The 72,089-nt window shown below is 36.7% G+C and overlaps 1 pseudogene; it reads left to right on the top strand.

The window, feature by feature from the left end:
• The first annotated feature begins 13,094 nt into the window (after nucleotides 1-13,094).
• On the top strand, nucleotides 13,095-71,504 carry LOC148653671 (uncharacterized; annotated as a pseudogene).
• Nucleotides 71,505-72,089: the final 585 nt, after the last annotated feature.

The raw sequence follows: 72,089 nt of genomic DNA, 5'->3' as shown, positions 1-72,089 counted from the left end.
ACTTCAAGAAGCAGTATCTCAAAAAGGAGCTTAGCCTTTTGCCTTTTGATTTTGGTGTTTGTTTGGTTGTCATTTGTATTCCCTGCATTAGTAATACATTGCAGTGGTCATTTTGAACCTTGCAGCTGTTTCGTCTGTCTGTTGTTCTGGACCTGTGTCACAGAGAGAAGGTGTGTGGGCACCTGTTGTCGAAGGCAGTTTAGATGTTAAGTTGCAATGATGAGCCAGTGGTGCCCCAGTGTTGATGCGGTTTTATGCCTTGTCCTCAGCAGATTACCTGTCTAGTTCAAAGTTCCTCTTAACAGCACTGGGCAATTGCCACATCAATCAGGGATAATGTGTAGGGTTGCAAAGAGATTTGACTTTGATTGAGAGGGGGTCCAAAAAATAGGATGCAATGGAATAGTGCATCATTACACCTGACCATCTGTGTACAGCCATATCCGGAATGAGCCCTCGGCAGTTGGCTCTGCCTACACAAAACATCCCTCCAAGGGGAAAGAGTCAGGAGCCTTTGTTCAGAAGGCTTAAAAATCCCCAGTCAACACAGAATGGAGACACTTTGGAAGGTTTGTGGGATAAATCACAGGATTGGTCCCAGAAGAGGAAGCTGACACCAGGTCCTCTACAGGGAACAGAAAATCAACAGAAATTAACATAGGGGGTGGATGACGGAACCACGTTGTTCAGTTCAGCCAAGACCAGAGAAGGTGCCTAACAAACAAACATGTAGCACAGAACAGCTGGACTGGATTATTTTGAGGCATCTGTTGGGTACCTGAGGTCAAATGGCTTGTGCGAAGTCTGGAATGTGTGTCTTATTAGAGCTCTTTTTTATATAGTGTTGATCGTTGATCTGGGTATTGAGTGTACAGTGTTAAATGTTGTTAATCACTAGAAACTAAAAAGTGCACACAGGTCATACTAGTGTCTGTTGCTGCTCTGTGCATGCACTGGTGATTCTAGCAGATGAATAAAGCCTGTGGCAAGGAAAGACGTATGACAAAACAGTTGTTATTACTGCTAGATGGCATGGTCGTCTACAAAGCAAAAGAGACTCCTGAATTCGAGTCACCTTATCCATGACCTGCCTATTGTAGTATCCTGTTACAACACATATGCATATTGTGACATTGTGGCATCTTATTTTCCACAAAAAATTCCACAAGCATAATTTTTAGTGCTTGGCATGATGTGGTGCTAAAAAATGTAATTACCCCATGCACATAAAAAGTTCTGCCAGTTGAAAGCAGTCCTGTCTGGCATGCCGCTCTTAGCTGTCTTCAAAAAACAGCTTGAAAGTTGGAGTTGGTACTTTGTTGCATTAGTTGTTACGGAAACATTTAATTTGTTTTTCTTATAATTAATAATTATATTTCTTGAAAATATAGCATATTTTACAATGTATATTAATATCCAATTTAAAACATAAAATTTTTCTGAAAAGGGGATTACATCGAGGTAAAGTACCATAACATTCATGTTTTAGAAGCTTACTTTTTTTAAAATCCACTTAATATGGTAACTAAAAGGAAGTTTTGGTAGATGAAAATAAAAATAAACAAAATATAATAAAATTAAAAAGTCATTAACTATATTAATTTATGAATATTCATATAAAATGTTTATAGAGCTGATAGTGGTAGCTGAATAGCATTTGGCAAAAAGCTGTTTGGTGTTCAATTGCATGAGAGGGATCTTTTTATAATTTTTAATAATTTTTTTAAGACTGTACCTAACTCACATGAATGACTTGCAATACCAGGTGATAAAAGTACAAGCCATTATATTAACAGTTACAACAGATGTAAATTCTAAAACAAATCTGAAATCTTTTAAACCACCTGCCTGTGAGATAAGGATGTGTCCAACGGGTCTTGTGTTTAGCATACTCAGGGAGTAAAGATTCAATACAGATGCAGCCATTCAAAGTGCGCGGTACAGACACCGCAGTACAGATACCGCAGGTAAGATGACACGCGATACCGCGGTGCGTGATTGGTTGACCGACAGGGGCACTCGTGGTCCATTGGTCTGTCGTAGAAAGACTTACTGTAAACGCCTTTACTGTGCCCGTTGTAGATATTGAATTTTACCACTGAAGGGAAATCTTAGTAGCTGAGCATAAAAAGAATAGGAGCATACTGTAACGCGTGTGAAGGCCATAAACGATATTAATTTTGGAACGTAAACATACAGTATATGGCTGGTCTTGGTACTTTAAAGAAAAAAATACACACCAGTATTCCATTTCTCCCTAAACATTGTAAGCTTCGAAGTCTTTAACTAACGTGATACCGGAGTCAACAAGCATACTTTTAGAAATTGATTAAAAGGGAATATAATATGGAATCGCGTATCTAAAGAATTTAATAACGGTATGATTATATCCGTGTACTGCGGCAGGACTGTGTAAGGCTGTTTCGCCTACCTGATCATGCGAGCTGTCTTGTAGCCTACTGGTCTAGGTGCGTGACTACCAGCTGGCAGGTTGTGTGTTCGAATCCAGCTGGTGTTGGACTTTTCATTTTTATTTATTTATTTTTTAATCGCGTAACATAAACATATTAGCGTATGCAAACTGTACTGTATACAGTATGTATATGTATTTTTGATGTCTTAACTGTGCCCGTTTAATTGAATTAAAAAAAATTATTTAACACGAACATTAAGCTGTTTACATCTTCCGCCTGAGAACAGTCACCCGTTGCTACCCAACGCAGAATGGTGATTGGCTGACACTATCTGACACCCCTCTGATTGAAGAAAAAAGACGTGCTGGCGTGCTATACACACTACCAGGAAGAGGATTTCTTTCTATTCAAAACGTGTATTTTAAAAGTTTAAGAAGTAAAAACCTTACAGCGTACACAGATTTCTAAACTGATCAGGATCGTTATCTTTGTCTTATGCATAATAATGTTCACCGCTCTGTCCAGCAAATTAATAATAAACTTTATTTTATATAGCGTTTTAAACGAATAAGTAATTAGATTGCTCATAAACCTAATCACTTGCTTTTTCTTTTTATTTAGGCTCAGATTTCAACTATAGATCGTATTATTAATAACCATAATAACAACCAACCAACAAAAACAACCATATAAACATAATGGTGGTGCTGGACCTTCCAGTTTTATTTATTTATTTTTTAATCGCGTAACATAAACATATTACCGTATGCAAACTGTACTGTATACAATATGTATATGTATATTTAATGTCTTAACTGTGCCCGTTTAAGTATTGAATATTCATATCTAATTTTACCACTGAAGGGAAATCTTAACATAAACATACAGTATATGGCTGGTCTCGGTACTTTAAAGAAAAAAATACACACCGGTATTCCATTTCTCCCTAAACATTGTAAGCTTCGAAGTCTTTAACTAACGTGATACCGGAGTCAACAAGCATACTTTTAGAATTTGATTAAAAGGGAATATAATATGGAATCGCGTATCTCAAGAAATTAATAACGATATAATTATATTCATGTTGCAAAAGAACTGCAACGGACAAAAAACTCCCTTGCATGGTTTCATTACGACCAGAATCGGTCTTGAGATATTTTTAACTTGATTTACAGTATTTGAGAGGTATGTCTTAACACCGATACTACAGTGCTTAAGTACTGCTCACGTATATGTTTCTAGGTTTATATTATGCATTTCATACGGTCAAATTACTTTTGAGCAATAAGAAGCGCGAAACGGTATGCGTTTTACTTTCGTTTTGTGCTGGGACCCGTGGATTGATTAGAGATATCAAGTACATACAAGTCATTTTTTAAATGTTGTAGTTCGTCTTGAAAAAATGTTACGAGTACATCATCTATCAACAATTACACAGGTTCTGTTTCCATATTGCGGATTTTGGTTACGTAATATTATTTTCTAGATTTCACGTTGTGAATATGATGGGATGTCTGATGGGATGTTCCTAAAAATCCATCCTCTGTAAAACGTCTTCTCTAGTTGTCCTGCATATGTATTCGCTAATGAAGCTGTGTGTTCTGAGCCTAGCCAGCTTAGAGGGCTAAAGACAGCTTGTGTTTAAATTGAGTGTAAGGCAATTTATGCTTCTAAAGTCATGGTCAGCATTTATCTTTGTACTGTGTTGTAAACTTGTTCTGTGCCAAGTCACATTATTTTATAGCGTTTTTAAAGCGTTATCAAATACGGTGTTACTGTAGTTTACTGAGTCCCATGTCACATGGTCTGTGATTGAAACCTGTAAAACCGGTTTAATTCGTCACAGCCAGCACTCTTCAGGTGTGAGGGTCTTCTGCTCAGAATGAAACGCTAAAATGTTTGTGTATATTCTAATGGTAGTGGGGGCGGGGTGTGTGGGAACAGGTTTGGTTGAAACATTTTCTCTGAAAGCATTTTCTTCTTGTAACCGATCTTGTTACAGCATGTTACAGTTTACTATTATTAACCATATTAATTTTAAGTGCTTAACGTAAAATCTTGTAAAAATATATTTTCATTGTTCAAATATACATTAAGTCTGACTATCATATAATAAGTTAAATACAAAACTAAAGAAAAAATAGGGTTAAATATAATTCAAAATATTTTGCTAACAATGTTAACTGTTCATGAATAATAAAATGTATTAACTAAGGAGTAGGATGGCACAGTTGTTAGTATGTTTTTTGTTTTTTTTTAACCCAATCTCCGGGAAACCATTAGTACGATGTTGAATCGGAGATTCTCAACCCTTGCTGCGTACGACTGGAAAAGAATTCGTGATCGGATCAACGAAATGCTTCGTAGGAGGAGGCGGTCTTTTCCTCTTGTCTAACAGTCTGTCCACAAACAAAACATTCCTGTTAGACAAGAGGAATTGAAAAAAAAACAATGTTGTCAATGAAAACCGGTGTGTGTGTCTCTCCCTGCTGGATGTCCCTCTCACAAACTGCTGAATTAATAAAATAATTTTATTGAAAACGAGTTTGCGATTGTCTGGTCTTTAAATTCTGGAGATACGCGATTCCATATTATATTCCCTTTTAATCAAATTCTAAAAGTATGCTTGTATCGCGTATCGCGTTAGTTAAAGACTTCGATGCTTAAAATGTTTAGGGGGAAATGGAATACTGGTGTGTATGTTTTCTTTAAAGTACCGAGACCAGCCATATACTGTATGTTTAAGTTCCAAAATTAATATAGTTTATGGGCTTCACACGCGTTGCAGTATGCTCAGGCACTAAGTAAAAGGAGATGCTTCGTATTGCTTGACTAATTTTAAAAACTAAGTTATAAATGCAGACACTCCCTCGGTGCGCTGCTCTGGTGCGTCGGCTCCTACACAGTGCCTGTCTGCCGTAAGCGTTACAATATACTAAATACTAAATACTAAAGCCAATACTGGCTCAATGGGCTTTGACGTGCTAATGCGTTGGTTTAACAGTCCGAGTGTGGCAGGCTTCCAATGTCAACTCGACTCGATTGGAAGACAATGAACGTATTTTAGCCCTAAATGAATTAATAGCAAACATGGTTTACATAAAATACATTTTTCCAAGAAAGTTTATAATAATACGATCTATAGTTGAAATCTGAGCCTACTTTAAAAATAAAGGAAAAGCATTTTCAGAGAGCAATCACGCTGTGTTTATGTAGAAAAAGTGATTAGGTTTATGAGCAATCTAATTACCTATTCGCTTAAAACGCTATATAAAATAAAGTTTATTTAGAGATGAATGATCAGTGTCGCAGTTTAAATAATGTGAGTCAGGAAACTAACACAGCGCCACCGGATTTAATAACGCAATAAAAACGCTATGAAATAATGTGACACAGTACAGCACAGTACAATAATACTGACCATGACTTTAGAAGCATAAATTACCTTACACTCAATTTAAACACAAGCTGTCTTTCTGTATGAACCTCTAAGCTGGTTCATACAGAAAATGTAGAAATGCATTAGCCTGATTATGATTAAAAAACACATAATTAAACACGCGTTTGCGATTTAAATCAGAACACGATTTAAATCAATATAAATGTTTATATTGTAACGCATACTGTCCAGCCTCCATTTCTCTATAAAAATTTACTGTTGCACACACACACACAATAGAAGCAGGAACCGCTGTCAGAAGGGAAGATATATTCAAAATATCGCAAATATCGATCATGTTGCGATAGTTTGAAATATAAAAGTCAATTGATTGTCCATAATATCGCTTACCTATTTTTTCGAAGAAATGTTTGTTAAAATAAAAGTCCAGCACCAGCTGGATTCGAACACACAACCTGCCAGCTGGTAGTCACGCACCTAGACCAGTAGACTACAAGACAGCTCGCATGATCAGGTAGGCGAAACAGCCTTACACAGTCCTGCCGCAGTACACGGATATAATCATACCGTTATTAAATTCTTTAGATACGCGATTCCATATTATATTCCCTTTTAATCAAATTCTAAAAGTATGCTTGTTGACTCCGGTATCACGTTAGTTAAAGACTTCGAAGCTTACAATGTTTAGGGAGAAATGGAATACCGGTGTGTATTTTTCCTTGTGATATTTTAAGCTCTAGTTGAATGAAAGGTGTCGCATTTTAAATCATTTTCGTAGCTAGAAATTATGAAACGCCCTGTTAAAAGCAAGGAAGTTTTTATGCCCCGTTGAAGTAAAACAAAATGCCTGACAAAGTATGGCTTGGACAGATTCCAAGTGCTTGTACAAATGTGCTAAAGAAATTATACTTTGAGTATACAGCTTGTCCAAAGTCATCCATTATCAATACTATTAGTAATATCTTCAGTAAAGGCTTTGATGCATAAATATTTCTGATAAAGGTAGGTTGTGTACTTCTGTCCAACTGAGCAATCTTGCTTTCATAATATATAACAACATTTTAATGACTGATGATTAACATGCTGTAATACACAGTTCAAAATTAAAGGCTCAAATGCTGTACATGAGAGGTTAAGCTCCCCCTGGCGGTTTTACAAGGCGACGCCGGATAGTTAGTCACGTGACACACGTGATACCGTGTGATACTGCGTGATACTGTGACACGCCCACCGGGGTATGCCGCGAAATACCTCACCCATTTTGAATGGCTGCATCTGTAGGTGCCAGAGATGATGTTATAGCAGTAGCTTGCAAACTTTTTGGACCAAGTACCACCCCTGATCAAACCAAAGCATCCAAGTACCACCTACAAGTCATCTTCTCATAGAAACCCCAGAAAATCTCAATGACCAACATGAGTGCACGTGTGCGCACACAGTCACATACACATATAATAATTATTATAATAAACTGTATTTGATATAGTGCCTTTAAAGGTGGCTTCTCAAAGCGCTTTACAGAATGAAAAAATGAACAACAATTAAAAATAATAAAAAAGGACCATTTCAGTAAGAGGGGTGAGCCTGTTTAGTCGAGCAAAGCAGATGTGAATTCATTTGTCAAGCCTTGATACAATTCACAACAGAGTCTAACAGATTTTAAATCGTCAGGCATTTTCTTGATGGCCAAGGCCTCGCTGTGGATGCTGCAGTTCATATCTGGAGCAACCTCTCTAATTCGTGAAATACACCGCTGTTTCGGCTTGTCATTGCTCTAGCACCGTCTGTACAAACTCCGATGCATTTTATCCAGTCGATGCCATTCTCTTCGATAAATTCATTCAGAAACTGAAATATGTGCTCTCCTGTAGTTCCTGTTGGTAGCGGCTTACAGAACCGAAAGTCCTCATGGGACATGCCCTCCAACTCGTATAGAACATAAATGTGCAAATTTGACAAATCAACAAAATTTATAGGCTCATCTAATTGCAGTGAAAAGCATCTCCTCATCTTAACGCGCTCTATCAGCGTACTTTTGACATCATCCACCATATCAATAATTCTATGAGTGACTGTGTCTTTCGGAGGGGGCAGCAGGTCAAGGTGTTCAGCAGATTTTTCTCCACCCATAATACTGTACATGTCAGCTCTTTTGCCAACGGTAAACAAAGTTCTTCACAAGTAGTGTGGGGCTTACCTGCTTTAGCAATCCTCAAGCTTGCATTTTTCCCCGTTTCCATTTCAGGAGTTTGTCTCAGAAGTTAAAAGAAGTTTTTATTTCATGAGCATGGGAGCGAAACACAGAGACACTTTGTGTATTTTTCTTAAATTAACCTATAACAGTTCTTAAATATTTTTCTGTTATCTATCGCGCTTTCCTGTGCTCACAAGATTGCCAGCATTCGTAGTACGCATTTCTTTGCTTTCCTGTGCTTATAATATTGGCATTGTTCCAAAATCACGCACATTCTCCTACCTCCCATTCTCACAATTTTTCAGTGCACACAACAAAGTTCCAGGGTCATATGACATACCGCCTGGCAGCACTCCGCATACCACAACTGGTATGTGTACCACAGTTTGAGAACCATACATTTTCACAATGGCAGAATATTTACATTTTTTATTTATGTTTTTAATTATAATATGCTGTTTTTTGGTGTTTTTCTCAATAATTTCATGTGCGTTTTTGTTCACCGTTTTGCTTCATATAATTTTATCTTTGAAACACTATGAGTCCACTGGTTTGTGAACCACTGTATTAACAGACCCTTAGCTTACTGTTAATGGTAATTGTGCATTATCCCTAAATTAACCTTAATTAGTAAAATAATTGCATTGTTTAATGTTTCCCTACAGTGCCTCTTTAAATCCACTTAATATGAATATTAATATAGAATTAAATAACTAAAGGGAAATTTTGGTTTTCTGCATCAAAGTCCTTAACTCTGTTTACTGTGTTTATTTTGGAAATGTTTTGACATGCTCGTTCTAACTATATAACAGTTATATACTTTGATTTTACATTATGAGGTGGTCATGCAAATTTAGCATCACTGTTGTGTCTAGAAAGAGAGATCTTATGAAACATTATAGATTACACCATGACTGCCTAGGCCGTCATCAGTCACAGCCATGCCTTTATTTAGATTGCCCTTGCTCATTTAAGACACTGAGATCACTATGTTCACATTCATCAAGACACCATGCCCCTAATATTGCACTAACACCAGGTGAAGTCGTTTCTTTTACATGTCAAAATTGTGGCTCGAGCAAATTCACAAAGGAGAATGATTTCTTTGCACACCTAGGACGTCACCTAAAGAGTCAGGAAACTGTTGATTGTGTCTTTAAACACTGTGATTTTAAAATAAATGTCTATGGCACTTTTCCTGCTCATAAATGCAGAAAGCATTTGGTCAGTTATTTTGAACCAGTAGTTTAGGAAAATATTTTAATTGCAGATAATGCAAATTACAATATCCCAGTTCCTGAAGAGGATGAAACAAGTTATTTTGCATTAGGTGAGGAAACAGAATCTTTGCCAAATGCTGCCGTTAGAAAAAATGAATCAGTGCTGCTTAAACTAGAAAGCATATTTCATGTATCATGCCAATGCTTTGATCACTTGGTGGAAGAGGTCCAATTTATTTCAACTTCGGCGTCAACTCAAGCTTTTAGAAACACTATTGATCAAACTCTGAAGAAACAAAATTGCACTGTTGATGAATCTGTCATCACAGACTTGGTAAAAAAACTTTATGGGTCTGGCTTGTTAAGCACACCATGGGTGGGGATACTACATATAAGAGAAGAAAGTATTTTAAAGAAAATGTCAACATTGTGGAGTATTTTCCTTAAGTCTTTGTCACAGTTGTTCAACAAGAAGAGAATTTTGGAAAAAGCCCTTGAAAGCTCAGTAACCCCCCAAAGCAGCAGTGCCCAACAGTACAATCCTTTTATAATGGTACATTTTCAGGCAAAGTGACTTTTCTCTGGAGGGGAATTTAGGATTTCTTTAATCTTATATGTTGACGACTTTGACATTTGTAATCCACTTGGAACATCACGGAAAAACCACAAAATGACTGCAATTAATTGGGTGTTAGGAAATGTACCTTCACAACTGCGGTCTGAATTGATCTCCATTTATTTGGCAATACTCTGCAAAGCCGATGATGTTAAAATATACAGATATTCAACAGTTCTACAGCCACTCTTGAAAGACCTTGCAATCTTGGAGCGGGAAGGAATTTTTATTTCTATGCTTGCAAAAAATGTCATAGGCACTGTACAGTGTGTGGTTGCAGACAATTTAGGCACACATTCAATTGGCAGCTTTGTGGAAAGTTTTTCTGGACAATATCCATGCAGGTTTTGTCTTGGCCTGCATTCAGAATTTCATTTAGAAGAAGTACGTACTGTGGCATTTGAAAGGAGAACAAAAAAGGAACACCAAGTTCATGTTCATACAGTGTCAAAAGATCCAAGTCTTATTCATCACAGTGGTATCAAAAGACTTTGTGTACTGACTGAAAAACTGAACTATTTTTATGTTTTGACTGGCTACCCACCTGATCTGTTGCACAATGTTTTTCAAGGAATTAAGCATAAGTTGGGCTTATGCTCTAATGTTTTCAGAAATAACAAATACCTCACCATAACTGAAATAAACAATTCAATCAAATATTTCCCATTCAATGGGTCTGTCAAAACCAACAGTCCAAAATCAATGCCTTCTGCGTTTGCTACTCAAAAGTACATTTGGGGAAATGCTCAAGAAAACTGGAGGCTGCTTAGATTTCTGACATTTCTTTTAGGACCAAAGGTATCAGTTGATGAACCTGCATGATTGGTTTTAATGGACCTTAAAGACATTGTGGAAGTCATAGTTTCCCCTGTTCATACACAAGAGTCCATTTATTACTATCACGGAAGTCCCTATGCAAGGCGGCGGAACGGGGAGTTAGCCCGGGCTCGGTAGTGCAAAGAGTTCAGGAGTGGCGTATAGAAACCTATGCCCTCAGGTAGCGGACGTGGGGCAACCTGGTGCTAGGCGGGTCTCAGGACATCCGAACGTCAATGCCGAGTGAGGCAGAATAAGTGACCCGGAAATATATAGCCCAAGGAAAGAGGGAAACCAGAAGGACAGCAAAGCCGGAAACTAGGGACAGGACAGAGTAGGAGTGCCCTCTGGCTGCAGAGGGCATGACAACTACCTTGACACAAAAATATCAGAGCACAGACACACATGTTTAGAAGTTTTTCCAGAGGAGAAATTGCTCCCTAAGCATCACTGTTACCACCCCAGGTGTCTAGGGTTAAAGGGGTTTAACATTTAGGATGGATTTGGAGGCATGGTGGTTTCTGGTGAGGGACAAGTTTGGTGCAAAAGTGATTTATTTTAAAGTGAAGAAGTGACAGATATGTATACAGGACACAATAGCACACAGGGAAAGGGAACTTGAACGGAGCCAAAGGAACGAAAATAACGGAGCTGGCTAATAAAGTGAGGGAAAGCTGACCTAACTACCAAAAACAAAAACCGAAACACTCGGTATTTGACGTCTTCTAACGCCCTGGCTAACCTTCACTAACTACCCAAGCCATACAAGACAAAAGACACTCACCCGTCCTAAACTAGTGTTTCTAATACAAAGACCACCTACCTGTATACAATGTACCCGACAGCCTAAACTAACTCTTTACACAAAACTTCACACAAATACACAAGTGAGCTACAAATATAAATAAGGGAAAACAAGAGTAGACAAGGGTACAATAAAGCACAGAGGTTGATATAACAAGTTTGGGCAAGGTAATGGCGAAATAAGGATAATACAAACAAACGAAAGTACAAGGAGACAAACACAAACCAACAAAGCCGAAGCTATACGAAAACACACACATGAAGTGAAACAAACGAAAATGAAGAGAAGCGAAGCAAAGCACAGTTTTTTTTAAACGTGTGGTACACCATACAAATTATTTCAGAAATATTTTGCAGTCTTTGGCATGGAAGCATTAGCTGTTGATGGCTCATTATTTGCAGAATTCTAGTTGTCTGAAACCTGCCATTACTGTATCACGTGTGTCCAGAATTCCTTTGAATTTGTTAAAGGATGACATACAAGAGCTGACAAAATATGAACTCCCAGATCAAACATTGATACAGATGGCAAAAACATTATCTTGCTATGGCACAAAATACTCTATTGGAATGATTGTTCCCCGTTGTTCTACAGCAGGACTGATTTTGTGCAAATATATCATATGATTGTTGTTGAGAACACCTTTGGATTTGTAGTGAAGGTTCGTAAGGCCTGGTACAATGAACACTTGAGGTCTTTTGAGCTTGAACCAGCTGGGTACCTTCAATTCCTAGACCTAAAGGAGTTGAATGATTGAATCTTTTGCAAACACATTGATCCAGTCCATTTAAAGAAAAATATAACGAGGCAATTCATGATATCATTTGCGCATAGTCCTCATAACATAATGAGGTTCCCCAATAATATTTTTGTTTAGGCTTTATGGCCTTCTGTGATGTAATCTATGTTATATACACATAACACTCATATTTTTGTATTTTGCAAACAGGGGAAGATGTCTGAGAAGGCAAAGCTTTGTGTGATTTTTGATAAGCATGATATTCGCAAGCTGCTATTACCTTCTGGAATTCCAGATACAGTTCAAGAATTGGATTCAATAATTAGAGAGACATTTCAGACACAAGGAAACTTTACTCTCCAGTACAAAGATGCTAAATTTGGAGAATTCTTCTCTTTAACCACAACAGCAGAAATCAAAGACAAAGACACTATCAAAGTAGTATTTGTAAACCGAGTAATTTTAACTTTCACTGAGATTGACCAAATCAAGAATACCTCTCCACCCTCAGATGTCTCATCAATTGCCTCGTCAGTCTCTTCATCAGCTGACACATTACTGCTGCCTTCTCCAGAGATCCATGGTCAGCAATCCCAGCCGTGGCACGCATGTTTTGAAATTCTCCAGTTTGCCAATTCCCCGTGATACTGAGTTGATTCTTGACATTGGTAATAAGGCATTTCAGAAAAGAAGGAACTCTTCTGAACAATCCAAGTATTAAATCTAAAATTCTTGAAATATTGGCTGAAAATATTTATCAATATTGTGCTTATCCAACAAGCACTCAGATCAGTGCTGTTGCTGAGGCATTAATCCAAAAGCATCCCTGCTTGAGAGAGCCAGGTTCATACTCTGGACACTGTGGATGGCAAACATGGCTGAAATACAAGATGGCAAACTACAGGACCAAACTGAGGAGCCTTGGTTGCCCAGAGCTAGCTGTGAACTCTGTCAAGAATAAATCTTCCGCAGATAAATCTGTCAAAAAGCCAAAAAAAGCAGAGGTGAACTATCTCCCCCCCGCAACCTACAGGAGAATCCTTGCAGACTCTGGAAAATGAGTGGATTGCCCTACTGAGTGAAGTCAGGAAAAAGGATAATTGGAATATCGTCAATGAAACAATGGCTAAGAACTTTTCCTATAGAAGGCAGGAGACAGTAAAAGGCAGCCCTGCCATAGTGGGCCTGAAGGAAAGATGGCCTGCTGTGTTTGAAGTTATTCAGGTACTGTACTGTATTAGTCTAAGGATTTACCCTGTGGTAGAGGATACTTTTTTAAACATTCTTTTTTTATTTTTTTAAACTTGAATATCATCTGACACTACCTGAATCAAACTTGTTAAATTAACTTCATGGATATGAACTTTGATGGCTATTGTGTGGTCTATTTGGTGTCTGTTTTTTTTTACTGGATTAAAACATATAGAATTGTTTTCATTGGAAAATACACTTTATTGAATCAGTTGATTAATTGCTTTGGTTTAAGGCAAAGATTCGAACTATAATCTTAATGTCAACTATTGCCAAATAATACATTAGTCAGATTCTTGCTGAGCAATATTTGAAATCATACTGTCACGCAGGGGCTGACTGCGGAGGATAGGGATCCAATGCGGTGCTCTAGGTAGGGTTGGCGCTAGATGTAGGTGTAGTCGGAGTAAACAGGCAGGGGTCCGAGTCCGGGAAGGCATAGTAGAAGCGTAGGCACAGAATCAGAAGGCGAAGGCGTAATCGAGGAAGCAGGCTGGAGTCCGGGAAGGCGTAGAAGAGGCGTCGGAGTGGATTCGGAAGGCGGAGGCGTAATCTGAGACAGGCAGGGGTCAGGATCCGAGAGAGCGTTCTAGAGGCAAAGGTACAAAATCAAGTGGCAAAGAGGTAGTCTGAAAAAGCAGGGTCGAGGTACAGGGGAGAATCAGTAGTAAGGCGAAGGCGTAGATAGTAGGTAAGCTCAGGGAGAGAATCTCAATCGTGAGCACTGACCGGGGGGCTGGTGAGGGTTTAAGTAGAGGACTGATTGACGCGTGCACGTTTGGTACGGGGAGAGCTCGCGGGAATGAGGGAGCGCTTGCCTGCGTGAGGGAGATTCATGACACATACGTTCTTATTTGTGTTTCAGATCAAACATGAATTCAAAAGAATAACCACTATCGATCTGGAAGTAACATTTATGGCAAATCTGGACAAGTACACTTCTGTCTTTGTTCCACAATAAGGGAGGCACTGCTGGACAGAAGATGGGTTTACTTATGAGTAAGATGAAGCAGGTATATACAGTACATGACTGGTTCACTCTCACTGTTGTATAGTCCTTCTTTGTTTGTCATTTTTGGTATAATGCAGATGCAACTTGATGTTAATTCTTGAATAAATTACAGTACATATTTTCTTTTGTTTGTAGAATGACACAGTTGAAAGGCGCAGAGAAATTGTTATCCAGTGTTTGATTGAGTACCTATCCGAAAATAGAGAGAACCAGGTGAGAAAATGCAATTAAATTTTAGGTAGTTTCATTTCTTATCACAAAACAAGTGATTTTGGCACCCACGATCTCAGGCTGTTCTGAATTTATTCTATAGTCAGAGATGGTTAAGGGAAGCATTCCTCTTGTGCCATTTTGTACAGAAAAGTAATTGTACCCAAAATGGACACTTTGCCTTGGTTAGATTTTTTGATAGACAAAAGCACATTGCCATCTACGTACACTAACGTCATTTCATGTGAAGCTTTATTTTCAGAACTGAATTATGGTCACTCATTGTGTTGAGTTCTTTGTGAAGACATTGCAGTTTGCAAGCATTCAAATCTCTAGGCCTCTAAAGTTTCCTGCAGCTTTGCAAGTACATTAAAAGAACATGAGAAATAGGTTTTTATTTAATTTCAGGACACTGATATGGACCTTATCCAGGAAGAACTTACATAGCACATGATGAGGGTTTACACCAAAGTTGGTTCTTCTGAGGATGAGCCTTCAGAGGTTTGGGTTGTGCTGGAAGGTACAGGTTGGTTTGTCATGTTCCATGCTACTTGGCTTGGTATATGTAGTGAACCTGAGTTATCCCAAACAACTCAGGTAAACATTTGAAGTTTTCCAAAAGATACTGTTGCAGCTTGACAATGGAAAACTTTCTCCAAAGGTACATTCTCTCAAGAACAAGTTGCTTAGTTAGACCTGTGAAAGAACTTTAGATTTCCTACTGTTTACACTAAAAAGTGTAAAGTAGTATACATATATTATTTTATCTTGTTATTGAAATAATTGAGACTGTTTTGAAATGTTTCAAGGTTTGTTCAGTGAAGGAAAGGCAAATTCCTTTAAATTTTGTTTAGATGGTAAAGATTCAAGTTTTGACATTTTTATTGTTTGAAACAATATTTATTTTGTAATGGTGATAGGGTAAAGGCTTATCCACGTGTCGGCAACGATCAGAGCATGTCTAAACCACAGTACTCTTGAGCAGTATTGCTGGTGTTTATTGATTTCAATTGATTTTGTTTAGCTACAGAGTATGCTCAGTGGTTTTCATATTACAGATACATTTCAGTATGTTTTTGTTTTTTGCTGTTATACAAGAATGTGAATAAAATTATTTATATTGTGCATTTCCATAATATTGTTCTGTGTGAATTTACTTTAAGTTGATTAAAGTACATCATGTTCCTGTTTTTTTTTCTCCACAGCACACAGCAGGAAAATAACCACATTAGAAGTACAGGTACATAGGAAAATTGAGGCAGTGTTTTGTACACACATTACTTAATTAATACAACATAACATTTGAAGTTAGTATGACTTAATTGATTTAAGTGATCCTAAAATAAGTAAACTAAATATCTTTAGTTGGTTCAACACAAAATGTTTGGCTAATATGGCTTACTTTAAGTTGGAGAGTTGAGTTGGTGTTAATTAAATTTTTCAAGTAAACATTTTTGTCTTAACATTGAAATGTATCTTTTGGTAATATATGTTTTCTAGTATAATTTAATTAATAAATTTCCTTTGTTGAATATACTTAAAAAGCTGAATGCAAAATGTTTCCTTAATTTTTTTGGTAAATTCAACACATACTTTTTTACAGTGTGACACAGTATTACAGTAAGATATGAGAGAAGCTAGTTACAATATATTGTCTGAAAGAGATATTGCAATGGGAGTTGAAGTAAGACACAAGATGTAAAAAGGGTTAACTTAAGTTAGTTCTGCCTGAAAATTAGACTTCTAAGCAACAGGGGTTTATGGCAGGAAAGGGGGTTAACTGATAAGGATTCCAGATGCGAGCTAGGAACCCCCTGGGGGCGTAATCTTAAACTGACCATTTGGCCAGGGTCTCTTAACTGGCCAAATACCATGACCCCCCCCCTTACCATAACACCGAATGACATCCGAAGCAGCAAGGAAGGACTATATAACCTAAAAGTTTGTACCGGCACATCGAACAATACTTCGGTTTTCTTGTTTCTTGCGGGAAACAAGACTTCGGCTTTATTGTTCCTTGCATGCAATAAACTCATCTGTTTAACTTCATCTCGGGATCCAGAACCTTATTCTTTCTGTTACAACAGAGTGAAACATTTCCTGTGACTATTAGTATTATACAGGGGAGAGAGAAGTGTCTCCCAGACAGGAGAAGTGTGAACTTGCAGTGGAGGGGGTGAAAGACACAATCCATAATACACATTGATTTCTTTGCCATCCTCGTTTGTAGAGGATATTTAAGGTGATTTGATATGCCCCAATTAATTTGCTACTTAATTTGACTAGTTTTTCCAGTGTATTACAATCAATGGTACCGATGTTAACAAACCAGACAGTATGTTAATACACTTTCAATGAAAGACAAAAGAAAAGTATTAGGATGATCCTATCTGTCTTGAAGTAACCTAGTTTTCTTAGAGTCTCTGTTGTCCCTTTTTATGAATTGTGTTGCAGCATTTGTTCCAACTCAATTTTTTGTCTATGATCAGTTCCAAGTACATGTAGTCATTGACAATTTCTACAGTCTGACCAATAATTACAGTAGGTTGGAGGGGTGTTGCATTTTTCCTAAAATCAATTACCAGCTCCTTTGTTTTAAAAACATGAAAAAAACCCCATAAAAAGCACTGAACTGCAAAGAGAACTCATCACACCATTTAGTGAAGTCATTTATAATGTCAGATAAGCAGTTCACCAGTTCCCCAATTTGACCTGTTGAGTCCTATTTGTTAAAAGGTTTAGGGCCGTGGTTCTCAAACTGTGATACGCGTACCTCTTGTGGTACACAGAACACCCCCAGGTGGTACGCCATATGACCGTTGAAATTTGTTGTGTGCACTGAAAAATTGAAAATTGCGACGGTTTTTCATATTTTCTATTTTAATAAAATTAGTTTATGTGTCAATTACGCAGCCTACTGTAGTACTTAGCTATGACAATACAGTGCGCACTAATACTTGAGTGAACACAAGAGCTACTGTGTAATTCTATACCATTATATAGGAATGCGTGCTACGAATGTAAATGACCAATTGTATTTTAAAAAAGTTATCTCCAGCAAACAGAAAGGTAGGAGAGTGTGTGTGATTTTGGAACAATGCTAAACATGTAAGCACAGGAAAGTGTGATAGATAACAGAAAAATATTTAAGGACAGGACAGGTCAGTTTGAGAAAAATACACCAAGCATCTCCGTTTCGCTCCCATGCGCATGAAACAAAAACTTCTTTTAACTTCTGAGATGGACTCCTGACTGCCTTTTAAGGGGTGACAAGGTGATACAATCCAAATTATCTAAGTTTTGGATTTACTTACAACGGGACGGAGAAAGAGCTGAGACCACAGTGTGTCGTGTGCTGTGAAATTCTCAGCAGTGAAAGCATGAAGCCAGCACATCTGAGGTGGCACTTTACCACGAATCATGTTCTCTTGAAGGAAAAGCCTGTTGATTTTTCTCAAAGGAAACTTAAAGATCTACCATAAGGATCAGTGTCAATCTAGTTTCCAAAGCCCAAGAAGCATCTTACCATGCAAGCTTGTGGATTGCTAAAGCAGGTAAGCCCCACGCTATTGGTGAAGAGCTTTTTAACATTGGCAAAAGAGCTGACACGTATTATATGTGGAGAAAAAGCTGCTAAACAGCTCAACCTGGTGGCCCTTTCGAATGACACAGTCACTCGTAGAATTATTGATATGGGAGATGATGTAAAAAATACGCTGACAGAGCGCGTTAAGATGAGTAGATGCTTTTCACTGCAATTATATGAGTCTGTAGAAGTAGTTGGTTTTGCCAATTTGCTTGTTTCTGTTAGATATGAGTTTGAGGGCATATCCCATGAGGACTTTCTGTTCTGCACGTCGCTACCAACAAGAACTACAGGAGAGCACATATTTCAGCTTCTGAATGAATTTATCGAAGAGAATGGCATTGACTGGAAAAAATGCATTGGATTTTAGAGGGGTTGCTCCAAATATGAAGTGGACGCACTGCAGTATCCACCGTGACGCCTTGGCAGCCAAGAAAATGCCTGAGGATTTAAAATCTGTGTTAGACTCTGCTGTCAAAGTTATGAATTCTATCAAGGCTCAACCAATGAATTCACGTCTGTTCAGTGTGCTTTGTAATGAAATGGGCAGCTTTTGCTACATACTGAAATGAGATGGTTATCAAGTGCTCACAAGGCTCTTTGAACTGCACTCTGGGGTACAGATGTTTTTGGATGACCAGCAATCTCCCTTGGCAAGTCTATTTGATGATCCAGTGTGGCTGGTAAAATTAGCCTACCTGGCTGATATATTCACATGTTTGAATGAGCTGAATATGGGACTGCAGGGGCTTTTTAACAATTTTTACATGTCTGACAAGATCACTGCTATGAAGAAAAAGCTGCAGTTTTTGTTAATAAAATCAACATAAGTGATGTCTCTGTTTTCCCAACTTTGGAGAACTATCTGCACACATATGGTACGGTACTTGATGCTGCTGTTCATGATATGATTGCAGTGCACCTCTTGTCATTGGAAGAACAGTTCTCAGAGTATTTTCCAGTTAAGGGCCACACCAGAGTGGATCAGGAACCCCTATACTGTTGATGTCATAGGAATACCCAAGGATCTGACCTGTGCTGAACGAGTGAAGTTGCTCGAGTTATCATCTGATGTGACTTTGATGTCAGAATTGAAACGACAACCACTGTTGGATATCTGGATCCAAAGACAAAGTTAATACCCAGCCCTCTCATTAAAGGCTGTGCAGTTTGATAACCCTTACAGTAAGATCTGCCACCTGTATCCAGGCAGATTGTTATATGTTTTATGCAAAATTTATGTATTAATAAATGATCTTGTTTATTGAATCTGTGTGTGTGGGTCGCTGATTGATTGATTTTCTAAAAGCCATAACGAACCACCTCGTGATTGCTGCTACAATTAATAAATTGTCCCAGTAAATTCACAAAACCCCTACAATCATTATCATAACTTTTTTGCGATCGTTTTAAAATTACAAGCAGTAAATAAAAAATGTGTACAAAAAAATAGAAGAAAAGAAAGAAAACAAGACAACAAACAAAAAAAAACTAACAAAAACAAGTGAGAACAAGGATGTGCCACCAGTCGCTACAGAGCAGCGCCAATCAATATGTATATGGAATAATTTAATTCAGTGGTTCTCCAACTTTTTGGACCAAATACCACCCCTGATCAAACCATAACATCCAAGTACCACCTACAAGTCATCTTCTCATAGGAACCACAGAACATCTCAATGACCGACATGAGCACGCGCACACACACACTCACATACACGTATGATAAATATTACGATAATAAACTTTATTTGATATTATAATAATTAATAATAATAATAATTGCTTACACTTATATAGCGCTTTTCTGGACACTCCACTCAAAGCGCTTTACAGGTAATGGGGACTCCCCTCCACCACCACCGATGTGCAGCATCCACCTGGATGATGCGACGGCAGCCATAGTGCACCAGAATGCTCACCACACATCAACGATTATTATGCCTTTAAAGATGGCTTCTCAAGGCGCTATACACAATGACAAAAGGAACAACAACAATTAAAAATAAACAATAAAAAAGCACCATTTCAGTGAGAGGGGTGAGCCTGTTGAGTCGAGCAAAGCAAATGTGAATCCATTGGTCGAGCCTTGTTACAAATCACAACAGAGTCTAACAGATTTTAAATCGTCAGGCATTTTCTTGATAAACAAAGCCTCGCGGTGGATGCTGCAGTTCATATCTGGAGCAACCTCTCTAATTTGTGAAATACACCACTGTTTCGGCTTGTCATTGCTCTAGCACTGTCTGTACAAACTCCAACGCATTTTATCCAGTCGATGCCATTCTCTTTGATAAATTCATTCAGAAGCTGAAATATGCACCCTCCTGTAGTTTTTGTTTGTAGTTTTTGTTGGTAGCGGCTTGCATAAGAGAAAGTCCTCATGGGACATACCTCAAACTCGTATCTAATGTAAAAAAGTTCATTGGCTAAATCAAAGGCATCTACAGACTCATTTAATTGCAGTTAATGCATCTTAATGTGCTCTATCAGTGTACTTTTGACATCATCTGCCATATCAATAATTCTATGAGTGACTTTCGAAGGGGGCAGCAGGTCGAGCTGTTTAGCACCTTTTTCTCTACACATAATAGCTCGCTTGCCAACAGTAACAAACTTCTTCACAAATAGTGTGGGGCTTACCTGCTTTAGCAATCCACAAGCTTGCATTTTTCCCCGTTTGCGTTTCAGGAGTCCATCTCAGAAGTTAAAAGAAGTTTTTATTTCATGCGCATGGGAGCAAAACACAGAGATGCTTGGTGTATTTTTCTCAAATTAACAGTTCTTAAATATTTTTCTGTTATCTATCATGCTTTCCTGTGCTCACAAGATTGCCAGTGTTTCAAAACCATGCACATTCTCCTAACTCCCTATTTTCTGAAGAGAACTTTTTTAAAATACAATTGGTCACTTACATTTGTAGCACACAATCCTATACAATGGTATAGAATTATATAGTAGCTCTTGTGTCCACTCAAGTATTAACGCACGCTTTATCGTAGTACGTAGGCTGTGTATTTGACACATAAACGAATTTTATTAAAATAGAAAATATGAAAACCCGTCCCAATTTTTCAGTGCACACAACACATTTCCAGGGTCATATGGCGTACCACCTGGGGGTGTACCATAGTTTGAAAACCACAGATGTACTGTAATTAAACAGAAATATAGCAGGTAATGGTAACTAAAAATAAAAATCTAAGGTACACAACAGTATTTCACTTTCCTTATAAACATTTTCTGCATCAGCATCTTTAACTTGGTCACTTGCTGTGGTTATTTTGGGAAGGTGGTGAAGTGCTTGTTGTACAAGTGCTGTTGTAATGGAAAATCAAACGCAAATCAGAGCAATGCATTGGTGGCTTAACAGTAGAATTCTTTGCTATCATGCGATATTTCTGAGTTTCTATTCTAGCCAAAACCCATTACCTTTTTAACAAAGTGTCCCTTGGACATAATAAATACTTTCTCTAACAGTAAAATAATATGTTAACTATTAGGTTATATATTATTATATTCAGGTTCATATGGCTTTCCTCTCACAGTCCCAAAACATTCCAGTAAGTAATGGAATGTTTTTGGACATGGCTGCTGTCCTGTCCAGGTGAATCTTGGCTTTTGCCAATTGCTTGTTGTGACTCTGTACTGGATAAAACAGATAAGAAATGGATGGGCTAGTGAATTTATCATTGTAAAAGTATTCCAATTTAAATGCAATATGTTCAATGTTTTGACCTGTTTTTCATTTTAGTTAACAAAGATGAAACACTCATGAAAGTAACCCACAATGACAAAGAGTAAATTGCCTTGTATTTTTGTTTGAGTATATTAAGATGAGACAAAATGACCTGTCACATGAGGAATTAAAGAAATGAATTTTGTCACATGAGGTTGCGCATTTACCTTCTGTCTGGCAATTAGCTGTCTGGCTGTAACGGGTATAATGTATGGACTTCATGGTGCCTTCAGGTTTACTAGTGTGTGACAGCTGTAAGTATTGGGGTGTTCCTCCACTCATTTGTTTTGTATTTGTCCATCATTTCCAGCCAGTATTTTCCACATCCCATGTCACAAATACTTACTGTCTGTTAATATATTGGCACCCAGAAAAACAGAGATTTACAGTATATGCGTTACTAATTTGATTAAATTAAAACTAGAGCACCTTGATGAGTAAAGATGCAGAGACACAAATATACCTTTCTTTCAGCTGGAAGAAAAACATCTGGAGCCTGGCAGTATTTTTATATAGTAGCAAGTCAACAAATTAAATAGAAAATTAAGGAATTTACGTTTTTTTTATATTAGGAAATTACTATTTATATGTCTTGGCTAGACACTCATGCATAAGAAGTAAGTTACTTTCTTAAAATGTGAGAGTTGGTCAAACATGCTATGTATGCTGCTCTGTCAGAAATAAAATGAATAAAACATCTCTTTTGTTCATATTTTATTTTGAAAATGTAAATATGTAAAATGCTTTTTGTGTATTGTACTGTACATCTCACAGCATGTAATAGTCATCAGAAAGAAATGTTTTTAATTTCACTTAAGTTGTTTATGTAGCTGGGTGTTTTATCTGAGTTGTTATGTCACACACAGTATTGGTTTGGGTTTATGACACTGTTTAGCTTTTGTTTGGGGGATACGGCTTTATGGCATTTAGGTGCCTTGGCAGTTTTTTGCAGTTCTGTGTCAGTTGGGAGTTATGCACAATAAATAGCAGAAAATTGTTAAACCTCAGTCCTTGGTTTTCCGTGGTGTAACAGGAGTGACAACATATTGTAGCACATGTAGACATTCATTTTTATTTCTTCAGAAGAATGTGTGTGGAGTGAAAGTGCTGTGACAGACCTGAAGCACAGGCCTGTCACTATGTTAGCATAATACAAGGACGACATCATTAACACTATTCTTAAGACTACTCTTAGACTATGGTAGTATGGTACCAAGCAATATGGTATTGAAAGGTATAATTATTAATATTAGACCCATGAGATAAATAATATATATTGCTTGTCCTGTGCAGTTTTAATATTTTTTAAGTAACTCCTGCAGCAATTTCCCTATAGTTATTGCAAATTCAGTTTTGCCAGGGGCCTCTACTGAATACATTTATAACAATATTGCTTTGAAACATTGAAAAAAAAGTTGCTTTGAAAAAAGAACTTATTAATTATAACATAAAAGTACAGAATTATCATTAACAGTGTCTTTTTAGGAAAGATTAATCGGATGTATCTGTATAACATTATTTATTACTTACCCATTTATTGTAGTTATTTCTTGTTTTTGATATTTGACCTCTCTAGGGATCAATACAATATGCAACAAAGACTTTATGATAAAATGTTATCTAGCAAGTGAAATATTTTCTTAGAGTAGCAGTTTAAGTTTCTAATGTGTTTTATACACATTAAAGTTGCCACACAATTATAAGCCTATCCAATCAGCACAGTGTTAATTGTAAATTAAACAGGACAAATCTTAATATTCTAAGACTAAAATCAAACAAACTAAAACCTTTCTACATTTTATTATACAAATAAATCAAACTGCATGACTACAACATGACTAAAACAAAGTATAATTCCTCAAAAGCTTTTAGACTATGGTTACATCAATTACATTTGAATTTGGAACTACACAGTGCAGGAAAAAATTGTATTTGAAGGGAGAAGAAACTATTTCTGTATCCGTTTGCACAGTCCCGAATGTAAAGATAAGGAATGCCAAAATAAAAGAAAAACAATTCCAGTATGGCACACTACCCATTACACAGTTTGTACAATATTGGCTTGCTGTTTACTCTTACTAACAGTTTTCACAAAGAGGAGTTTGATTTCTTGTTTAAACACAAAAATATTTTTTTCTCTGTGTTGCTAACAAGCTTCTGTATAAAAACACTTGTTTACCTGTAGACATTACAAAAAGCTTCTCTAGGACCGGCAGTAGTGAAATACAAGTAAAAATGTCACATTTCACATTTTATTCACAATGATTTTTACATTTTTTGGAAGGTTGAGAAAGCCGATCCATGTCCTGTCTTTATAAAAAAAAACATGCAGGCTTTTATATATTTGTTCAATCACTTTCAATTTTTTATCCAAGGTCGTATACATTTTAGAGAAAACCTAGAAAAATAATTGTGTACTCTCTATACTTTCTGAGATAATTCAAGATATTAAAGGGTACATCCATTCCAGGAAGACAGTGACCTTGATTTCCATTTTGGGGGGAGGGGATGGATTTTAAAAGTGGGTGACTAGAAAGTGACTATGACTAATAGACATTTTAGTTGACTTGACTAAGACTATGACTAAATCAAAAACTTGTGACTAAATTAACACTGGTCTAGAGCTATACAGAAGTGTACAGTAAGAGAGGTGTGAGAAACAGTTAAACTCATACCTGTATGCTTGCTTATTGTATACATAAGAAAGAACAAGACATCTAGTAATCAATCGCCATTTTTTCTTGTCTGGTAACCTATTTGCAATTTTAATTAAGGGCAATCATCTCTGAAAGGAATAATTGTTATCTTGTGATGAGTCATTGTGGTGGTAAACTATTCATCATATTTCCCACAGGTGTTTTCACTTTAAAATGTTTGGGCCACTGCATCTATTAACTACTATTATTACAACTTACATCCAATTAGAGTAAAAAACTGCTTCACTGCAGTTTCATTTTTATGTCTTTTTCCTTTTTTAATGTATTATTGCTAAATATTATCACAATAAAGCAAGTAGCTGTCTGCGGCTATATCACCCTGCAACTCGCAACTGCCAATTCACTAAAGCTAAGCAGGTGTGAGCCTGGCCAGTGCTTGATTGGGAGACCTCCTGGGAAAGCTAAGGTTGTTGCTGAAAGAGGTGTTAGTGGGGCCAGTAGGGGGCACTCACCCTGCAGTCTGTGTGGGTTCTAATTCCCTGATATAACAATGAGGACACTATACTGTAAAAGGACAGAGTCCCTTGGATCAGATACAAAACTGAGGTCCTGACTCTCAGTGGTCATTAAAAACCCAAAGGTGTTTCTCAAAAAGAGTAAGGGTGTTACCCCATTGTCCTGGTCAAATCTCACCCTGGCCTTTACCAATCATGGCCTCCTAATAAACCCCATCTATGAATTTCATCACTCTGTTCTCCAAAGCACTTTGACTGGAGCATCTAGAAAAAAAAAACGCTATATAGGTGTTAGGATGCTATTATAAGTTATTGCTGCTGTGTGCCAGTTGCTTAGGCCATTTTCATTTGGTTTCACTTTCTCTGCAAACAGTTATAACATCAGAAATCTTATTTACAGATGCCACCACTCAGAACAATTTTCCGTCTAACTACGGTAAAAGTAGTGCAATTGTGTGTGGCAGTATGTTATTCACTGGCCAAAGATGTTTGATAAGGTTTGATGATGTTTGAAACAATTGCTTGATTTAATCTCTCTCCTGCACGTTTAATTCTGCTTAATATGGAATATTGATATGGAATTTTATAAGTAAAGGGATATTCTGGTAGCTAAGCATAAAAATAAGAGGAGTATAACTTCTCTGAACATCATAAATGATATTAATTTAGTAATATACTGTAAATATATCATATACCTGTATGCGCAATACTGTACAGTACAGTATACGGTTCAAAGTTTTCAATTTAAAGTTAAATTTTTGCCTGATTACTGGCTGCTGAAATTTGGATTAAGACAAAATATAGATTTTCTCATTTGGATGTAAACCTGAAAGAGACACATGGTGTTCACAACAAGCTTATAATAGTGGACTATTTTCATATATTCGGCTATGTAAGAAACAAACTGAAAAAAATTATCTGATCAGGCTTTGAAACGCCTGGGTGCAGCGTGCTACATTACAGTCCATTGCCCATTACCACTATAAGGACAATAAAAGTTTAATGTTTAATAAAAATGTCAAAATGTTCCCAAAACGTCCACTTGTGATATTTTGGCTGCTTAGTTACACAATTCCATATTAATATAAATATAAAGTGGTATTAAATCAGTACAACTTTGTTTTACAATAACAGCAAGTGGTGTTCTTAGTATGTATTCTTAGAAAAGGATAAAACATTACAACTTTTTATGAAGTACAATATATAGACTTTATAATGTTAGAACAAGCATGTTAAAATCATAACCCATGTACAAAGTCACCAAGTTAAAGAATTTGATGCATAAAATATTAATAAAGAAGGTGGAATACTGTTGTGTACTTTTGTCCAACTGAGGAATCTTGCTTTTATAAAATATACCTACTTTTTAATCTGTTTAATGTATAACATGCTGTAGTACACAGTTTAAATGCAGATTGTCCCTCAGCATTGACCGAGATTCTAAACCAGGCATTTTCTGGTGACAAAATGCTTCACATGCCACCCCACCTGGAGCTTTCACTGCAGCACCTGGCAGTTTTACAAAGTGGTGCAGCCCTATTTAAAAAAAATCTGTTACCCCACACTGCAAATTACTACAGCATTCCCTGCATATTTTGAAAGGCTGGATCTGTAGGTGATAAACACTTACATCGCAATTATATTTACTGTTGTCTTAACATATATGGTTTATTTTGCCACTGAAATATAGATAATAAACAGTAACATAAAACAAAATTAAGGTTTTCTTATTTTTATATGTACATAATAATTATTAATTATTGTATGCAGTATATAGTGCTTAAAAACAGTAATTTCAATATTGTTGCGCTGTGATAAATTGTGTATGGAGCTGTTACTTGGTAGTGATTTTGAAAAGGGGTTTATATACAAAGTTTTTTTGACTAATTGTTATATGAACAGAACATGAAAGCATTAACATTAACAGCATTTCATTTCAATCTACCATAACACATATTTGTGTCATGAAGCGTCTTTCAGGACCCTATGCAGACAAGGAAGTGAACAGACACTGGGAGGAGATTTGGAACTGGGCTGGTAGACAAACAGGGGGGCGTGACAAAGGTGCTAGGTGCTCGGTGCTCGGGTGGGGTGTGGTCCAGGCAAACAAGTCCGAAGGGTGTTCGTAGGGAAATCCGTGGGAGGCAAATGTCTAGAGCCGGGTAGTCCATCCTTGACAAAGACAAACAAAGTTAAAAGCCGGAGCGGGATCCAGAGAAGGGTCGGGGGAATAAAAGGAGCTAGGAGCGCCTGGCCCCGGACCCAGATGGTCAGGACACTGTTGCAAACCTATGCCATTAAGCCTCTCCTGGACTCGCTGGTAGGCGGGCTTCTGGGCATCCATCTTCCAAAGCTGAGCCCAGATTGGCAGGAACGTCTGGCTTTTTTAGGATGGGGCAGGAACCGGAGGCAGGTGCCGGAGATCAGGAAAATGAGGAAGGGCTGGAGCGTCTTTAAGAGGAGGGGTTTACAATCGTGACAATTTGTCTGTCTTAAGGAAACAATTCCAAGCTTTTTCCACCTATAGCACACTTTGCGAAAAGTTATTAAATCTCACTACATGCAACTAAGAAGCCAAAACCACTCCGTTCATTATGTGATTAAGAAAAGCCAGCATATCTAAATATTGTTTTGAGTTTTAAATGAAGTGGTCTGGATTAAAATGATATACTTGGGATTTTTGAGTGGTATTTATTAGTTTTACACAATTATTTTTACATGCACCCTTGACCTCATCTGACAGCACACCGTGTGCATTGGCATGGTGGCTTGGAAATTAAAATCTTCGGTGAGCCATCTTTCAGTGTTACAAAGTAGTACAGTCCTGCATTTGACAATTGTGAAGAAATAAGAAAGAGGTGCTGCATGTTACCTCTGTACATTGCATGACCTACTTTGGCATGTATGTGGATCATACACATGACTGCTCTTTTCCTGAACAGGATATGAGTTCCTCTCATGGCCAGAGAGAAAGGGATTATATTAAATACCTCTGATCATTTCTAATGCTAGAATGTATATCTAAATAAACATCAAATTCCTCTTTGTGTATATGAAGTTTCACATACTGCACAGTAACATGGTTGTGCCTTCAAAGTATGATGAAATAGCAAGAAATAATTGTTATTCATTTCCACAGTTCATAGTCACTATGTGTTAAATTCAAAATAAATTATGTGGAGATAAGATAAAGTTTGGTGTATTGGAATAAACATTTCATGAAAAAAACTATTTTAGTTATATAAAATGGTTTTATTTAATTAAAAGTATTTTTGTAATGCAGTTAACTTAAACAGTAGAGACTACTGCATCACAATATTTGCTTCTTCTCATTATTTATGGTGGGAAAATTTAAGTTTCAAGTTTAGGATGTTAAAATAACTTTTTTTTTCATAGAGATTATCCAGGAAAGAAAATATCTTCAAATATTTCAAAAACACACATCTGTTTTCTATTTATTTCCCAGAAGAGTAAAAACAATGAAGAGATCTAAACTTCTCTGGAAATAATTTTGATTATAAATACATATTCTACTGCAGTATCTCTGAGGTAAATGCAACACAATTTAAATTATATTTTTAAAATAGTGTGTTTGTTCCCAAGATGAATTTTTATTAACTTTTGTAGAACATCCTATTATTTAATAAGGTAATGTTAATAAACAGAGGGTGGAGGTCAAAGCTAAAGCAAAAAAACGATTACACAAAACTGAGAATATTTGCTTTCTAGTTAAATCTCAAGACTATTTTTTATCAAATTTTATATTCTACAGAAAGCCATTGAACAGCAAGTCCGTCCTTTCTGGCCTACTCTGGGCATCTCGTACAGAAGAAGTATACATGTTTATTGAAAACATTAGTGACTACAAAACTACAAAACAATAGTTGCTTGATAACACTTGTGAAGAATTATGTTTCTTCCCTAATTATGTTTCACGTCCTTTAAACAAGGTTCATATAGGTACTTTAAACATGAAAATCACTTGCAGTTCTTTTTAAAATTGAATTACATATAACATAAAATGTGGAAAATCAATGATTTCTGATGAAATAGACTTTAAATTTCCCACACTAGACATTATTTCTTAGAGCAAATACAAAATTATGCATTGTTTTCAGCATCTTTGACTTTGGATGGAATTTTTGTTTAGTTGAAATCAGCATTTGATGAACACAAAAATGAAACATTGATCTTTAAAAGCCTTCAAGAATCACTATTTTCTCTATAAACCTGCTTTTTCTGTTCTCATGCTTATTGAAAGAGCTTTTGTATCCTTGAAACTTGTTACCTCCAGTCTTGAAGAAGTTAGAGAAATGGATTCTTTCGGTACAAATATCTCACAATTTTCAAGCTTTTTGAACACATGAAATGACACAACTGACTCTTGGAAAAAGTGGTCAAATATTTGAAACATAAATTTTGTACTAACACAAAATGTGCCTGCTTCATGTACACATTATCCACTGGTGTTCTGGATAGACAGGCTCCAGAGTAGCCCATTCTCTGAAGAATTTTAACTAAAGTCAAGAAAGAGAAAAATATAGCCCACCCAGCTCACCAGCTACTGGAGACCAGTGTTGCTGTAGCTGTAGCTCTTAAGAATATGCAGAAGACTGGAAATTCATCATACCAATGTAGTGTCACCATGCTTTTGAACCCCATGCTGACTTATTAGGAAGTCTGTGGTTGCATACCATGAAGGAAAGTGAAACATATTTAATACCTCATTAAGTTGTTTTGATTGCAAGATAAATGCCTACGGGTGGCATTTAATTTAATAAACAGGGTTTAAGGTAACCCATGGGGCCTCTAAGAGTATGTATAAAAATTACTATTTTATTAAATACTGAGACTAATCAAGGCTTCCTCTATTCACCTTTTTTTGTGTGCAAAACCTTGTAATAAAATCTAAATTTCAACTTTGTGTTTGGAGAAACCACATTGTTCATCTCGCTCATATCTCTCCAAATCATATATACTATGTACACTGTGTATGTATGTTATATACTTAGCTTGCTGTAGCCTCAATAATGCTACACCCCACCTTGATAACATTTAATTAATTACATTAATTAAAAATCTGTAATATCTTCAAGAATATGCCAGATCAGTTGCAATTCTATATTTAGATTTTTTTTGTTTCAGATACTGTTTGTTGATTAATAACTTTTAAAATTGATTATGTAATGTGTTTTATCTGGGTAAAGTGGTGTGAGGGTACTCCTGTTTCATAGTTCTAGTGTCCTGGGTCTGTGTGTAGACTAGTGTGCCATACTGTCATACTGTCTAACTTTTATTTGGTGTTTCTAAACTGTGTTTATGCGTGAAGCATGTACTAATGCAACAATTTAAAATGTGAGAGGTTTCAAGTGGCATATCACAACAAACTCCACATTGGAATACCAGTATTTTCTGTTTGTTTGTGAGAATTGTGAAATTAAATCTGTCTCCAATATCCATAAGTAACCATAATAGTTGCTGTTTTAGTTTTAAAAACAGTATATCATAATACTTCATCATAATACCGTACTTAGCAGCTGTGCCAATAATTTTTAAAGCAGAAGATGTATTCTCAATGAATACTCTGGTTGAATCAGGTTAAGAATAAAGGATATGTTGCTTTAATTACAGTACTTAATCGGATACAATTCAATCCTGCTTTGTGATACTGTAAATCCAGACTTCTGTCAACATGTTTAAAAAAGTTGTCAAACTTAGTAAACAAAGTAAACAAAGCATACTTTCAGAATTTGATTAATAGGGAATATAATATGGAATCGCGTATCTAAAGAAATTAATAATGATATAATTATATTCATGACTTGTAACACAAATACATTGTCAAACTGGTTGTCATGTGACTGCGTCAGTGGCTTAATGGATTAAGTGAGTGACTTATAAGCGAGAGGTCGGGTGTTCAAATCCAGCTATAACCACAAGTTTTCTTTTAACAAACATTTCTTTGAAAACTAAAATAGCAATATTATGGACACTCTATTGACTTTTTATATTTCTAAATATCACAACATGTTCAAATCTAAGTCTTCTATTAATAACAATGAATAGTTTCAAATTGCTACTGATATCATTATCATCAATATGTGAAAAGAGTGAATCCTGTTTTTTTATGGTCTGTAGCTGAAATCCTGCTTAACTACAAATTAGACACAAGAAGAGTATTATTGGACAATGTTGTGAGGCTGAAGAAATCAATAATGATATTAATTCAAAGATCTAAATATATTTAACGCATACGCCTGACATTAGGGGGGGTGTCTGCTCGCCTGCGTGATGATGTCACCGTCTTTCCCACTGAATAGCTAGTAGCAAGAACCTGTACTGTGTGGATCCCTTTAGATCTCCCTTCAGATTTAAAAGGTTATTAATAATATCTTCAGTGTTGCATTAACATTGGAATGTTCTTCCAAGTGTAAAAAGAGGCGATACTCAACGTGTCTCCTTCATACATTTTCAGTTTATACACAGTACAAGATCATTTTTTATGAATATGGTCTTCCAAATTGGAATGCTTTACACAGGTGTAAATACACCTATTTTCTAACCGCTTTATCCAGGACAGGTAACAGTTTCAAAACTCACCCTCCCCCCTGCCTATCTGACTCTCTTTTTAACCCTTCTGTGCAAATTGTAGCAGGTAAGATATTTTTCCAAGAAAGATCTGATGACGAGGAAGAAAAATCACCAGTTTTTCGTGCACAACTATCGGAAAATGTTTTTATTGCTTTTAAAGTCATGCAATTTGTAAGTTAAGCAGGAACACATCATTACATCTCTTTTTTTTTAATTAAAAAAATCGATTGCCCAGCCTAACTGGGGAGTTTATAATATTGTGGCATTATTCTATAGGACGGAGACAGTGAGCCAGACACTCGTTGAATGAAAAACAGTGTTTTATTTTTCAGTACAGCTGAGTACAGAGAGACACACACACACACACACTTTTTCATATATAAGATATATTATATATTAAATACTATATAGTAAATACTGCGTTTACATTGGCGTTATTAATTTTTCAATTGAGTGTATGGAGGAGTGTCAGCTGTCAATGAGAACAGACCCCTCCTCTTAAGCTGGGCAAGCAATTATTTTTTATTTTTAAAAAAGAAATAAAAAATTAGATATGATATAAACATTTACTGCAATACATTTACTTTGGTGGGTAGCTGCGTCAGCCTGCAATGTTTTGGCTGTGAATCCTTCTTCAGGTGTGAGGGTCTTCAGCTCAAAATGAAACGCTTGGAGTTTGTAATGTAGGGTGCTCTAAACGAGTTGAACTTTAATGCAGGAAAAATGTATTTCCCAGAAGCTATACTGATTCTTATGGAAGCCCGTTTCCTCCAGGGAGTAAAAAAAACATGCTATGGTATTCTCTCCGATGCAGTGCAAATAAAAAAATATCTCTGATGCTGTTCCTAAATTAATATGGTTTATGACCATCAGATGCTTTATGCTCCTTTTCTTTTTTCCAATGGATTGAACAGGGAGAGGTATTTCATGATGTACTTTTCACTGATGAAACAGCAGTGGCTCTGGAACAGTTTTCAACCATGTTGTTTTATAAAAAGGGGAGATATGTGAACAAGCAAAACCCAAAACAATCATGTATGCCATACGGCGTACGCGTTACTGAAGCTAAAAGTTTAGCCTTTGTCACTAATCTAACCACTAAATAAAGACATAAATATAGAAATCCCTATGTTACAAACTGTATATGGCTGGTCTTGGTATTTTAAAGAAAAATTACACACCAGTATTCCATTTCTCCCTAAATATTTTAAGCATCAAAGTCTTACATGTGGTTATTTCAGAAACTCATTATTATATAGGACGGACACAGTGACTCAAGGTGCTTTATTTTTCAGTACAGCTGGGTACAGAGAGACACACACACTTTATTCATTGACAAAAAGTAATGCCACACTCTCTTGTTTAAAGCACCATGTCTCTTCCCGTTAAAAGGAGGAGAAATTTTACACTTTAGCTCTTCAGTTCACAGAGAAATTTCACCAGAGCCTCTTCTCTTCTTGTGTCTAATTTTTAGTTTAGCAGGATTCAAGCAGGGTTTCAGATGAAAGGCAGTGATGTCAAGCAAGCCCAAATCATATTTGAACCTGTTCAGAGCCTGCATTACATTTTAGCGTTTCATTTTGAGCTGAAGACCCTCACACCTGGTTATTAAATTCTTGAGATACGCGATTCCATATTATATACCCTTTTAATCAAATTCTAAAAGTATGCTTGTTGACGTATCCGGTATCACGTTAGTTAAAGACTTCGAAGCTTACAATGTTTAGGGAGAAATGGAATACCGGTTTGTATTTTTCCTTGTGATATTTTAAGCTCTAGTTGAATGATAGGTGTCGCATTTTAAATCATTCTCGTAGCTAGAAATTATGAAACGCCCTGTTAAAAGCAAGGAAGTTTTTATGCCCCGTTGAAGTAAAACAAAATGCCTGACAAAGTATGGCTTGGACAGATTCCAAGTGCTTGTACAAATGTGCTAAAGAAATTATACTTTGAGTATACAGCTTGTCCAAAGTCATCCATTATTAATACTATTAGTAATATCTTCAGTAAAGGCTTTGATGCATAAATATTTCTGATAAAGGTAGGTTGTGTACTTTTGTCCAACTGAGCAATCTTGCTTTCATAAAATATACCAACATTTGAATGACTGATGATTAACATGCTGTAATACACAGTTCAAAATTAAAGGCTCGAATGCTGTACATGAGAGGTTAAGCTCCCCCTGGCGGTTTTACAAGGCGACGCCGGATAGCTAGTCACGTGACACACGTGATACCGCGTGATACCCCAGTGGGCGTGTCGCGGTATGCCGTGAAATACCTCACCCATTTTTAATGGCTGCATCTGTATACAGCCGGGGCATTCGGGAATGTGAGTTATGTGAGTCAGATTCTGAATGAATAAAAGCATCTTATTAAAAACGCATTTGCGTTTGTTTGGGTGCTGTACCAGCTGTACCGAAAAATAAAGTGCCCTTTTTCATTCATCGAGTGTCTGAGTCACTGTGTCCGTCCTATATAATAATGCCACAATACAGATGCAGCCATTCAAAATGCACGGTACAAACCCGCGGTACGGTAAACTACCCACAAGCCACCGCAGGGCACCCGGTAAGTGATTGGCTGGCCAAAATGACCGACTGGGGCACTCATGGTGCATTGGTTGGTAGTGAAAAGATTTAATAATTTAATGTCTTTACTGTGCACATTTTAATCCGCTTAGTTTTGAATATTTATATGGAATTTTACCACTAAAGGGAAATTTTAGTAGCTGAGCATAAAAAGAAGAGGAGCATAACACATCTGAAGGTCATAAACGATATTAATTTAGGAACATAAACATTACTGTATGTACGTAAACTGTACTGTGTGTGGCTGGTCTTGGTAGTTTAAAGAAAAAATACACACCAGTCTTCCATTTCTCCCTAAACATTTTAAGCATGAAAGTTTTATGAAACGGTACCCAAATATGCGATTGCTGTATAGAATGAATTTTAATTAAAAAAAAAAATAACACGAAAATTACGCTGTTTACATCTTTCGCCTGAGAACAGTCACCCGTTGCTACCAAACGCAGAAACATAGCCACTAACTAGCAAAGAGAGGACTTTAGCTAGCCAATATGATAAAGAAATAAATGATTATTTTGTTTATTTCTTTTGCACATTTATTTGAACATTTCCATCGATTGTACAAGCACTTGGAAACTGTCCAATCCCTAGTTCAACAGGCATTTTCTTTTACGCTGCGGGCATTCTCCCGGTCTGGCGCTGGTCTGTGTCTTCTAGGATATAATGCCAGCGATTGTTTGTTAAATTTGGGTTTCCAATAACGCTGCAGCAAACTCTTGTTTTTATGTCCACTATAACAAACAATTTCCTAAAATGAAAATGAAAAGCTGGTGGTGGGCTTTTCATTTTTATTTATTTATTTTTTAATCGCGTAACATAAACATATTACCATATGCAAACTGTACTGTATACAGTATGTATATGTATATTTAATGTCTTAACTGTGCCCGTTTAATTGAATTAAAAAGAAAATATTTAACACGAACATTAAGCTGTTTACATCTTCCGCCTGAGAACAGTCACCCGTTGCTACCCAACGCAGAATGGTGATTGGCTGACACCATCTGACACCCCTCTGATTGGAGAAAAAAGACGTGCTGGTTTGCTATACCAGGAAGAGGATTTCTTTCTATTCAAAACGTGTATTTTAAAAGTTTAAGAAGTAAAAACCTTACAGCGTACACAGATTTCTAAACGGATCAGGATCGTTATCTTTGTCTTATGCATAATAACGTTCACCGCTCTGTCCAGCAAATTAATAATAAACTTTATTTTATATAGCGTTTTAAACGAATAAGTAATTAGATTGCTCATAAACCTAATCACTTGCTTTTTCTTTTTATTTAGGCTCAGATTTCAACTATAGATCGTATTATTAATAACCATAATAACAACCAATCAACAAAAACAACCATATAAACATAATACCAACCAAAAACATAGATAACAACCACAATACAAAATCAAATAATCAAACCATTTTACACTCGCAAAGTCCTCCAATTATCATAATCCCGCCCCTTATGCAAAACCAAACCTTCGGTCAACCAATCACGCACCGCGGTATCGCGTGTCATCTTACCTGCGGTACGTGTCTGTACCGCTCACTTTGAATGGCTGCATCTGTATCACCATAGGAAGCATAACAGTGTAGCCTCCAATTACCCAGACTGTAAGCACAGGAATAAAGTTTTTTTTAATTTCTGAAACCCTTTCTTTATGTCATGTTTTCATTCAGGTAAGGGTCAACTATATACACGATACTGCTGACAGCAGGAAAATTCCTATACTTGACTCAGTAGCGTCTTAAAAACAGCACCCATAGTGTTCAAAACATTTTTTTACACAGAAGACTGACACAGCTTTGCATTGTGAATCTGTTTTTCTAAGAAAACATGTGTCCGTGGGGGAAGGTGGGGTTCTACTTTGAACATACCTGTGAAACCGGTTTGTTTACAAACAAATGTAAACACAGAGACTCAGACAATGAAGTGAAATTCGGCACAGGCGGCACTCCTGAGGGGGAGAGAGAGAGAAAGAGAGAGAGATATGAAAACTGCACAGCGCCAGGCAAATGCACAATATTAATGTAGGGCTTTCAGGCTCACGTAGATTTGCGCCCTACACCCTGCTTGAGTATTAAGCCTCATCCAATGAGGACCTGAAACTTTCCATATTCTAATGCAGTTACAATTCAGCAATCAGACACACCCCCTCCCCCTGGCTACTTTAACCTGCCTCACGGTCATCTCCCTGCTTAGTATGGGGTTGAACTTCTTGTGAGGTATTTTAGAGTATTACGTTGTCTGGACTGCTTTCTGGTTTTTCTGGACTTCTGGTTTGCTTACTTGATTTTGGATTTGGTTCTTGTTTTTGGTCTTTTGGATTGACTTCCTAGTTTTTTGGACTTTATACTTTTTGACTACGGATCCTTGCTTCCTGGTTTTTTGCTTCTTGTTTACTCGTCTCTTGCATAGGGTCCATCTTTTGTTTTATGCTTAAAGCATAATGGGGGGAAGTCCTAAGGACTAAATGAGTACTGAAACGCATACGGCTAATATTTAGAGGTTGTACGAGCTGGCTTACGTCACCACCCTTCCCTGTGAACAGCAGGGACTGCAGCCGCCGGGCTGATAGGAGATTTCCCTTTAGCTCAACTGGCTGGGTCCCTGTTGAGTGACACCAGAGCCTGGGTTCAAGTCCCCAGTAGTGGGGGGGCTGACCTGAGGCGGCAGCGGTAAGGGCGCATACCCACGTGAACCCCAGAATGCTACAGTATTTTAGGTTGCTTATCAGGCAGAATAAAATCTCATTTTTAGCTAAATGAGAATAAAGCACCTCTACTATATTACTCTGCAGCTGCGTTGTACATGGTTCTAAATGTAAAGGGGGAAAAAGCGATTTATTTGGCTTGTAGCTAAGGACTAAATAATCCCTTATGGTGTACAGGTATGAGCACAAACAATAGGGAATAAAGGAAGAGTAATTCAGTGCTTGGGCTTCAGAAAGAAGTCTTTCATCAGTATAGTCAGTAAAAGGAAAGATTAGCCTTTCCTACTTTCACAAGCCAAAAGCTTTTTTTCAGTAAAGTAATATAGTCAGGTAAGACAAATTGCTTTTGTTTAGCTGAGGTGAACAATAGTGAGGAGTGTCTTTATCCCACAAATTGTCCTTCATGAGGTAACATTAATTGGAGTGTTAAGCAGAAGCTGTAATGATGGATAACTTAAAAAGAAAAATGCAGATAAAGGAATGCTAAAGTGATCTGAAGAGGCTGTGCAGAAACCTAATGAAAGTTCTTGAATTAATACTTGGTTTCAATATTGGAAATAATGGGTATCAGAATGCTTTTATTGCACTGCGAACATATTTAGAAATTAACATTGATGCACTTTTTTTTGTCCAAGACAAAGTTAAAATTGAATTGTCTTCATTGTTAATGTTTCAGATATTTGAAACTAAGAAACATTTAACAGATCAAAAGTCTGTAAAAAATGGATGCTTGTTTTCATAAAAAAATGAAAACCAATATTATTCTTGTATACTACAAGTTTATAGTAAGAAAGTCCCCTTAGCATGTTATGTTTGGAGTGCATGTTCAAATGATTAGTGGGTTTCACAGTAAGAGGTGGAGAGAGTTATCCCTGGAAGTTTACTTAACTTTGCAAAAAAAAAGTTGTCATTCAGGGAAGTTGAATTAAAAATGCCTTGCATAATCTTTCAAAGGCAGGCTTTATTTCACAGTTATGGAGTAACAAATCATTTCACAGTTTAATCTCCAATGTCAGAATTCAAGGTTGCTTTTTAAAATTCTGAATAAATTACCGCAGTAGTGTTGTGACTATTTACTTCACAATTGGTATTTAAATAGTGAATGTTACATTATTCTGAGATGCTGTATTGTGCATATCAGCTATGGATACAGGTAAAAGTGTACAAAATATTCAAATGGCAATAAAAATGAAGGGAGGTAGCAGTATAGGAGACACTATACATACAAGTTTGAGCCATTTACTAAATCCTAGTTATTGATCACATTTATTGTAGTAAAAGCTCCAGGTAAATTGTCAGTCCAGAAAGTGTTCAAATACTTTTCTGCCTGAACACAGAAATCATACTTAATTACCTTTATCTTGGGGGGGGGGAATCATTAAGCTTTAAAAAATAAAATGAATATTTAGTGAGCACTTAGTAAAATATTTCTTCTACTATCTCACATTCTAATAGGATTAGAATGTGAGAATTACGCTTGATTTGTAAAAATGTATAGATGTAATTTATGATAATTTATAGGAGTTTTGGAGTCTTTTCTATGTTGATGTAATGATGTAATAATTGGAAGTACAGTACTTTTGTTTTTAGCAGAGGAGGAGGATCATCTCATACATAACCATGCTTTGGAATTTCTTTGAAAGGATATCCAGATATTTAGCACTTAGTCCTTAAACCCTTTAGGTGACTCAATTTTTAAGATCCCATTGGCTTTCACTCCTTCTGGTGAATATGGGCAGAATTGCCTAGAATAGCTGTTTCAAGGCAATACATACCATATTAAATATGTTGTGTGTTCAAATTAAAATGCAACTTCTTGCATTATTGTGAATACTTACTGTATAAAAACAAAATTATATACAGTATGTAACATTTTGAACCCAAATTATTTCCATAATGTACAGTAAGGCAATTTAGAATTATGTTTTCTTGTTTTGAAGTTAAAGAAAAACAACTAGGTGTCAGCAAATGATACATACAATACTCCTCTGTGTTTCAACTAATGCCTTTCACAGACACACTTGTGATCCATAATGTTTGTAACTGGTTTGATAAGTAATGCTGATTAAATTTTATCACTCCTGAGTGTGCTTTAACAAAAACGTACATATATTTCTGAGCCTCTTAGCATTTGTCTAAAAGAAAATTATTACTACTTCAGTGGATTGGGAATCTGTGATTGCAAGAACAGGAAAAATATTTTTCAATCATAACTAAAAATGGATTGCATGTAAAACAGTGAATTCCTAATTTGCTTGGTGCTAAAGACTACATGAGTTTATAAAATGAGTTAATTAACCCATTGTGAAGATCACAAACGCATATTTAATTACAGCAGCAAGATACAGTTGCAAGCTGTGCAGGGGATGCTCTTTGAATATATTGTTTTCTCTTTGCATACATTTTTAACTGAAGGCCAGAACACAAATAGGCAAATGTAGCTGATTCCAAAACTGCAACTCTATAATTTATGTAATATTTAAACATAAAAATACTCAGCAGAACAGAACGGAGTCTTATTTTGTGTCTATCCTGGAAAACCTTCTAAATTAGCTTTTTCTAGTTCTATTCATACATTTATTTCATATTCCTAAAACTGTCTTTAAAACTACACTAAATAATTTAATAGGGCCCTTTGGCTAATTGATTTCCTAACTAACATTTAGAATTCTAATTCTTGTTTGATCAAAATCTGCCCTCATAAAATTATGATATTTTGTGCTAGACTTAATGGGTTGGGACCACTATAAAACCTAAAATTTAATAATGTTATGATGGCTAGATCCCAGTGGTTCAATTATCTCACTGTTATGAATACTGTCCTGATTTTTACTGATAACACAAACCTTAGATGAGCATTCCCTCTTGTTGGTAAGCTAATTTCTTTTTTTTTAAAGAAAGCAATAATTTGCTACATCTGTCATTTTTAATGATTATTATTGCAAGCTTTAGCTTATGGGTCTAGAACATTTGTTTTTAACTTGGTAAAGTCAGTACAATATGGAGCAATATATATATATATCTTATGTTTTATGTTGTTTCTTTGTTTTTTATTGTTTTGTTAAATCTCATTAATTATACTTTGTATTGAATAATATTTTAAACATTTTTTACGTGATTGACAAAATTCCTATGGGATGAATTTGTGTTTTCAGAACAAACACATCATGTTTGTGTGCCTTTCTTCTACTTTTCAAACCAGCCCCATATCCTTCCAGTATTGTTATATTAAGGTATTTCTTACAGTGTAATAAAAAATCTACTACCTTACAAGTGATAACCTACCTGCTGTCCCCTGGTTAATTTCAGTTTATATTCAATTGCACAGGAATCTTTTAAACAGTTTCCTTCTCTGAAATAAAGAAGGACACCTCTTTTGTGTAGAGATGAACCTGAAAACCATGCTGAGCTGAAACCAATGAAATGTCCTTTCTCTATGGATAAGACATATGTGAGTCCAAAAAAACAAACAAAACATGGTGCTTCTATCAAGATGAAATAGATCACCACATGCCTGGTAAGTAGATTCTGTTGCAGATGTTTTGTGCTATGTTTAATCCATTTTGATCTTAAATAAGATCTTGCAAGCCAGTTTTAAGGGGTGTTCTTATTCTAAAAAATGAATTTTAATTAATATTTGATCTTGCTGTGTAAAGTGTTACTGTGTACAGAGAAATGCCAGCCCATATGTCAGTCCAGAGAAATACAGTATATCTGAAAAGCAAAGCAGCAACAGCCAGCTAAATTTAGAAGGAGGGCTCGGAAGTTTAGTCTTAGTATATCTAATATCTCATGAAAAGAAAAATCACAAAAGCTGTCTGCACCAACAGTGTGCTCAAGAAAAATAGGTTAGTACAATTATGTGATATTAACTTCATGTTCTAATGAATAGGAAAAGTTGCATATATGGAGCTCATGAGTATTTTTATGTCAATATTCCTGTTTCAATCTATAATGGCGTCATCTATGAGAATATAATTCACCTAAATTTAATTAATTTTACACCTTGCAAATGTGTCTGCAAAGACATCAGGAGAACAAAGTTCTGTTATGTGATTAAAAATAGCCATTAAAGCCATTAAAAATAGCGTTGCATAAAATTAAAATCTGGAACCTGAAAATACAGATGAAAAATAAGATATTGTTAAATAATATTGTTTATACAGTACTTGTGTACTATATAATCTTTAACAATGTAGGGTAGGGCAATAGATGGATATTTTATGCCAAAAACTTTGAGAAGCCTCTACTAGAGTATTGTCCAACCCTCTGTTCTAAACCTCCAGTGCTAGATTTATATTTAACTTGTTTCTTCAGTTAGTCCTGAGTCCTGTCAAAAATAATCTACTTGAAGGGTACTGTTTCCAAGAGCTTCAGCATGCAGAACTTAAATACGATCTCCTCAACTTGATTACTGTTATTTCTGACTAAACTGTTCTTACATGTTGATCAATATATGATGAACAGACATGGGTTGAAATACTACTGCATTGGAGATGCCTACAATAAGCATTTTTTTCCTTCTGCAGAGGCCCAGTTGGTTAAATTTCAGGCAATACACATGAATAAGGGTAGTCTTGAACCTCAGAAATTGACACAGGATTGATTCCAATTATAAATCCCATTTAACCTTTTAAGAGCTAAAAGCATATTTTCAAATATGACCCAAATAGGCTGAAAATTAAATCAGTTAGGGCATAATTAAAAACTCAGATGGAGCAAATACCATAAGACAGTGATCCTCCAGGATCAGAGTTCAGAATCATTCTCTATTCATGATAACCCTCTGCACTGTTCCCATGAGAACTACATTACCCGGCAGGTTAGGGGAAAATGATTAAATCATCTCCTATGTAATGAGACTGAGCTGTTGGTAATTAGATTGCATCTCAGAATATAAAAGGGCACGGCAAACACAGTTCTATGTTTTTTGTTTGAAAGACCATTGGATCACAGAAAGTAGGGAAAAAGAGAAACTCTGGAGAAACCTGTAGTGCGCATTTGCCAAAGGTTGGAAATGAAATACTTAGTCAGCAACATGTATGTGTAGCTAGAGCTCCAAAGTAGAGCTCTAGAGTATACCTCACACAAGAAGACACAACTAAAAGAGCTTGGCCAGCAGTCACCTGGCACCCAAGACAGATTTAAAAACATTAACACAATTTTCTCCAGCAAAAAATAAAATAAGACATAGATTTAGTCTTAAAGTGTGAACTGAAAGTCACACATTAAGCTCAGCCTTTATAAGGCCCAAGTTTTCTTGTCCATGTATTGACATTATACTGTTATAAAGATGTACCTCAATTGTTGGTGTTTCTCTTTCTGAGGAGTACTGTATGTATACTTTATAGTATGAATACTTTTTTCTCTATATTTCTTTATTTATAACATAATATGATTAATATTTATATTGACTTCTAATTTTTCTCCTGATCCAAATCCTCCTACTCTTCTATTTATCGATTGATGCAAAAAACAAATTTTGTTCTTTGTCCATTTGTTTCTGATGTATCCTGCATAGCTTTCACATGTTCAATGCTATATAAAGCTAAAACCCTCTTTCCTACTCTAGGATTTAAACCATATGGTCAGTTTCCTAATTCTGATTGATCTGTAATACCAATACTTTTTGCAGGCACTAGAGGATACAGCAGATTTAAAAATATGTAAAACAATGTTTATTGTGAGCTGTAAACTTACTCAAACTAAACTGAATACAAATCAGCTAATGCTAAAAAGGAGTTCTAGCACTGCTAACATACTATCTTTACTAACTCCAGAATTTATTCCTAGGAAGGAAAAATAATTTGCCCCATAGGTGTCACTGTTTAATCACTTTTGCTAACTAAAATCACAAACTTTATTGCAGTATTTTTGCTTTCTGTTCAGAATCATGATAAAATCATCATGTATACCTTTGTTTTGAAATTTAGAGACATAAATATTCTACTATTACCACTACTGCTATTTCTACTACTAATGTTAAGATGAGGTGAGGAAAGTTTTTTTTTATTGAAAAATCACATTGTCATTATTAACTTTGACCAATTGAAAGATGCTTAATAAGTACTGTATATGGTTGATAACTGAGAGAAATAGAAAACGGTTTATCTGGTAATATTAAAGTCTACGCTGGTCAAATAAATGTATACACATATCTACAATTCATAATGTGTATTTTGTTTCTCCAGATTTTAATTCACAATACTTTAAAAATAAAAAAATGATACTATTCATATTTGTTTTTTCATTTTGTCATTTGCCATTTGTTTATTTTTTTATACACCGTTAGGATCTTTGTTGATTCTCATCAGTATGGTCATTTAGAAATAAAGACTGTGGTATATTTCACAAACAAAAATAAATCTGGCTACTATCTTGTACAGTGGGACCTGTGAGTTTCTGTGTTCAATGCCAGCTTAAGACCTCTGCCTTGCTAAATTTTCTGAACAGTTTTTAAACTATTTAAAAAAACAGTCATTACTTTTTAAATTACCATGGTAGAAGGAAAAATGCTTGTAACTGTATATTGTAATATTGTAGTGTGGCAAAGTTCACATCTTGTATTCAAAAACGTCTTGGTATTTAAATCATTGCATTTTTGTAGGTCATTCATTAACAATGCTTTTAATTATTTTTTTTCTGATCTACTTTATTTGAATCAAAATGAATAGGAGCCTCTCATTACACAGTATTGCATAATTATCTTAAAGTCAAGCATATGCTCCTTTTGTTTAAAAACAACTGTAAAAAGTGTATATGCCTTAGACTGAAGAGAGTAATGGTATCAAAATAGTTCCTTTAACTGTTATATGGTATGTTATATGGTAATATGTCAGAGTGAAGCATCTGTTCTTTACAGGAAAACCAATTATTTAGGTTTCCATAAGAAATAACATTTCACATTTTCTTTTAATTATAGTGTATGCTTTTTTATGTACAAGGTTCTCACTCGGTTAAAAATATACCTTGGAGACTGAAATTCCTTGAAAGAATTGACTTAGAAGAGAAGTAAATACATTTATGTGACAACTGCAAATACCAGCAGACGATATTGTCAAACTACACATAACATCAGTCAATTTTATTGATATTTGCTGTCATTTGTAAACACTTAGCAGTCCTACATAAGTCACACTGAGTTTTTAAAAATTAAGTTACAGCTTTGAAGTTGTGCTTAACATGAAACCAAGTTCATGCACTCTTCCAATAAAACATAATTCTTTCAATAACACCCATATCCTTCCTTGCAAATCATAAATTGGCTTTCAGTCATGAATGTTTCCTTCAGATGCTGCATTACAACAACCACCAGACAATTAAAAGCTTATTATAGGGTTAATGTTTAGTTTTCAGTACTTTTCGAACTCTTGCCTACATGAATCAATTCATTGGTCTCAATTATACGTTATTGATAATACCACTAAATGAATATGCAATAGAATGATTGCCATGTTTGTTTTAATAAAGAGTCTAAGTGGAAGGTAAATTACTTTTAGCAATTACCATACTCTTCCCTTACTGTATCTTACATACAGTAATTGAAAGTACTGTAATTACTGTATACTGTAGTAGTACTGTATAAACTTTCTGTCAATTTTGCCTATAAATAAATCGCAGACTGAGATTTTATTACTGAGAAATAATAGTATGTCCACAAGTATTTGCACTTGGCTTTTAGTAATTCAACTGAAAAGAGATCTAAGGAATTAATGATTACATTGTGTACCTGAAAAAGTAATAACATTTCTTGCACACAATACTAATTGAGAAAAATTGCCAACTAATAATTTCTTACCATAATGGCTTGTAAGAGTGTAAATGTATTCTTATGAACTCTGATATATTATCAAATTTTGGACCTCCTATTGAATTGATTATGCATAAAACTAACTTATATGTCTCCACTTTAAATCTGCAGTTTTTAAGTGGTGACTTAAACAGTGGGGTATATTCATTTTCTCCCATTTTCTCCCTCAATGAAATATCACTGTTTATAGATTTTCTTTTTACAGACAGATCAGTCCATAAATAAGCTAAAAAAGCAAATGCTATCATAATTAATGTATTATTATATTTAAAGAATGAATCTTCAGAACGATTGATAATGATATTCATAACGACTTTCCTTTTTGCTACTTATGGTACCTATTAAATATAAAGTTTCTTAATGTCTTAACTGGCAATATTTATAAGGTTACCAAAAATAAGTGGATCACCTTATATGAAATCAGTTTTATTCGAAATAGATACAAAGGTACTTACATTCATACTGCCAAGTTGTAATAGGAACATATTTATTATAAGTTATTGTATATTATATGGAAGACTATACAGTAGAATGTTATGATGTGACTTGCTGAATGAGACAGCCAACAGGCTGGGAATCCCAATTCAAAGAGTCCAGTGTGGGCTGGTGTAAATCAGAAGCTGCTGGAGTGTGGAGACCACTGGAGACAGCTGAAATAGGACAAAGACTGAAGGAGAATGTGGAAGGGAAATGAGCACAGCCTTCAGCACAGGAGCAGACAGGGATGCTGCACTGCTGTGTGAGACACTGGCCAAAAGATTGGAGTCTGTGGTCCAGTGCTGGGCAAGAGAACGCTTTCTGACAGACAGATCAGGTTCAGTACAGGTAGTAGAGTCTTTCAGGTATACTGTACTTTAGTGACGCAGTTTAGTATTGCTGAGCGCACTACTATATCAACAGTCTCAGACACCTGTTTCGAGTGGGTCCGAGTAGCCCCAGGTGGAATATGCTGTTAGCTTCCACTCATCCGGACATAACACAGGGTGCAAAATTTCAGTCCTGGAGATTTTCATTCTAACTCATCTCTATTACATACCTGATTTAATAGTTGGCTTAACAGCACTTACCTGTATTTAACATTTCTTCAGTTCTCAAAGTCTAGGAATTGCAAAAGAGACTCACAGAAAGAAATTTAAAACCTGTTCTAGACTAGATCCGTATACCTCTGAAACACATGTAACTCCTGAATAACTGTTGGAACAGTTCTAATAATTTGGAATGAGTCAAGAAATGAAAGAGTGGAAGACATCAACTTAGGAAAACCAAAAGCTGAATGTATCACCAGAGATTAATTCTAAGCCCAAATTAAAACACTTTAAAATGCTCAATTTTCGTATAGTTATTGATAATTGCTTAAATTAATAAATGTGGAATGTAGTAGCATTTTAATGGATTGAAGAGTTGCTTCAACAAGAGCTATTGAAGGAAAGCTTGCAAACATACATCAGTGCACTGTATTTTCATTCCATTATCCTGACAGTTGAATGGGAGCTGCACTCTGAAACAAAATGAACACAATATATTATAATAAACTTTATTAAGTTTTCAGTGTCAATAAAGTTTCAACAAAATTGCTACCATTAATAATACATCTGGAAAGGTGCATGAGTAAGTATCTTGCACATTTCATAATGTCTCAAAGGATACATGATTTTTTCAACCAGATACATTGCCTTTCTAAAACAGAAACACTTGTTCAATGTAGCAGATTAAGTTTTATTATCATTCTATATTATTTTATATTGACCTACAAAAGAAACATAAAACAGCACTGTAGAGTAATTTTTCATTCCATCATGACTTTCTTTTTATATAAAGATACATTTTGGTTAGATGAAGTATTTCCACAACTTTTTTATTTTATCTTGTCATTTAGCAGGTATTATTGTTGGTAGGTTTTTGTATCTTTGGATCCAGTACAATATTTGCTTGGTCCAAAGATCCATTTTCTTGTCTGTCCATTTTGCCAGTTTAGTCCCCTTATACTTGCAGTGATGTTACTGTACATACTCTCACCCATTAATTTTTATTTCCACTTTGTGTTATTCTAAACAAGTCTTTCAGCACTTTTTGGGGGGATATCTGTGGCTTTCTTTGTTCATTTTTGTCTCCCCATTCAGTTTCTTATCAACACTTCTTTTGAGACACAAAGGTAATCCTCACTTTTTCAAAGTCATGCATTAAATAACACATTCAGTTTTCTATTATTTATTTTAATTCCCGAGTACTGTATTAATAAGGATCAACAAACATTTTAAGTGCTTTGAGCTAATAAAGGGTTAAATGCAAGGGGTTAAGTTAAGAACGTATTAAAATTCCTGGACTTAGTAGCTTCACTGGAAAGAAAAAAAGAGTGAAAGGATATTGAATAATTCTAGCACTAAATGTTAATAGTAAAAACAGAATTGCATTCCTTTTGAGATTCTAAGGGATTTTTTATGTTGAAAATTTGTGTCTTCAGCATTCATGTATGATTGGATTAATTCAAACAATTGTTTAAACCTGTTTCTCTCATGCATTGCACTGTATAATAATGAATAAATAAAATGGCATCTGTATTTAAATAAATAATTTATAATTACTGAAGAAATGCTGGCAAAAAAATTTTGAATCACAACTGCAAAATGTACAGATGCAGCCATTCAAAATGGGTGAGGTATTTCGTGGCATACCCCGGTGGGCGTGTCGCGGTATCATGCGGTATCACGCAATTCACGTGTGTCACGTGACTAACTATCCGGCGTCGCCTTGTAAAACCGCCAGGGGGAGCTTAACCTCTCATGTACAGCATTTGAACCTTTAATTTTGAACTGTGTATTACAGCATGTTAATCATCAGTCATTAAAATGTTGGTATATTTTATGAAAGCAAGATTGCTCAGTTGGACAAAAGTACACAACCTACCTTTATCAGAAATATTTATGCATCAAAGCCTTTACTGAAGATATTACTAATAGTATTGATAATGGATGACTTTGGACAAGCTGTATACTCAAAGTATAATTTCTTTAGCACATTTGTACAAGCACTTGGAATCTGTCCAAGCCATACTTTGTCAGGCATTTTGTTTTACTTCAACGGGGCATAAAAACTTCCTTGCTTTTAACAGGGCGTTTCATAATTTCTAGCTACGAAAATGATTTAAAATGCGACACCTATCATTCAACTAGAGCTTAAAATATCACAAGGAAAAATACACACCGGTATTCCATTTCTCCCTAAACATTGTAAGCTTCGAAGTCTTTAACTAACGTGATACCGGATACGTCAACAAGCATACTTTTAGAATTTGATTAAAAGGGAATATAATATGGAATCGCGTATCTAAAGAATTTAATAACGGTATGATTATATCCGTGTACTGCGGCAGGACTGTGTAAGGCTGTTTCGCCTACCTGATCATGCGAGCTGTCTTGTAGTCTACTGGTCTAGGTGCGTGACTACCAGCTGGCAGGTTGTGTGTTCGAATCCAGCTGGTGCTGGACTTTTATTTTAACAAACATTTCTTCGAAAAAATAGGTAAGCGATATTATGGACAATCAATTGACTTTTATATTTCAAACTATCGCAACATGATCGATATTTGCGATATTTTGAATATATCTTCCCTTCTGACAGCGGTTCCTGCTTCTATTGTGTGTGTGTGTGCAACAGTAAATTTTTATAGAGAAATGGAGGCTGGACAGTATGCGTTACAATATAAACATTTATATTGATTTAAATCGTGTTCTGATTTAAATCGCAAACGCGTGTTTAATTATGTGTTTTTTAATCATAATCAGGCTAATGCATTTCTACATTTTCTGTATGAACCAGCTTAGAGGTTCATACAGAAAGACAGCTTGTGTTTAAATTGAGTGTAAGGTAATTTATGCTTCTAAAGTCATGGTCAGTATTATTGTACTGTGCTGTACTGTGTCACATTATTTCATAGCGTTTTTATTGCGTTATTAAATCCGGTGGCGCTGTGTTAGTTTCCTGACTCACATTATTTAAACTGCGACACTGATCATTCATCTCTAAATAAACTTTATTTTATATAGCGTTTTAAGCGAATAGGTAATTAGATTGCTCATAAACCTAATCACTTTTTCTACATAAACACAGCGTGATTGCTCTCTGAAAATGCTTTTCCTTTATTTTTAAAGTAGGCTCAGATTTCAACTATAGATCGTATTATTATAAACTTTCTTGGAAAAATGTATTTTATGTAAACCATGTTTGCTATTAATTCATTTAGGGCTAAAATACGTTCATTGTCTTCCAATCGAGTTGAGTTGACATTGGAAGCCTGCCACACCCGGACTGTTAAACCAACGCATTAGCACGTCAAAGCCCATTGAGCCAGTATTGGCTTTAGTATTTAGTATTTAGTATATTGTAACGCTTACGGCAGACAGGCACTGTGTAGGAGCCGACGCACCAGAGCAGCGCACCGAGGGAGCGTCTGCATTTATAACTTAGTTTTTAAAATTAGTCAAGCAATACGAAGCATCTCCTTTTACTTAGTGCCTGAGCATACTGCAACGCGTGTGAAGCCCATAAACGATATTAATTTTGGAACTTAAACATACAGTATATGGCTGGTCTCGGTACTTTAAAGAAAACATACACACCAGTATTCCATTTCTCCCTAAACATTTTAAGCATCGAAGTCTTTAACTAACGCGATACCGGAGTCAACAAGCATAATTTTAGAATTTGATTAAAAGGGAATATAATATGGAATCACGTATCTCAAGAATTTAAAGACCAGACAATCGCAAACTCGTTTTCAATAAAATTATTTTATTCATTCAGCAGTTTGTGAGAGGGACATCCAGCAGGGAGAGACACACACACCGGTTTTCATTGACAAAATTGTTTTTTTTCAATTCCTCTTGTCTAACAGGAATGTTTTGTTTGTGGACAGACTGTTAGACAAGAGGAAAAGACCGCCTCCTCCTACGAAGCATTTCGTTGATCCGATCACAAATTCTTTTCCAGTCGTACGCAGCAAGGGTTGAGAATCTCCTATTCACCATCGTACTAATGGTTTCCCGGAGATTGCAAGGCAAGGCACTTTTGCCTCTGGACCCATCGAAATTTACAGACGTAGTCCACCCCCAGTAAATTTCAAAAGTCACAAGATTTCGAAACACGAGGGCGGCGTAGCGGTCGGCTCTTGCTTTCCCGTCTATGCCGATGCACTGCAAGTACAACCCCCCTCCATCTCCTGGGTGATGGGTAGCAGTTGGACATCTGGGAGAATTATTCGTCCCACTGGCATCTGTGAATTCCGCTGTGCTTCCTGGGGGGAGATAGCCAGCGGGGACAGCATCAACAGATTCCTGCGCGGTGGTGAACTGAGAGGCCGGGATGGAGTGTCCTGAGGCGGTGTGTGCTCTGCGGGGGGCAGAGCTTCCGCCAGGCATTGCAGCCTGCGCGGCGGGGAGAGGCACTTTTCGGGAGACAGCTGCTCAACTGTTTGACAGCTGGAACTCTAGCCTCCCAATCCTCCCCAGTAATGCATCGTAATGCTCCCGCTGCTGCCGAAATGTCTCCATACAGGTGCTGCTTCTACAGGTTGGCACCCTGGCCAGTGGCCGAGAGCAGAGACCCACGGCCTGTGGCAAAATAACATAATTCATGTCAGAAATAAAGTCACACAGTAGTATTCATTAGTCGCGGAACAGAAGTCAAAATAAACTTTTCTTTTTTTCCGTCTTACCGCTTTCTTTTTTACTGTCCTGGTGGTAGATCGTTTCGCCCGTGCCGTGTTTTCTTGAAGAACAGGCTACGAAGAAATAATTATAATTGAATTTAAAATTCAAAATGGCAATAATACCTTGTAATATGCGCTGTAATCGCGTATTTCAGATGAAGTCTGCTGTATTTGCTTACCCTTCGCTCTTTGGAAGCTGGGGCGGCAGAAGCACCCCGTCTCTTCCCGTAAAACGCCTTGGTCTCCATACTGTACTATGGTCGCTGTAGTGCAGAGAAAATGTTTCAGGTGTGAAGAACATAGATCTCCAATGCAATTTCAACCAAACCTGTTCTCACACACCCTGCCCCCACTACCATTAGAATATACACAAACATTTTAGCGTTTCATTCTGAGCAGAAGACCCTCACACCTGAAGAAGGCTGGCTGTGACGAATTAAACCGGTTTTACAGGTTTCAATCACAGACCATGTGACATGGGACTCAGTAAACTAAAACACAGCGCCACTGGATTTGATAATACCTAACCAAAATCCGCAATATGGAAACAGAACCTGTGTAATTGTTGATAGATGATGTACTCGTAACATTTTTTCAAGACGAACTACAACATTTAAAAAATGACTTGTATGTACTTGATATGTCTAATCAATCCACGGGTTCCAGCACAAAACGAAACTAAAACGCATACCGTTTCGCGCTTCTTATTAGTTGCTCAAAAGTAATTTGACCGTATGAAATGCATAATATAAACCTAGAAACATATACGTGAGCAGTACTTAAGCACTGTAGTATCGGTGTTAAGACATACCTCTCAAATACTGTAAATCAAGTTAAAAATATCTCAAGACCGATTCTGGTCGTAATGAAACCATGCAAGGGAGTTTTTATGTCCGTTGCAGTTCTTTTGCAACATGAATATAATTATATCGTTATTAATTTCTTGAGATACGCGATTCCATATTATATTCCCTTTTAATCAAATTCTAAAAGTATGCTTGTTGACTCCGGTATCACGTTAGTTAAAGACTTCGAAGCTTACAATGTTTAGGGAGAAATGGAATACTGGTGTGTATTTTTTTCTTTAAAGTACCGAGACCAGCCATATACTGTATGTTTATGTTAAGATTTCCCTTCAGTGGTAAAATTAGATATGAATATTCAATACTTAAACGGGCACAGTTAAGACATTAAATATACATATACATATTGTATACAGTACAGTTTGCATACGGTAATATGTTTATGTTACGCGATTAAAAAATAAATAAATAAAACTGGAAGGTCCAGCACCAGCTGGATTCGAACACACAACCTGCTAGTTGGTAGTCACGCACCTAGACCAGTAGGCTACAAGACAGCTCGCATGAACAGGCAGGCGAAACAGCCCTACACAGCCCTGCCGCAGTACGCGGATATAATCATACCGTTATTAAATTCTTGAGATACGCGATTCCATATTATATTCTCTATTAATCAAATTCTAAAAGTATGCTTGTTGACTCTGGTATCACGTTAGTTAAAGACTTCGAAGCTTACAATGTTTAGGGAGAAATGGAATACTGGTGTGTATTTTTTTCTTTAAAGTACCGAGACCAGCTATATACTGTATGTTTACGTTCCAAAATTAATATCGTTTATGGCCTTCACACGCGTTACAGTATGCTCCTATTCTTTTTATGCTCAGCTACTAAGATTTCCCTTCAGTGGTAAAATTCAATATCTACAACGGGCACAGTAAAGACGTTTACAGTAAGTCTTTCTACAACAGACCAACGGACCACGAGTGCCCCTGTCGGTCAACCAATCACGTACCGCGGTACCCAACGTCATCTTGCGTCATGATACGCGACACCGCAGCCAATTACCTGCGGTACGTGTCTGTACCGTGCAGTTTGAATGGGTGCATCTGTAGGTTGTTGTTTGTGCACCAGTCCACTAGTTGCTCCACCTCCTCTCTCTATGGTGACTCATCATAGTTGCTAATGAGGCCCACCACTGTCATGTCGTTTGCACATTTTGAACTATGCTTGGCAGTACAGTCATGAGTCATCAATGTGAACAGCAGTGGGCTGAGCACACAGCCCTGGGGGGTTCTGGTGCTCATTGTGATGGTGCTGGAGATGTTATTACCTTTCTGGACTGTTTGAGGTCTCTTGGTCAGAAAGATCAATTATTCTGTCAGATTCTGGTGGATGATTGTATTAAATGCTGAACTGAAGTCAATGAAAAGCATTCTTACATAAGAGTCTTTCTTATCCAGGTGGGACAGGGCCAAGTGAAGGGCAAGAGATACAGCATCCTTAGTAGATCGGTTGGGGCGGTATGCAAACTAAAAGGGGTCCAGAGGGGTGGGGAGTCTGGAATTGGTGTGAGTGCCACGGGGCAATAGTCATTGAAGCAGGATACGGCTGACTTCTTCGGCACTGGTATAATAGTGGTTGATTTAAAGCATACGGGGATGACCACCCGACACAAGGAGATATTAAAAATATCTATGAGGATGTCAGCTAGCTGTTCTGCAAATTCCTTGAGCACGGGACCAGGTATATCATCGGGTCCAGCGGCCTTAGAGGATTAACTTTGGCTAGTGCCTTCCTTACATCAGTTGTGGAAAGGCAAAGCACCTGATCCTTGGGAGGAAGTGTGGTTTCCCTTGCAGGCACAATGTTCATTGTTTCAAACCGTGAATAGAAATTGTTCAGCACATCTAGGAGGGAGACATCACCGTCATTGACATGTGGGGTAGTCCTGTAATCAGTAATGGTCTGAATGCCCTGCCACATGCGCCACGTGTCTCTGGTGTCCAGGAAGTGACCATGGATTTTTTCATATCTTTTTTTATATCTTCCTAGAACTATTCATACAGTATGAATGTTTAGCATGTTTTGTTTGAACTGTATTATGTCATGTATGCTTATACCATATAGGCTGGAAAAGAGGATAAGAGATAATTTGAGATGTTGTCTTCAATAATGTATTAAGGGTATATATTCTGATATCTTGCCTCTATCACTTATCTCTTGCCTCTGTGACATCAAGTTCTGGTTAATATCTAATACTTTGAAGCTAAATAGTGATAAAACAGACATTTTACTTTTAAGTAAAGGTTACCTCGAAAAGCTTAAGAACACATTCGTGGTGGATGGCTTCCCTATTTAGGTGTCAGCTGTAGTCAGGAATCTGGGAGTCATACTTGATCCTCTCCTGTCCTTTGAGCCCAACAGGAAAAATTTAAGACCCCTTTTCACTTTAGACATACTGTATTGCAATACCACATTTGCAATTTCTGTCAATGTCTGAAAGTGTTTGAATGGTGCATTTCTAACATCTAGGCTTGACTTCTGCAATTCTTTGCTCTGTGTGCTGCTAAACTCTCTACTCAATAAGTTGCAATATGTCCAAAATTCTGCAGCTAGACTTCTAACTCACACCAGACCATCTAAGCATATCACACTTACAATTAGATCTCCACTTCGGTTGCCTATAAAGTCACATATTCAATGTAAGATCATGTAACTGACTTTTAAGACTAAATAATCTGGCTACATCATGTATCTCTGAACTACTTCATGTTCATTACATTCCTTACCAAAGGCTCTGTTTAGATGGAGCTGGTCTTTTGGTCACTGTAACTAGGATTAAATCCCAGACTTTCGGTAAACATGCTTTTTTTGTCACTGCTCCATTGTTATGTAATGCCCTTCCTCAGGCTCACTGAGAGACAACATCTTTGACTTTTTGCAAATCAAAACTTCAAACTCTTCTTTATCTAGGGGCTATGTCTCATTGCCTGACAGTTTATTCTGTATGTTTGTTTCAATTTATTTACCGTTTAATTGTATTTTTTTCTCATCTTCTTCTTTATACTCTGTACAGTGTTTTTGGGTTTGGAAAGGTGCCTCATTAAGAAGTTACTATTTATGTTATATATATATATAACTATTATTAAGTTTTCTGCACCAAATAGTGACTTATTTGAAGCATTGTATTTGTAAAGCAACAGATATAGAATCAACTTACTGTATAGTGATGTTTTACTGCACTAATGCACTATGCACAGATCATAGCATCAGCCCCCATTTAATATACTGTAACCACATACATTTATCTGTATTTGAACTACACTTGCTAAGACTATGGTCCAGGGTGAATTAAGCCTCTAGTTTTAAACATTTCACTAAACAATATACTTGAATTCCATCCATCCAACCACAACCACTTTCTAACCACTTTATCCAATATAGGCTCTTTAAGAAGCAGAAACTTATCCTGACAAGCAATTGGCATAAGGAAGGATTCACCCTGGACAGGACTCCAGTTTATTGCAGGGCACACACCGACACAAACACGCACTCTCACACACCAGAGACAGTTTTTCCAAAAGCCAATTTAACTAACAGTATGTCTTTGGATTGAAACCAGAGTACCCTGAGTAAACGCATGTGAGCATGGGGAGAACTGTGGATATAAAATCCACACTGATGCCTCTAGCTCCCCAAAAATTGAATCCAGGGCTCCATTGCTGCAAGGCAGCACTACTAACCACTGTGGCACCATGCCCCCTTATACTTGAAATGTTGTTAAAAAATCTGGAACAGAAATGCACCTAATGCCTCGTGATATAAAATAAACACTGAATAAAACTTTTTCCTTTTTACAACACTTTCCATTACAAAATTGCAACTACAGGAAACTTTTTGGGAGAGGGCCAGGAATAAAACTGGGAACGAAGCAGAAGTTCTATTTTATTTTATATGTTTTCCAGTAGCAACAGTAGAAGGAAAACATGTAATTTCAAGCTTTTACTTGGCATCCTGGACCCACACACAGTTTTCCTTTTGTCTTTCAGGGTAACAGGCAACATATGAGAATTGTAATACATGTAACTGTTTCTGTCCTTATTGAAAATTACAATATGTCACTGTTGCTAAGTTACCCTAAGTAATGTCAAGCTGCAGAGATTTCTATCTTGTCCTGGGTGCCTGTGAAACTTGAAAGCCAGCTTGTACCAGCCTCAGTATCAGGCTACTCTTCAACCTTGAATTCCTGAGATAATAGGCTCTTATTTTATTTTAAATTAGCTACACTGCTCAGAGCAGGGTGCTCACATTAACTTCATTTTTATGAAGTAAATAATCCATAATATGTTACACTAAATAATATGCAATAAAAATGCAATGGTTTCCCAGCAGCTACCCCTTTTGGGTGGTCTCATCTGGCTATAATTACTGATACTGTAGGTGAAGACAATAATTACTTTCATCTCATTGGACTGGTTGAAAGTTACTGTAGATAATCCTTTGGAGATTACAGAGTTTCGTTCAAAGAACTGGCCTTGTAACTTTCCCATAAAGTTTTACCCAGCTGTGGCAAACCATGAATTATGCCAGGCATCTGTAAGGTGCCCGGCAAGTGTAGTTTTCACTTTCTGCATCCCTTTAGCTTATAAAGTAATTTATTTGTCTCAACATTGTGAAGACTGCTGTCTGGCAATGTGCCCATTTTTTATAATTGTTATGATGAAAAATATTGAAAGATTTCACTGCATTTCCCCATATTCCTTATTCCATACTGTCGAATGATTTCGCAAATCATTTTACAAATCAAATGTAGAATGACTTAGCCAATACTTTTATCACTACCTTGTAAACTTCTCCACCATGCTATCTTTAATGTGACTCTGCTGTCTGGATCTCATCACTTTCCCTATGTCTTTTCTTATAAACTCTGTTATTTCTGTGGGTGACATTACATTACATTAACACACAACTGTAATTATTATCATCTATATTCCTGTTTTACAACGTTTTCAAATCCCAGAATATATTCTACAAATTTGATCTGTTTGCCTCCCCAATGCATTATATATGTCTGAACCCCAGAGACTCAGAAGAATATAATCTGCACAATGGGGAATTTGTTTCGCGTACACAATGTCCATTAAACCCTTAGTGGGATCCTCTCTTCAACCCAACACCTCCACAACAATTTAGCCTGAGGGCTCAAACACTCCACATCCAATTGATATTCAGGAGCTTCTGGTTTTTGGTACCATGAATTTTAGGAAACTGCCTTGTCATGACGAGATAAGGAATAAGCATACTGTACACTAAGGAGAAGTTCAAGTGATTTGTTTTTATACACTTCCAATCACAACAATATATAACACAAAATAATTCCAGTTTTTAATTAGGCTCCTAGTTCTTTTCTGTTACTATTAAACTATTTTGCAATGTAATTTTAATGTACTGTAACTATGTTTGTCCTTAATGGAATTAATCTTGAGCACTTCTGCTCAATTGTGTTAGTCACACCAGAGACTTATTGTACCATAGCACATCTCTCAAACCCCTCCCACCACCCGATCTACACCCTTCTAGCAATTCCCTGGCTAAATCTTTGCAATACAGAAAGGGGGTCTGAACAGGCACATTTTAATGGTGTGGTTGCCAAATTACATCAGTTAGGCAAACTAAACCGAATACACTCTGCATATTTTGTCTGTCTCTCGCATTAATTAGGATCTAACCCAACTGACAATTAAATCACTTTTGCTAAGTTACTCTAAGTAAAATTCAAATTGCACCTTGTATCTTGTAAACCTTGTATCTTTTCTTGGGTACCTGTGAATCTTAAAATCTAAAAAGTCCCAGACTCGGTATCAGGTTACTCCTCAGTCATGCACCTTTGAGATAACAGGTTCATATTTTGTTATAACTGTGCTACAGCTGGCCAGAATGAGGTGCTCATTTCATTAAAGGGAAACTATATTTCCAATTTCTAAGACCAGTTATTAAATCTTAGTAAATAAAATAAATAAATAAACCATATTGCAAAATTTTACATAATCATGAACTTTGTGAAAGTACTGTATGGTCTTCTTGTTGTCGTAAACTGCTGGTCTTGGCGGCCCTTCCTGCTAACTAGTCACTTGAATGATGTATGCAATGTATGAGCGAATAAGTGCAAACACACATTTCAACACAGAAATGTTCCAATGTGATCTGCATGCGGAGTTAAAAAGTCGTACTGTATTTGTCATTAAAACAGTCTTGAAGTAAAGACCAATATTTCTGTAGCATTAAAAGAGATGTGTTTACTAGCCTGCTTGTTTATAATGTAATAGGATCGGTTCACATCACAGGAAGTTTTGTTGCCTCATTCTGAATTGCAGACAATGACAGCAATATGGCACTGCAGATGCCTGGAAATTTAGTCTATTTTGTGATGTCAATTGATAGGTTTTACACGTGACTGTGTACATTTTACTTCATTGTGGTTTAAAATTCACTCATCAATGCTGATTCTTTAAGTATGATGCAAAAAGCAATAGCACTTAATTCTATTATAACAATAAATAGTCACTGTCCCTTCAGCAATGTTTTTCAATACCATGAAATTTTATTTTAATGGAAAAAATATCTAACATCAATTTAAAGTTTTCATATACTGCTTATTTAGAAAATATGCTCTACAAATCTACAGATAGTGTTCAGCATCTATTATTAAAAAACTCTAATGTGTGAACATTAATGTTAGAGCTTTCAGATTTCCATATTCTCCAGAAGTTAGCTGAAATGTATTCATGCTAAGATGTACTGTATAACCATGAAGGGTATTATTTCTAAGATGTTTAGACTGTAAATAAAACTGTCAAAGTTAGTGTTACAGTTCCAGCTTCCCAACACCAGAGGGCTCATAAACCACTGGCTCCTACTTAATCCACTCAGGGGAGGCATAGTTCAATCAGACATCCTTAACCAATCCTAGTACTATAATATCACCACCCCTCCGCTCCCTAGCCTATTTAAACCCTGCTCTCTCCTCCCACAGTGCTCAGTATTGGTTTAGACTTTGAGAGCTATACATGTTCTCCTTTGTGATATCTTCCTGGGACTCAGTCTAGGTTTTTGGATTTTTGGCTTGCCTTTTTGACCTTGATTTCTGGATTTTGTCTTTGATATCGTTTGTCTAGTTTCCATTTTGGCTTTTAACCTTTTGCTAGTTTTTAGACCTCAACCTTGGATTTCAGTGTTTATTCAGTAATATGTGATATCTTACCTGCATTGGGTCCATCCCTTTGCTAATAGCTGCTCTGCAGCATAACAGTTGGGGTTGCAGGTTGCTATAGATGGACAGTTTTCACTTCATCGTCTAGCATAAGAGCATAAGAATGGCTACAAAAACCAGGAAGCCATCTAACCCATTTGGTAGTTGACACAAGGATTTCACCCAGCCTTTTCTTGAAAGAAACCAGGATATCGGCTTCAATAATAAAAGAAGTGCTTTAACCAGAGAACTGAATTTTTAAACTATTTTTTTACACTGGATTTTTAAACTAGTATTTTATTTACACCTGTGGTTTTCTGCAGATACAGTTTATTTTCAAGTTCCAGATTTGTAAATTTGTATATCTGTCTGTAGCTAAGAACTACAGAAAGCTGCACATGTAAGATTACTATGGGCATAATCATGCCCTTTCCAAAATCTTAGTCCATACTATACCACTTCAATTACCTTGTCAAATATTCACTAAAGCATGGTAAGCTGATGAGTTCAAAAATGAATGAAACACCTCATTGTGACTTGGTAGGCAGACTAAGAAGTTATAAATTCCAATTTGTTGCAGAATTTTGATTGGACAAAACACTAATTATTTTTCCTATATTTAATCCATGATGTGATATGTATGTATTGCAGTCATTGCTAAGTCACTGCAACCTTTTGTTCTCTTTTGTTTTGCTTTAGGCAATGATTCTACAATGTCCTTAACTATCATGTACCAGTATTATGAAAGAATAGTTTTATATAATTCACCATTTTCTATTGTGGAACTAGCTAGTAAGATATCACACAGAAATTTTACTGGGATGACACAAAATGATTTAGAACTTTGTTTCAGTTTATCTTTATTTTTGCTTCCATTTGAGTGAATGTTTCAGTTTAGTTTTCAGAATTCAAAGCAGTTCAGTGTAGTACCAGTCCACCAATGTTCTTATTAAAAACAATGTTTTTCAATAAACAGCAAAGGAAAACAAAGAGAAATAATCAATTTCACATAATTTACATCTAATCTCTGATGATTTACTTTTTTGAACCTACTTGTGCACTACTGCAGCAAGCTGTATGCCTTATCTGAGTTAGCTTTCATTGAGAGCCAAAATAATATTTTGCCTTTGGGTAACCAGAACATTGAATCTTGTGGTTTATACACATTACAGTTCTCTCTTTATGATTTTGTTTCCACTACCCCAGCCACAGATCTCTGTTTTTATACTTTTGTCCTTTTTTATGACATTTTAAAGCAATTATAGAGCAAGTGCAGCACCACTCAGTCCAGTAAGGCTTTCATCTATTTTGAAGCATTCAGCAGAAATTATCACATGCTGCATTTAAAAGTATCCTGACAAGGTTTACTTGTATTGAATGCCAGTCATGAAGATACATTCTTCTTGGTCAGCTAACACTATGGCTGGGGTTGACTCACATACTGGAAGGAGGGATGACAACGGTAAAAAGGACTTAGTACAGGTAAATCCTAATTAAGAATCTTTAATTAGGAATGAGTTTTGAATAAGATGGCTTTATTGGCTTAATTCAGCTGGCTGAGAAAAAAGCAATTTGTCCATGAGGGGGAGGCTATCAGAATCCCCAAATAAATTGCATATGAATGAGGATATACTGTAATTACTAGGTTTAATAAACAATTGATGAAAACATTTTACTAAGTCTAACCTTCACAGACTTAGATTTTCAAGCCAACTAATGTTTTTTTAAGTGTGATTGACAAGGGGATACTTTATTACAACTTCTGAAGAGTTTGGAGACAGTGTGTGCATTACTTCAATGTTTTGGTTCCACAAACAGCTCCTCTATAAAGTATTGATATAGATCAAATACCAATGAAGTACTGTAGAACTGGAGATATTTCTCAAGACCAAGGTAATGCCAAGATATCTAAAATCTGACATGTTTCCAATCTCATCTGGAACAATGGGTTGGGTTAGCCAAGGACATGAGTGGAAATAAGTTTGGGAGAAATTCAGGGCCTGACATTACAGCATGAAGTATGTCAGTGGGAGAGTTAGATCATGGACCATAGAAAGAGTGAGACAGATTTAAGGAGGGCAGTAAAAAATGGGTATATGGAAGGGTGGATTCCATGGCAATTTCAGCAATGAGATTGATTTATTGGACTAGTGTGGCTGGTTTGAAGGAAAGACACACCAAATATATGGGACATAAATCAAATTTAGCTTTTAAAAGAGTTGGGAGATGTGAATGCTGCAGCTGAAATAGGAATAAGGAGAAGTTGCTGTGATGAGAGCAACCACCAACAGACTTGCATTAAAATGAGGTAGGGGAGACAATGGACTGTAGTTTTAGTTCTGGGAGAAATTCAGCTTCTGAACAGGGCAGGAGACCCATTCCACAGAGAGTTGCACTGCAAAGTAAGACTCTTTCAAGTGGGAGCTCTTAATAGTAAGATGTGAAATGAAATCTGTGTGTGATTACACTGGAAGAATTGTAATATTCATACTGTATGTAGGTAGCTAACACTATATTTTTTATTTTGAAGCTAGTTCTTCAGGTAAAAAAAAAAGTTTTGATTTATGCATTAGGAATAAAATGTGGTCATTGTGTAACAGTTGCTCCTTTCACACTACATAACAAAACTCAGAGTCCAGTTATTATGAACAGTGCCCCAGTCTGTTACAATGTGGACAAACTGATAAGTTGATATCCTGTATTAATATTAAAATTTAGAGCAAACCTTCCTTAACTATGCAAAAGTCAGTTAAATAGATTGATTTGTGACTGATTTTCTTTTCCAAAGCAGGTATAAAAAGCTTGGAATATCAGATAGAGAAGTGATTTCTCTAGAATATACCCGGGCGGTTGTTATAATTAGAGGCACGTGAATTCTTTCTTCTCTGGCACAGCTTTGGTGAAAAAAGTAATAATCCACTTGTTTAAACAAATATTTAATATAATGACAAGACATAACATTATACACAAGGAAACATACAACACACAAGTTAATCAATGTACTGTATTTACTGCAGTTAAAGTAAATCTCTCTCTGCACCCCAAATGCCACAAAATAAATTGGAGCTTATCTCTCTATTCTAAAAATGCATTCTAAAATATTGTAAAAAAGCAGGAAAGACGTTTCTAACCAAGGTATCTTTTACCCAGGAAACTCAAGTTCCCTAAAAACACAAAATAGCAAGCTCTCTCTAACATGGTTTAAATATTTACTAGCTCTAGTCAGGTTTTGTCTGGATGGTCATGAAGTAGGGGCTCTTGCCTGGCGCAAGCTCAAATTCCTCTATAGTCCTTTCTCTCCTCTCCTCTTTTCTTCCTTCCTCCTTTTTGTTATTTCTTTTCTTGCTCCTAATGTGATCTTATATTGTGTAGTTTTGTACTGTTCATTGACAATCATTAACCCACAACTTACCTAGGTATACCAAGTTAAACTTTACAATAGTTTCTGATCAAGGGACCCCCACATTTCAACAAACATCCTCTCTGCTTTGAAGCTAGAAGTGTTTACCCTGCCAAGTGTAACAAACTTTAAAATCCAAGAGACACTTCTCAGTCACCTGTAGTGTGCTCTCACGAGGCACCAGTTCTGTAGGGTTTGGGCATTTACTGGAACAATTATTAATTGTAGCAGTAAATCACAAAATTATTATTTTAATGGCTTTAGAATCCAACCATGCGGTATAACTCAAACAACGCACACACACAGGTACTAATACACATGCATTTAAACCTAACAGATCTTATCGTGAGGGTTATCAGAATACAAAAGGTATATATTCATTCAGTTACAAAGAGTAACATATATCAAGAGGACATACGTTCAGTATATCATTCATTTAGACCATTTCGTAAATGAACTTGGTTATAACTTCTACATTAGATACTCAAAACAAGTACATAACTCTTAGGAATTAAATTGATATCAACTGGTTGGGATAACAATTGAATTCTCGAGCTGTAATGAAGTGAAGTTGAATACTCATCCAATCTCTTCGGATTCAGATCTCCTGCAGGCTCTCTGGCTCCGTGCCAGGCTGTGCTGTGCGGCGGTGCACTGCTAATGTTCACTGACCGGCTAGTTAGTGTTGGCTGAAACTAGCACAGTTTGTGCACAGGAGAAAAGATGACTGTGGGTCCCAGCAGGTCAGGAAGAGGACCGGTTCATTCCTGATGAAGCGCTAGTTCTGAATACTGATTCAGCTGTCCACAGTTCCGACCTGTTCATGAGGCTTGCTGCTGATGCTAACCTTGAATGGATCCTCTAGTTACTCTCTGGCAACCTCCGCTCTAGACTCTTAAAACAGAGGAAAGTTCTGGCACTCGGACACACTGGCCATTCCGTGGTTGTCCGGGCTGAGTCTCAGGAGGGTCAGGAGGCGTGCTGCGAGAATGTCCTGCCCTTGGGAGCCTTCTGCTCCTGGGCCGTCCTGCCCTGGAATTGTCTCGCACCCTTGGAATTCTCCTTAGAGATTCTCCTTAGAAAAGTCCTCTCCTACTGGGAGCTCAGTGTTGCCTGTTTATACCTTGAGGAACTTCAGCTCGTTCATTGGCTGAAAATTTAATGTCCCACGTGGTTTACTCGGCCCTACCAGTCCCATTAGTTCAACCTTGATTGGTTGATCAAGGTGAGATATGAGTCACTTACTCCTGACACTTAGGAATGCAGTCCAGATGCCCATCTGGCACTCCCTATACAGATAGGCGCCAATGGATGACCATTGATCATGATAGCCAGGCTTAGCTAAGTGCATCCCCATTTGGGAGCTGTCCCTTATCAAAAGAAAACATATTTAAATCAGCCTGCATGAATAGTTTCTCTGTGGCTGCACCACAGAGATGAAGAGAGAGATGGGGCCTCATTTGGGAAAGCACAGCAACACTTAATTTTGTCTTATTAACAAGCATTGCCGCTACACACCTGAAGCTGTAACAATATTATAAAAGGCTGAATAGTAACCAAGTAGGCTGTAAAATAAAAAAAACTAAATTTGCATGAGGAGCTAAACAAATTGAATATTGTCCATTAAACCTGCAATTCACTTAGAAGTTCTGCTTTAAACTATGCACTAATTCAATGAGACTTTATCAAAAGATAGTGCATTGTATTTTCCTTTGTATCTAGCAATTTAATATTTAATATAAACAGGGTCATTAGCTAATAAGGTTACATTTTGTAAAAAGTTTTTCTGAACTTTTTAATTTCAGGAAAGTGTGAATTGCAGAAGTAAACCACTTAAGAACATAAGAAAGGTTACAGTTTGATCTGTACTTAATTTTAAATAAGAAAAACTGAATGCCTTACAGTATATACAGGGCAACAATTGAGGATACTTAAATTCATTTTGTAAATTGAATTCATTTTGTACATGCAACTAAACATGTATTCCAAGAAAACAATACAGAAATGTACTAAATAAAGCCTGTGAAGACCAGGGAACATTGAAAAAAAAAAAGAGAAATTAGGAACTGTCATCATAATTTTAATCAGTGTTAGGATTAAGGATTGTTTCATAATCTCAGTGTTAACTGGCTGAGCATGCACTGCTTCTTCCTAAACAATATTAGATTCTGATAATTGGATGTTATCAGATTTCCTGAGAGTGATTTAGAGAGAGAGGAACAAGCAAGCAAATGAGTTGTACAGTACTTTACTTTTTTTACATTAGTTACTGGAAATCATGGTTAGTGATGGGTTATGACATCACCATATGTAGTATATTTTTTCCACACCATTCTGCTCCCTGCAGATTCTTAATTAATTTTCCTAACTAAGATTCCTTTGGGTTATTGACTGTGACCTCTGACCCAGGGTATTACAGATGGTCTCACTTTGTGGGTTACCAAACTGAGAACAGTCATTTTGGACATTAGTGTTGATGGGAATGGACCCAGTTTCTGATGTCCCTGTTTAACAATCTTGGGATATGCTGCTTATTAGAGAGGTCCCTTTCATCTACATTCCTAGTGTTTTACACAGATGCCTAAGCTGTTAGGTTTATTGTCAGGTCAAGGCAACAGAAAGATTTGAAATTTTTAATAACACAACTCTTTGTGTAATAATATGCCTTGATAATACAATGTCTCCATGGATTTTGTGATTTGTCCATGGTAAAAAGATATGAAGATATTTGGTTCATAAGGAATTTTGTATACAAAATTACAAAGCAGTGAACTAAACAAAATAAGTACTTTCTTCAGTTTTTTAATACCAATAGCTTTACCCAAATAAAAATAAATGGAATGAGATACAAAGCCTGGCTCTGTTTGAGCTTCAGTTTCTTCTTGTTTCCCCTCTAACAAATATTGTAGAGGGAGTATCTGTCATGCTTCTGATTATACAAAACAAGTCTTACATTCACAATTCATTTTTCAAAACTCAGTCTATACCATTTCTCTTCTTCTCTTCTTTCACTCTTCTTCTTTATGTACTTTCTTAATATTTCCTACTACATAGCATATAGACTGGTTTGCTACAATATTTTCTTGGATTCCCTCCATGTGTTAACATTATAGCCTCTCTAGCATGGGCGCAAGGCATGTGGGATTGGCATTAGCATGGTTAGGACCCCCTAATTGTTTAATATATAATATATAATATATAATATATATAAAGACCTTACTATAAGGAATGGTCCAAATTGTTTTACAGGAAAATAGAAAGGGTTGAATTAAGTAATTAATCACATTACTTTTTTAAAATACATATTAACAGCATTGCTTTTTTTGAAGAAATGAATAATGTGTAATAAAGTATTGTATGAGCATTGGACAATTTTCTGTCATGGAACATACATGTGAACATATTTATATGTCACTTTTAAGAATACATATGACATTGGTTTCTTACCCTGAAGCTGAAAGCAGGGATTAACCAAGGCAAACCAAAATGAAGTACAAAGACATGAATACAATATAGCTTTTTTAGGAAAATTGAAAGGTAGGTTGTTATACCTGCAAAATATAGTAAGTTCACAGAGATATATTATGATATAACTGTGCCTTGCAAAAACATTTCTAACAAAGATTCAACCTTGAAGACCAAGGAGCATTCAAAAGGTTTCAAGCATAAAGTTGTATTAAGGCCAAATCAGGGGTAGGGTGTAGACTATGTAATAATTTTATAGTGCAAAGGAACAAGTAATAGGTTAATTCCATGCTGAAAAAAAAAGAAGAAAGAGAACACAACGTTTCTGCCATGGAGCCTTCTTCAGGTGTGAGAGAGACAAGGCAGTAGGCAAAAGTAATGTAGAGGGAGAACAAAGGCTGGGAGGGAGGAGGAGTGAGAGGTGGGAGCAGGGGACAGAAAGATAGGCCAATCAAGAGGTGTGGAGTCAGAATGGGTGTAGAGAGGTGTGAAATGAAACTTCCAATGAATGGAGAAAATTTAAAAGAACAGTACTCTGTCGTTAAGAGAAGGGAGAATTTGTGATCCTAGCTGCAGAATAATTTTGGTTTCGGTAGTCTTTCTGATGTATGAGTTCGGAAAACCGTCTTTGAGAACACAGACAGAGAGATTAGAGTGGTCATGGCAGTCAGAGGTGAAATGAGAAACAATGGGCTTGGAGAGATCTTTAATCTTCACAGCCCTGACGTGTTCTCTGAAGCGGTCTCCGAGTCTCCTTCCTGTTTCTCCAATGTAGATGGCTGGGCATTTACTGCAAGTGATACAGTAAATAAGGTTGCTGGAGGTACAATATGCCATCTGGGTGATCTGGAATTGTCCTGAGGGGCCTTGAATGAGTGTGGTGTTGGATGTGTACTTGCAGGTGATACAGCGAGCTCTGTTGCAAGGGAAAGTGCCTGGTGTGGATGGTTGTTGAGGCCGGTCAAGGGAGCTGTGAACAAGGAGGTTACGCAGATTAGGTGGTCGGCGATATGAGATGATGAGGCAATCAGAAAAGAGGGCCCCAATGAAGGGATAATCAATTCTGGATTCTGTGTGCATGCTGACACAGCTACCCACCTGAACTACATAATTTTATAGTCATGTGTACGGTATTATATTTCCTTTGGCAATAATGTAGATATATTGTTAATTTGTGTTAGTGGAAAGTGGGACTGCGGTATAGTACAGTTTTGTTCAGCATACCAAATTCAGCCCTTCATTTCTCAAAGATTGATAGGTGGTAGCTTGTTTGCGTTAGATGTTACAGAAACTGTAACTTCGTTTAATCCGTTTTTTTTACCTAGGTCTAATTATCATATTTCTTGAAATTGTAACATTTTATACTTTATAAAATACCTGTATATTTTATGCTATATAATCATATAAAATATAAGTCTACTAGCTTAGCTATAATTTTAATATGTAAAGTGACTGGATCGATTAGATTGAAATCTCTCACATGAGACAACTATGTATGGCACTATGTATGGTACAGTACTGTAACTTTCATGAATTAGAAGCCTACTCCTTTAAATCCACTTAATATGGAATCATGTAACTAAAGAGTAATTTTGATAGCTGAAAATAAAAATAACTGTAATATAATTCTAATAATGTTACAAATGGAGGGTTACAAAAATAGTAAATAGAAATTGACCCAGCAGTTTACTCACTAACTAAAATAATCATAACACCCAAATTGTAAGGATTTTGACAAGAATATACCAGAGCAGTTGGTATAGTTAGAAGTACATGAGTTTGTTGTTCTCTGGCACTGTCACGGCCGACATTCCTCCCCTAGAGCATGCTCCACTACTCTTGTCATTAGTTCCGTGATTGTTGCTATGTTCCCCAGGTGTGGTTATATCTACCGCTATTTAAAGCCTAGCGCCTCCAGTCCTCGGGGCTCAGCATTAGGGTACGAATATCGCGAGGCCCGCCTAGCACCAGGATTCCCTACGTCCATCTCCTGAGGGCATAGCCCTCATCCCAACACCTCCCGTGTTCTGAGCCCGGGGCCTGGAGGACCTCGCTCCGTTATCCCAGGATCTCCATGTCAGGTGTCTGTTTGTATTTTTCCCATTCCCGGGGATTTTAACCTTGTCATGTCCCAGGATGGATCTATTGTTAATGGACTCTTGGACTGTGCCCTGACCCTCCTTCTGACCTGCTCGGATTTGGACACCACTCTTTTTCTCCCCCGCTCGCTATCTCATGGACTCTCACAGTTATTTTGTGCACCATTAAAACCCTGTGTGTTTTCCCATACCACGCCTCCTTTTTCCCCCAGCTCTTATCGCATTGCGTAGGGTCAACTTCAATACCCGTCATGGACTACAGACCCTGTCCTTAACAGGCACAGCTTTGGTGAAAAGAGGAATAATTCAGGCCCACTGCCACTGGGTTAAACAAATATTTATTAACAATGACAATGCACAAACTACACACAACTTAAACATATAATTCACAAGTTTTTCTGTGTGCAAGTTTACAGACAAGGCGTTTCAGAAACCTATGTTTAGACCACCCAGAAAAATCTCAGACTGCTACCAAATATTCAAACTCATGACACCTACCCAAAGGTGAAATAAGCTGCCTTCTAAACTAAATAAGATCAACCTGTGATTAAATCTCTATCTCTGTAGACCCAGATGCCACAAAATAAAGGCAAACCTGTCACCCTATTCTTAAGTGCACTCACTAATCAGGAGAGGCCATTTTTTAACTGAGAGAATCTTCACTCAGGAAATACAAGTTCCTTAAAAACTACAGACTAGCAAGTTCTCTTACCAAGGTTCAAATGCTTAGCTCCAGCTGGTTCTTTTCGGATGATCTTGAACAAGAACCTCTTGCCTGGCACAAACTTTATGTTCTGTCTCCCAGTGTTCTCTCTCTCTTGTGGTTTTTGTTTTGTCTCTTGTTCTCTCCTTGGTCTTTTATCCTACACTTTTGTCGTTCTTAATCATTTACCCACAACTTAATTAACTAAGGTGAACCAGAAGATTCTTTTGATCAGTATGCCACACACCCAGCACAACTACTGTATGTAAATATCCTTTGGTTTTAAATTCTAGGAAGTGATGTTACTCTTGGTGTCTTGATCTTAGAGACACCTCCATTATCACTTACCTCAGCCTGTAACAATGACATTTCTGAATGTTATGAACAATATTAATTTACAGTACAAATTGTCATGCTGCAGGGGGTTGCAGTCATCTGTCAGGCTGATAAGGTGGAGATACGTGAGACAACACAACACCTTGGGCAAGTAACTGTCCACAAAATAACTCTATTTTATAAAGAGACTGAATAATTGAAAAAACACAATTCAATTTTTTCTTGTGGTTTATACTCTTCAAAATATATTGATGGTGGATGGTTGAACCCTGATTTAAAAAATAAAAAACTTATCAGAAAATAAAATAATCCTTCAGTCTCCAAAAACCAAAAATAAATAATTTGCTTATCAAGGTTAGAAAAACAAATCTCACTGTTTGCCTCACTCAAAATATATTTTATATAGCCTTCTCTTCTCAACAGTATAGAAATAAGCTGCATCAGCAATGGCTCTTTCTTTTTTTTCCTTTTTTTCTTCAGAATTCTGTCTGCTTCTCTTGTACTTATTTCTTTTAGTACTTCACTCTTCCTTACTCACGCTTCCTTTGTTTCATTTGTGCAGGGTTTAGTATAATGTCTTATTTCTCCTTTTTCTTTTTTCATCACATTCACTTTACATCTTTTATGAAAGGGAAATCATATACTCACTGAACACAGTATGATGTAATTTTGCATGGCAGCTTTGCTTTAGTAGGCAGAGAACTTTTTTTTCTTTTTGCCATCTTCAGGGTCTATTTATATGGCCTATAGACAGGAGCACACCTCAGCAAAATCTATGGCACACTTCCTAAAGTACCTTCCATTCAGTGCAACACGCCTAGCGGCATCACAGAATACAACTTTATATAGCTGTAGTGGTAGCTGAAAATACAAAAAATAAGGTACAAAACAGTATTCCACTTTTGTCATAAACATTTTTTGCATCAAATATTTTAAGTCGTTTACTAGCTTTTGTTATTTGTTATTTCCCATTGAGACACAGTTAAGTTAGCTTTCAGTTTGATATTTGCTCAATTTTCATTATTTGGAATTTCAATTGCATCTTAATGAAAGACTTAGTGATATCAAACTGTCTGCATTTTGTCTGTCTTTACTTGATCATTTTAATGTATATTTATTTTTGACACACATTGTTGCAGATGCCAATAACCTTGCAAGGGAAACACAGAGTCCTCAAAGAACTGGTATTTTAAAGATAGAAAATTCACAACGTTTTAAAACAATATCTATCATCTAGCAATTTTAGAAACTTTACTTTCTGTGCAAAGCGTAAAGTGTAAAGCTCAATTATAAACAGATTAGAATACAGTGGAAATATGTGCAGAATTCATACTCTGAGAATTACTGTTCAATAGTGAAATACCTGCATAAGACAATATAAAGCAAAATACCAAAAACTCAAAATAGGTTACAGTTATACTTCTTGTGTGAATATTGTGTTCAACCTTTATTTGATTTATTAAACTCTTTCAGAAATGTTCTGTTTTCGTTCAGATAAGGATCAACTTAAACATCTTGGGGTGCATGTTTTCAGACTCCTTGCTCTGCAACTCTGGAACTTACTATTTTCTGACCTGAGAAATGCAAACTCTTTTACAGTTTTTAAATCTAGAGTTTTCTCAGTTTTTTCTATCTTCACTAATTTCTAATTAGTTCTACATGTTTTACATTATTTTGCAGTAGCAAGATGTTTGGGGAAATTAAGTCCTTACTCTGCTACTTGGCAGTTCTACAGAGTATTGCAGTCCTGCATTTAACAATTGGAGAAAAATAAGAATGAGGTGCAGTGCGTTACCTCTGTGCATAGTCGTGCCTACTGCGGAATATCTATGGACATCACACGCGTGGCTGTATCTGCATGTTATTTGCACGTATCCCTGTGAAGAATTGTGCATGTTATTATATTGTCTTCTGTAGAAGTAATGAAGGGATTATGAAGTCATTATGCAGTAGAATTCAAATTTCCTCGGATACGTCTGGTGAGGGCTGCAGCAATCCATAGTTTATCCTTGAAACACAGTGCTCAAGACAGGACTGAGAGCACATGACTGCTCTTACCCTGAACAGGATGTGAGTTCATCTCAGGGCCATAGAGAAAGGGAAAATATTAATTATCTCTGGTCCTTTCATAATTTCTTTTTCAACACTCTTCAAAAGATGGAATAGGATCTCAAGTTGTTGAAATAGTGCTTGTTTTCTTGTTACTAAAGCAGGTATCCTTAACTACACTTTGCTGTATCTCATTAATATACAGATGCATCCATTCAAAACGCGTGGGGTACACCACGGTACAACGCGGTGGGCGTTTTGCATCAAATAGCGGTAAAACGCGTCATTTGGCGTCATACTGGAAATCACTATATGCAAATGAGATTATGTTAATAGTATCCAGAATCACCTTGTAAAACCGCCAGGAGGAGCCAATAAAGCTTAACCTCCCATGTACAGCATTTGAGCTTTGTATTACAGCATGTTAATCATCAGTCATTAAAAAAGTTGGAATATTTTATGAAAGCAAGATTGCTCAGTTGGGCAAGAGTACACAACCTACCTTTATCAGAAATATTTTAATTATGCAGAAATATTTTATGCATCAAAGCCTTTACCGAAGATATTACTAATAGTATTAATAATGAATAAACTTGGACAAGCTGTAAACTCAAAGTATTACGTTGGTCCACATTCTTTGTAACCGTAATTTCTGTTTTTTGTTATGGTGTGTAGCTCAAATCGATGATGGATGTACCCAGTGGTACAACTACACAGGATTGGCACCGACATTGGCTTCAGCCCTCTGGAGGCGTTTCGGCGGGAGAGGGGAGGAGCCGGGACTGCTGCGGGCGAGATTGGCCAAACGCCACCACCTAGCGGGAGAGCCACTGGGTCTGGTCGCCGCAGACGTGGCCTACTTAGCCCGCCAGGGTTACCCTACTCTCCCGGAGGAGGCCCACAGGGAGATAGCGCTCCAGGCGTTCCTCTGCGCCCTGATGACGGGGCAGTGCACAGAGGTCCTCGGCAAGTGGGCGCTCACCGTGCAGTTTGGGGCTGAGAGGGTGAAACACCCCTTCTACCGTCCGGGGTGTGTGGGCTGACCGGGGCCTGTTGGAGCCGCGCGTGCCGGAGCTGACTCCCGGGCCGCCCGGCTGGGCGGTTGACGGGGTGGCTGCTGGGGGGAATGCGGGGGCCAAATGCAACGGTGAGATAAGCTCGCCCCTCACCCCAAGTCCTTGAAGGCACTCTGCGCCGGGGGTGGCAGGTGCCCTCCAGTGGCGAGGTCAGGTGGCAGTTTGTGGTGCCGCGGTCGCTTCGCGGGGCGATTCTCCAAGCAGTAAAAAAGCACTTTTTAACTTAAAAAAATGAAAAGAAATAAAAAAAAAATCAGTAACAGAGTCACACCGGTATTATATGTGTATAGAACTGTTTAGTTCGCAAAAAAGAGAGAAAATTGTCATG

This window comes from Lepisosteus platostomus, chromosome 10 (assembly GCF_059453375.1).
Source record: "Lepisosteus platostomus isolate fLepPlt1 chromosome 10, fLepPlt1.hap1, whole genome shotgun sequence".
In the NCBI taxonomy this organism is placed as follows: domain Eukaryota; kingdom Metazoa; phylum Chordata; class Actinopteri; order Semionotiformes; family Lepisosteidae; genus Lepisosteus; species Lepisosteus platostomus.
The sequence above is the reverse complement of the archived record's forward strand: the minus strand, read 5'-3'. Positions and strand labels throughout refer to the sequence as shown.